Here is a 72,089-nt window from a genome sequence, read left to right as displayed (position 1 = left end):
TAAACAAGGAATTAAATAGACTGAATTCATTTCAATATTTAAAATTGTATTACAACATCTTAAATCTGAATACAGAATAGAATTGTGTGGAAAATCCATTCTTTGTGTTTCTACATAATATATGTATACAGACATAGATATCACAAATTATTATATAATATTTTTTGATTGGATGAGATCTAACAATGTTAGAAAAATACTACGTTATATTGAACTGCATGTGACCTTCCAGGTCAGTATAAGGAATTATTTATTCTCCATTGGACCAAAAATAGATAAGGAAATTCCAAATTGATGCAAATAGTTTTGGAAAGTTATTTCACTTGCATCTGACCTCCACTCATATGAACATTACATTAAGGCACATAGATTCTTGGGTGGGTGGGTGGGTGGGTGGGGGGGGGGGAAGCCTGCCCTTCTCCCCACCTTTGAGAATGTAAAGTTTTAATTTGAATTTTAAGGATAAAAAATTTCAATGAAAGCCCCCTCCCCTCGTTTATTGACCTTTACATCCCACTAAATAAAATTTTGAGTTGTGAGAATTCTTTTCTTTCTTTTTTTTGGGGGGGGGGGGGTGTACTCAAATATTTGTTATTTTTTTTCTTTTAATGCCCCTTTTTTCAAAATCAATCCTATATATGTGTCTCACATTTATTTTTTTTACATTACACCTAAACTAGAATTAATACGACTGTTTCTTTAAACCCCTTTTTTCTCAATATGTTCGGCTAGTACTTCAGCAGAAGTGAACAAGTAGATGGCATGGATTGCTAAATGAGTGTGGTGTGTTTCATTTAATTATTGAATCATATAATAAAACAATTATTGCTGTTTTTTTCCGTCAATACAATGATTTAGCCACCTTCGAAGTACAATATTCACCTCACCCTTCGGGCTCGGCAAATATTGTACTCCTCGGGTGTCTAAATCATCGTATATTCTCAAAACCTAGCAATAATTGTATAATATATATTTCTAGTTGGAGGGGGCACTATCAACTACCAAAAATTTTTTGACAAGCCAAAAAAAAAGGTCAGACATTTTTATGAGGGGGTACAAGCATATAGTAGCTATGTTTTCTATAGTATTCTATATATCGGCAAAATTATTGAGGGGAACAGCCCCTCATGTCCCCACCCCACCCCCGGTTCCGACAGTCATGTACAATTAATGTTGCACCTGTTGCAAAAAAAGAAAGAAAGAAATTTTAACAGGTGGCTTGTTTAGAGGCATTCAAGATGTTATATTAAATGAACATGGATTTCATAAGAAATAACTAGAAATATGTCCATAGGACATGAATGCCCCGCCGAGGGTATATTAGTAATGCAACATGAAAATTTGTATTGGTGTATAAAATTTGATGAGAATATCTTGAATAGTTTCTTTAAAATTTAAATTGAAATCTAAACAGTTTGATATAGATGACAAATTCTCACGAATTTATGTATAATTGCATAAGCTTACATAAAAATATCTTAAATGGTTTCTTTAAAATTAAGCGAAATGCAAATTTAAGAAAAGTGAGGTCAAGGTCCCAGAAAAGTTCAAGGTCAAACGTTTTTGATGCAGTTGAATAGTTCTCATAAATACATATAAGCATATTAAGTTTGATAAAGAGCTAAACACTAATTTAAAATAAATGAAGTTAAGATCAAAGGAGAGGTCAAGGTCAAAAAATGTTGATGCAGTTGAAAAGGTTACATCAGTATGTATTAGCATATGAAATTTGATAAAAATATTATGAATGGTTTCTTTAAAACTGAGCTAAACACTTATTTAAGAAAAGTGAGGTCAAAGTCAAAAGAAAGGTCTAGGTCAAAAATTGTTGATGCAGCTGAAAAGTTACATCAGTATGTATTAGCATATGAAGTTTGATAAAAATATTATGAATGGTTTCTTTAAAACTGAGCTAAACACTAATTTAAGAAAAGTGTGATCAAGGTCAAAAAATATTGATGCAGTTGAATAGCTCTCATCAGTATGTATCAACATTTAAAGTTTGACACTAATGAAAAGTGAGGTCAAGGTCAAAGGAAAGGTCAAGGTAAAAAAAATGTTGATGCAGTTGAAAAGCTCTCATTAGTATGTATCAGCATATGAATTTTGATAACACTATCTTGAATGGCATCTTTATAACTGAGCTAAAAACTTATTTAAGAAAAGTGAGGTCAATGTCAAAGGAAAGGTCAAGGTAAAAATATTGATGCAGTTGAATAGCTCTCATCAGTATGTATCAGCATATGAAGTTTGTTAAAAATATCTTAAATGATATCATTAAAACTTATCTAAACACTAATTTAAGAAAAGTGAGGTCAAGTCAAAAGAAAGGTCTAGGTCAAAAATTGTTGATGCAGCTGAAAAGTTACATCAGTATGTATTAGCATATGAAGTTTGATAAAAATATTATGAATGGTTTCTTTAAAACTGAGCTAAACATTAATTTAGGAAAGGTGAGGTCAAGGTCAAATGAAAGGTCAAGGTCAAAAAACATTGATGCATTTGAATAGCTCTCATCAGTATGTATCAGCAAATAAAGTTTGACACTAATTTTAGAAAAGTGAGGTCAAGGTCAAAGGAAAGGTCAAGGTAAAAAAAAATGTTGATGCAGTTGAAAAGCTCTCATTAGTATGTATCAGCATATGAATTTTGATAACACTATCTTGAATGGCATCTTTATAACTGAGCTAAAAACTTATTTAAGAAAAATGAAGTCAAGGTCAAAGGAAAGGTCAAGGTAAAAATATTGATGCAGTTGAATAGCTCTCATCAGTATGTATCAGCATATGAAGTTTGTTAAAATATCTTAAATGATATCATTAAAACTTATCTAAATACTAATTTAAGAAAAGTGAGGTCAAGGTCAAAGGAAAGGTCAAGGTCAAAAATTGTTGATGCAGTTGAAAAGGTTACATCAGTGTGTATTAGCATATGAAGTTTGATAAAAATATTATGAATGGTTTCTTTAAAGCTGAGCTAAACACTAATTCAAGAAAAGTGAGGTCAAGGTCAAAGGAAAGGTCAAGGTCAAAAAATGTTGATGCAGTTGCATAGCTCTCATCAATATTTATCAGTATATGAAGTTTGATAAAAATATCTTTGATAGTTTCTTTAAAACTGAGCTTTGAACAGAGCTAAATGCAAAGTGTGATGGAGGGACAGACAAAAGGACGGAGGGATGGAAGACGGACATGACAAACACTATATGCCCCGGTCATATTCATGGAGGGGCATAAATAGGATATAATTTTCAGTGGATGTAAAATATACAGATTTTTGTGAGAAAATCAGTAATAGTTGCTACCAGTGAAACAGAAGGGGACTACAGGTTTTTTCCTTGTCTATCACACTTAGTCTTCCACACTTTTTAGCTCACCTCAGCTGAAGGGAGATAATTAAGAAAAGGTAAAAATTGGGTGGGGTCATTTAAATATCCTCATCACAAATACCACTGGGCCAGGAAAGATGAAATTTATAAAGCAAGTTTTTAAAATGATCAATTTATTGTTCTTTAAACTGCACCAAAGAGAATTTTCATTGCACATACAGAACCTGGCCGTTCATTCCTGGATCTTGGTTTTTAAGAAGTGACACACTCAGTCTACCTACTCTCAGAATCTTCATGAAAAACAATTACAGACATGAACACATTGTCAGGAAGCCTGGCCCCTAGAAGTCTCTCTCTTGTGTTTTCAACTACAGTACTTCTGCATAACTTGTTAATTTCATGCAACAGTACAATTGTTTTCTTGGTCAGAAATGAACACTTAGAGCAAACCATGACTTCTGTTTCATCTGTATTGGTATAACAACCACAATCTTCTTTCTTTGTAGACTCAGATATTGATTCATTACATGGACAGTCAGAACACTTTTCATATTGATGTGATGTAATTTTGTTCATCATTACAGAGATGTTATCAATCTTTGTTGCTATGTCTGATTCCAATCTCTGGGGTGACAAAAAAAAGACAAAACCAAATTCAGAGCAGCTTGGAGACTTTTCTGAGGACACCTGTAAAACAGACACTGGGTGAACATAGAAAGAAACTAAATAAAAACATTAAAACAATGTCTTATTTTTCATTCAAATGAGGAACCAAAATTGGTCCATGGCACAGAATAAATAATAGTGATAAATAGCTGCTATGGCTGAGTATAATTACAAATGCATTGGAACATTGTTTTTTATAAATTCATAAAGAAACTTTTAATCCAGATAATGCATTTTATATTTACAATACAAATAAAATCAAACATTATTCAGTTTTCAAGGGCTCATAAAAATAACAAAAGGATCCACCCTAATATTGTATTTTTCATTCTAAATTCTTTTGTCTAGAGCTTTACATTATAAAACCAGGGTTTGTACAGACCATGAAAAGTGATTGACAAAAGGAAAGAAAAAATTGTGTTGATTTACCTTTTTATAGCCTTACCAATTAGAAAATGTTGAAAAAACATAAATGAGAGGTTAAATGAGCTGAAGAAATTAAAATAATATCAATCAGTAGATGTGTAATTGTGTCATTTTTTTTAACTTGCATGTTTGTATTGTCTAACAGAGCTTAAAAAAAAGGACTTTAATGTGCTGAAAAAGTGCTAAAATAATCTTATCGGGCATTACAAAGCCTGGCAACTTATTGAGCAGTGAAAATGAATACTAGTAAACTCAACTCATTTATACTACTACATGTATTTATAACAAGAGAGATAACTGCTGACTCACCTTTAGATTTTCTTCTGTGATGGAACTTATGATATTATCTCTTTGGTTTGTTATTTCTTCCTCAATGAAAATGAATGACAGATTTTCTGCAAGGATAAATTAAATAAAACACTCTACCTCAACAGGAAAAGCTTGTTACTGATCATGACTTGATATTTCACCGAGTTAATTTATTTACAAAGTTCTGCAATTTGTGTACCTCTTAGTATACCCTGTGCTGCAAATAAGTCTTTTCTGTATGTAACCTGTAAGTAATAACACAAGGGGAATAACTCTGTATCAACATATTTCATCTTATTATTTCATTTACTTAATTTCTAGCAATAAACAACAAGTATGAATAGGCAGAGGTGAAACAATACAGCGATATATCAATCCACTAGATCATGAGTAATCATGATACTAATTTTGCATCACCAGTGTAGTATCTTGATGCTGATCTTTTTGAATTTCTTCTTTAATTAACTCTAAATAATTTAATTATACAAATTCCTCAATGCAGGATTAGGTCAGTTTTCAAGAATATTATGCCTTGAGCTTTTACTTGTTATCTTTGTCTAGGCATTTCTATTATTTTTTTTGCTGTGAAAATAGTCATTTTTGCTGATATTAAAAAAATTATAAAAATGTAACATGGCTATAAAATAAAACATACTGTTTATTCTGGGTAGTCCTTCCACTAATCTGACTCTGTATTAACTCACTTTCTATGGATTGTCTGGTCTCTCCACTAACCTGAGTCGGTACTAACTCACCTTCCATAGTCTGTCTGGTGCCTCCACTAATCTGACTCTGTATTAACTCACCTTCCATAGACTGTCTGGTCCAACCGGTAATCTGACTCTGTATTAAATCACTTTCCATAGACTGCCTGGTCCCTCCACTAATCTGACTCTGGATTAACTCACCTTCCATAGACTGTCTGGTCCAACCAGTAATCTGACTCTGTATTAACTCACCTTCCATAGACTGTCTGGTCCCTCCACTAATCTGACTCTGTAATTACTCACTAGCTCCCATAGACTGTCTGGTCTCTCCACTAATCTGACTCCGTAATTACTCACTAGCTCCCATAGACTGTCTGGTCCCTCCACTAATCTGACTCTTTATTAATCACCATCCATAGACTGTCTGGTCTCCCAACTAATCTGACTCTGTATTAACTCACCCTCCATAAATTGTCTGGATTCTCCACTAATCTGACTCTGTATTAACTCACATTCCACAGACTGTCTGGTCTCTCCACTAATCTGACTCTATATTTACTCACCTTCCATAGACTGTCAGGTCTCTCCACTAATCTGACTCTGTATTAACTCACCTTCCATAGACTGTCTGGTCCCTCCACTAATCTGACTCTCTACTAACTCACCTTCCATAGACTGTCTGGTCCCTCCACTAATCTGACTCTCTATTAACTCACCTTCCATTGACTGTCTGGTCTCTCCACTAATCTGACTCTGTAATAACTCACCTTCCATAGACTGTCTGGTCCCTCCACTAATCTGACTCTTTATTAATCACCATCCATAGACTGTCTGGTCTCCCAACTAATCTGACTCTGTATTAACTCACCCTCCATAAAATGTCTGGATTCTCCACTAATCTGACTCTGTATTAACTCACATTCCACAGACTGTCTGGTCTCTCCACTAATCTGACTCTATATTTACTCACCTTCCATAGACTGTCAGGTCTCTCCACTAATCTGACTCTGTATTAACTAACCTTCCACAGACTGTCTGGTCCCTCCACTAATCTGACTCTGTAATAACTCACCTTCCATAGACTGTCTGGTCTCCCAACTAATCTGACTCTGTATTAACTCACCCTCCATAGACTGTCTGATCTCTCCACTAATCTGACTCTGTATTAACTCACCCTCCATAGACTGTCTAGTCCCTCCACTTATCTGACTCTGTCTTAACTCACCTTTCATAGCCTGTCTGGCCCCTCCACTAATCTGACTCTGTATTAATTCACCTTCCATAGACTGTCTGGTCTCCCAACTAATCTGACTCTGTATTAACTCACCCTCCATAGACTGGCTGGTTTCTCCACTAATCTGACTCTGTATTAACTCACCTTCCATAGACTGTCTGGTCCCTTCACTTATCTGACTCTGTCTTAACTCACCTTTCATAGACTGTCTGGCCCCTCCACTAATCTACACTCTGTATTAACTCACCCTCCATAGACTGTCTGGTCTCCCAACTAATCTTACTCTGTATTAACTCACCCTCCATAGACTGTCTGGTCTCTCAACTAATCTTACTCTGTATTAACTCACCCTCCATAGACTGTCTGGTCTCTCCACCTATCTGACTCTGTATTAACTCACCTTCCATAGACTGTCTGGTCTCTCCACTAATCTGACTCTGTATTAACTCACCTTCCATAGACTGTCTGGTCCCTCCACTAATCTGACTCTGTAATTACTCACCTTCCATAGACTGTCTGGTCCCTCCACTTATCTGACTCTGTATTAACTCACCTTCCATAGACTGTCTGGTCTCTCCACTTATCTGACTCTGTATTAACTCACCTTCCATAGACTGTCTGGCGCCTCCACTAATCTGACTCTGTATTAACTCACCTTCCATAGACTGTTTGGTCTCTCCACTTATCTGACTCTGTATTAACTCACCTTCCATAGACTGTCTGGTTTCTCCACTAATCTGACTCTGTATTAACTCACCTTCCATAGACTGTCTGGTCTCTCCACTTATCTGACTCTGTATTAACTCACCTTCCATAGACTGTCCGGTCCCTCCACTAATCTGACTCTGTATTAATCACCTTCCATAGACTGTCTGGTCCCTCCACTAATCTGACTCTGTAATTACTCACCTTCCATAGACTGTCCGGTCCCTCCACTAATCTGACTCTGTAATTACTCACCTTCCATAGACTGTTTGGTCTCTCCACTTATCTGACTCTGTATTAACTCACCTTCCATAGACTGTCTGGTTTCTCCACTAATCTGACTCTGTATTAACTCACCTTCCATAGACTGTCCGGTCCCTCCACTAATCTGACTCTGTATTAATCACCTTCCATAGACTGTCTGGTCCCTCCACTAATCTGACTCTGTAATTACTCACCTTCCATAGACTGTCCGGTCCCTCCACTAATCTGACTCTGTATTAATCACCTTCCATAGACTGTCTGATCTCTCCACTAATCTGACTCTGTATTAATCACCTTCCATAGACTGTCTAGTTTCTGTACTATCTGGCTCCTCCACTAGTCTGACTCTGTACTAACGCACCTTCCACAGACTGTCTGGTCTCTCAATTAATCTGACTGTGGTAAAGTGTAAATATTTGAAAAGTGTATATAGTTTTAGTATTTTAGAATTTTGTATTTATTTGACATGTTTAGTATTATTGTCTACAAAATAATTTTTGATATTATTTTTTACAAGAAATTTATTTAATTTAACTTATTTCTATTTCAGCATTTTATTATTTATTTAAGGTATATTATACTTTAGAAGATATAATTATTTAGGAATTACTTTAGTATGAATAAATATAAGTTTCTCTTATGGTAATTAACTTTGAGAGGTCAGTGACCTATGAAGTGACCGATTAGTGAGATTTCATTGGACGAGGTTTTGGAGGGAAATCTCCTTTAGGGCAGTGTATTTATGGTCAGAACTGGTCATACCAGTCTTTGTGTCTAAGCTGACAGAATGTCTTGATTTCCTTTTGACCATATTAAAGGGTCTGGATTACATAATGTATGTAAAGTAGCTGCAAGTCCTGAAATCCTGGAATTCAATACTCAAGAATGCAGTAAACTGCTACACCCAAAATTAATAAAATCAGGAAATCAAGACATCCTGTCAGCGTAGACACAAAGACTGAACTATAGTTTCATAGTTATCACTATAGTAAATCAAAGTTTTCAAAGTGATCACTATAGTAAATCAAAGTTTTTACCATAGTAATTCAAAGTTTCCATAGTGATCACTATAGTAAATCAAAGTTTTCAAAGTTATCACTTTAGTAAATCAAAGTGTCAAAGTTATCACTATAGTTAACTATAGTTTACATAGTGTCAAAGTTATCACTATAGTTAACTATAGTATTTTTTTGTAATTGGGAAAATCCGTACCCGAGTATTTGGGAAAAAATCAAGATTTCTTCATTCTCATCATACAGTGTAATTTATTTGGAACATTTTTTTTATCGTCATACAGTTATATTTAAAAAATCATTCACTTATTTATTTGCATTATTCCTGAACTGATTAACTGACAGTATTATTTCCTGTACATTATATTGTCATTTTCCAAAATTAAAAGTGCATTTTTTTAGTGAGTACACTCCCCAATTATCAAATGTGTGCAAAAGGGTAACACATCCCTCGGTCAGCGGCGACGCATTGTTTTGTTTACATGTACAAAGACGGAGTTTATTGTTTATTGTTGACCAAAGGAACCTTGTGGCTCACAGGTACACAAAATAAATACAATATAGGCAAATGGCAGAGGATTCAAAATGAACTACAATATATAAATGTATGGATATAAAGAGTTTGTAACAAAGATAGAATCTAACTAACTGAAATTTGAAACATCATTAATGATATTTAACAAATTAGTGTTTCCCTTTGTTTTGTACCTTTCAATAAAAATTGACAAAGTTTCTGATTAGTTTTAAAATTATATGCACTAAAAAGTTGAATGAGTCTGAAAAAGGAAGGCTTTTTTATGATAATAAGGCTTAATATATTTTTTACGTAAATCAGAAAATGCCGGGCATATCAAAACAAAGTGAAATTCATCTTCTACTTCTTTCATCTTACAAAATAAACATTTGCATTTATTTCGGGGTAGGTTTTCATACCTTCTATTTTCAATATTCAAAGAATGTGCAGAAATTCGACATTAACATAACACAGACTTTTCTTTGTATGTCAATCGCTTCACCAGATATCTTTTTAAATCAAATGTGTCAATTATTTCTTAATACAAAATACATTTTGACGAGCTTTCAAAAGCACTATAACAATTTTGTATAAATGTCAGTTAAAGATGCTGTTCTACAAGAAAAGAAAATTGTTTAACATTACCAACTTCTTGTTGTTCCCAAAAACTTCCAAGTCCTAAACAATATAGTTTATTTCTAACTGCACTTAACCAATTTGTACAATTTTCCTGTTGTTCTTCATACTTGCATATAACGGTTGTTTATAACATGTCTGCAGAATGCAATTATTTGTATTGAGTAAATTACACCAGAATTTCAGAATTCGAAGTTTTCTTTGAACATACATTTGGCATCTACCAAATTCGAAATAAATCATTAAGTTATTTGTATATTTTCGAAGCAACATAATTTTCTTCAAAAAGTTAATATGTATACTTGCTCAACATGTGGGGCTTTATGAATCCCCATGTCTCACATCCATAATGAAGAACAGAACCTACATATGTATCAAATAAAGAGAGTGTAGTCTCAACATTTAGATCATTCCCTTTCACCCTTTTCGCAAAGATAAAGTACACTTTTTAGCTTTGGTAGCAAATGATTTCTGTGAACAATCAAATTTACCATTGTATTTTAAATCAACTCCTAAGTATGTGAATATATCAACAATTTCAAGTTCAGTATTATCATGGAAACACTTTTCAAAGCTTTTTACTTTTCGTTAGAGTTGAATCAACTTTATTTTTCGGTCCTTTTAAAACGCGGTAAAATCTTTTTGGGTTGTATAAGAGGAGCAACTCTAGTTGATTTCCCTCTTGTCTTTGATTTTGTTTTTAAGTCGATTTTCCACTGCTTTATATTTCTTTTTAGCAGTAACAAGTTTTCATGATTCTCTCGTGTTCTAGCTATGTTGAAAGACGCCAAATTTTTCCTGCATTCTTTATATAAAGCTCGACACTGATCATCAAACCATGGTTTGTCCTCAGTCCTTGATGTTTTTGCTATGTAATGTTTCTTATTAGGGTTATATGTGAACTTTTTAAACGTATCCAATATTGCATCTGAGAAGTGTTTAACTGTGTTGTTGATGCCCTCTGGAGATTCGTCGATATTTTCCAAGGAAGATATTATATTTGGCATACAGTTGTCTACATGTATTTTAATTTCATTTGTTGCATCAGGATCCCATGATATTTTTATCGACTTCATAGAAGGGACGGGGTGAATATTGTGGTCCTCTTTTTTTGTTTGCTTTTGTATTTAATGTAAGATAAATAGGCGCGTGATCCGAATGCATATTAAAATCGCCAACACAGAAATTACACAAATTGTCTCGCAAGAAAATATCTTCAACTAGGACATAGTCTATTAAACTAGTTCCTCTCGCACTACAAAATATTACTTTTCCGTTTTGTCTTCAGAAGACCGACCGTTTAGAATTCTTAGCTGCGTGGATTTACACAAAGAAATGAGGGCCCGTTTATGAGAATTAGTACTAAGATCCTATGTTTTTCGTTTCGTAATTTCTTCATCTGGAATATAACTTAGTACACTTAAAATATGATTCTGTAAGGTTTTATAGATGATATCCGATTCGATAAAATCCACTGCCGTTCTACATCTACTATTCAAGTCTCCCATAACGATAACATTTCCACGAGACGAATATTTAGCAATACTGACTTCTAAAACATCAAATATTTCAATATTATATGCGGAGTAATATATACTGCCTTCAGGTGGAATGTAGGTAAAGGCCACATAAAGATCTGTTTCGGAATCAAATAATTGCCTATCTAGTTTTAACCAGATGATACTATCATTAAGAATCTCAGAAAAAGACAAAAAAAAATTTTTTAACCAGTGTTTCGAAGCACAAAACAACCCACCGCCTTTACATTTACTTCTCTGTACATGTGGGAAAATGTCAAAATCACACAATTCACAATCATCACTTTCTAACCATGTTTCGCATAAAAAAATCAAATCATTTTCTCTTAAAAGATTTTGGAAATTTTCATCCTTTATTTTTTTATCTAAAGATCTCTGAATGTTTCAGCTACATATCTTTAAATGATGTTGACTTAAACCTTCTCTGCTGTCCTAAGCTGTGTCGTTTAGCGGTTTGTCTCTTTTCCGTCTACATAAAGTTTATTCACCACCAGATTTGCTCGTTGATTATTTTTTCCGTCTACATAAAGTTTATTCACCACCAGATTTGCTCGTTGATTATTTTTTCCGTCTACATATAGTTTATTCACAACTAGATTTGCTCGTCGATTATTTTTTCCGTCTACATAGAGTTTATTCACCACCAGATTTGCTCGTTGATTATTTTTTCCGTCTACATAGAGTTTATTCACCACCAGATTTGCTCGTTGATTATTTTTTCCGCCTACATAGAGTTTATTCACAACCAGATTTGCTCGTTGATTATTTTTTCTGGCTCCTCTATATGAAGGATATAGTTTTTTTTTCTAGTTTCAAGGACCTCAGTAGGAAACTGTTCCCGGACAAAGAAGTTTGTACCCCTCAGATTTATTGAATGGGATCGAACAATTTCGTTCTCCTTGTGAAAACTAAATTTTGCTACAATTTTCCTATGATTTTTCTTTTCAACAGGTCCTGATGTATGAACCCTCTCAAAGCTGATTATTTTGGTCAATTCACTGTCTACCTTCATGTCATTCTCCATAAATTCATACAAAATTTGTTCTGTGTCCTCAGGTTTTTCAATTGCTTTTCGGGAATATTGAAAAATACTAAATTGTCTTGCATTGTTCTGGTTTCAGATCCAAAAGCTCGCCTTTTGTTTTAGCTAAATCAGGGTTAGGATTGCATTTGTAGTGTCTTCCAAAGCATCAGAGCTTGATTTACACTTAGCTACTTCCTCTGCAATTTCGTGGATAGTTTGTTCCATATGTGAGAACCTCTTTTCTAGGTTATTTAACTTCGCTAAAATTTTATCAAGATAGTTCAACTTTGACAACTTATTATGGATATCTACTAGAATGTTCTGAACAGGGGGAGCAGGGAAATGGGGATACCCTGGTGGTACACAGAATTGGGGATGCTGCTGGAGATTTGGACTGACCATGGGGGCTCCGTCTGTCATCGATTTATTTGTTATTTGAATTGACTCGGGTCTAACATTTAGAACCTCATTTGAACTAGCTATTATCTTACTGGTGGAGCTTAAGGAAATGCTTTGATATGGGTTACAATTTATTGGAGAGGGTGTATTATTTTGAGCGTACATGTTGTGTTTTCGTTTCGGAGACAACTCACAGTCTATTCCTGCAGAACTTCTTTCCGAGCGCCTAGTAACCGGTCACTAAAATTGGATATATATATAGCACTTGATTTATTTAAAAAATAAACAGATGAAAGAGACATAACTCCTGCACCTCTGTTCAATAGGTTAGACACTCTATGTAAAATTATCTTAATACCAAACCGAAAGTTGGACTAAAAGCTAACACACCTTTTTGTTATCAAAGAAAAAATAATCCTTTTGTCTCGCCAAAGAATTTTGTACGTATTAACAAAATAATTTTATATTAAAATATGCTAACGTTCGATTTAATAATGTAAAGATTAATAAAATTCTAACCGCTTGATATAAGGTTTAGCTATGACAGGGGTATTTTCTTCTAGATCAACGTTGGTGCTACCTCAAATTTAATAAACAATCAATATTCTTTTAAGTCATCCTGAGAACTTAAATAAAAGGCATTACTTCCATGGAACAATAGGCTTAGGCCTGGAACAAATAATTATGAGGGAACGGCGTTAAAAATACACAATATCTCAAGTTAATTATACTAGTTCATGTGCAAAGTATTAAAATAAACACTTTATTCCTACTGAAGATTTATTTCGAATTCCTAATTCTTACAAGATCTATATTGTCGGAGTTTTATTTTCTTTGGTAATAGTAATCCAAAGTGTCTTCACATTTTTATTTTCTCAATGGTAAATATGCATACGAAAAAAAAAATAATGCATTTAGGGCAGACCTGCTATGACACAAGAAAGATCATTACTATCATTCTGAGCTAATTGATATTCGTGTTAGTGCTGGCAAAAATTTAATATCCATTGATCTATGTATATATGTATGATCTATGTATACTATTTATAAAGAGAATGAATGTAAACTAAAGAAACAACATATTTGTGACCTAAAATTACATTCTAAAACATGTACCAAGAATTAGGGCATATAGTGTAATTTTTTATATAATATCCTCGAAAATATTTATATGTTTTAGTTTCATTGCAATTGTGTACTGATCTTGAGAGAAAGCATATTTAATTTAGACAAAGGATAATTTACTACATATACTTTTTTTGGTAAATTTATCAATAAATTGCTCTCTTTGTTTATACGAGAATGAACTTTTGCAACATTGCTAACCCGCCTAAGCGAGTTGAGTAATTTTCTGCAATGATTGCGATCCTTATCTTTTTTATTAACAAGAAAAGACATTCTAAAACTTATATTTTAATTATATATATCTGTATATACTTTATATAAAGCGGGTAAAAGAGCATAAATATGTTCTATCGATCTGTACGTTACATAATTGAAGAGACATATGAAACGGTTGACAATTAACACTTCCTCCATATCTGGAGTGAAAGATGGCTATAATTAACTGACAGTTTAGATGTAAACATAAGAAATAAAAAAGAAAATATTCAATGGATATCAAAAATTATATATACATACGATCATTTCTTTATCTAATAATATAAAAAAATCTTTTTACAGGATGACCACAGCCTTTAGGGAAAGTAATGGCCTCTGCCGTCACTCAGGCACAGGATGTCATCACTTGCAACATTTGTATCAAACCTGTCCAGCAATTTTGTAACAGCTGCCAAGTCGGTCTGTGTGAAGACTGCATCAACAAACATGTCAACAATCTCAAGTCCATGAAGCATGACATTGTTCCTTTCACAAAGCGTACAGTACAGCTTGTCTTCCCTCAGTGTACATCTCATTCCCACCAGAGATGTGAGGTTCACTGTCAACAGTGTGATGTCCCGGTCTGCATAAAATGTCTCACAGGTCTACATCAGGATCATGAGGTTGTGGACATAGCAGTCATCATTGCAATGAAGAAAGAAATTATCAAAAGAGAAGCAGAAGAAATTGAGGTCATCATTTCCAAACACGCAGCACAAGAAGCATATGCTGAAAACAAAATTTCTAAAACTATCACTCATTTTGCAGCTCTAGGAAAACAAGCTACTGATCAAAGAAATCAATGGCACTTAGAGGTGGACAACATCTTTAACAAAATTGAGTCACTGATCCAATCACTCAGAGATCATCATATTACAACTCTTCAATCATGCCAGTTCCAACTCAGAATTCAGAATTCCAGTATGAGCCAAACTGTTCAAGAAAAAAAAGAAATTCTTAAGTCTTACAATGTTTCTGATGTCACAAACTACAAATCAAGACTGGATGAATACAAAACTATTCCACAAATACCTGATTTACCATTTCCCTCTCTTCAAACAAACACGGTCCAAGGGAGAGAAATCAGTATAGAGTTAGGAGAATACAAGACTACACTGACACAGACATCACTATCCAGTCTGACAGATGAAATCTCCTTTTCAACAGTTAAGGAATTATTGGAAGAGGCCAGAGTGATTGCAAACATTCAAACAAATGTTAAAAACTTATTTAAAGTGGCCTGTGTGGGATCGAATAAGGCTTGGGTAAGTGGAAAAGACAAAATGCTAACCTGTATAGACTTACATGGAGCTGTACAAGACACTGTCACCAGTACACGTGAGTTCTTCCCTAATGATATTACAGTGAACACACATGGAGATGTAATGTATAGTGATGGTCATAATACAACTGTGAACATTGTCAGAGGTGGAAAGACAGAGACACTAATCACAACACCAATGGGCTGGCATCCAACAGGACTGTGCTTTAACAGATCAGGGGAAATCCTAGTTGGTATGTGTACTACTGATTATAATCAATTCAAAATAGTTCGTTACCAAGGACAAAGAGTGATACAGGTAATAAATAAAGATGAACATGGTGATCAAATCTATCAAGGAGGGAAATATGTAATTTATGTCGTGGAGAACAACAATGGAGACATAGTGGCCTCTGATCTTAATGCTAGAGCACTGGTAGTGGTGGACAGGACAGGAAAATTTAGATTCAGATACAACAACAAACCTCCAGGGGGAAAGAAACCATTCTGTCCCAGACAAATAGTAACAGACTCCATGAGTCACATCATTGTGGCCGATGAACGCAATAACTGTTTACACATTTTAGATCAGAATGGCCAGTTCCTAAGATGTGTGGACAAACTAGGAGGAGATAAACCTATGGGACTGAGTATTGACTGTGAAGGGAGGTTGTGGGTTGGATTATTTAGTTCCGGAGACGTTAAAGTGATACAACACTTGAAATAAACATGGAATTTGGCATGTCTGATTTATGAAGTGAATAAGATTTACATATCAAGATTGTGATATATAACAGATTTTTCTTACTTTTTTCTGAATGAAAATATATTTCAAAAAAAAGTTCTGAATTACTACTTCAGCTCACCTGAGCTGAAAGATCAAGTAAGTTTTTCTGATCGAAGAGTGTCTGGTGTCCGTCTGTCATGTGTCGTCTGTAAACTTTTCATATTTTCGACTCCTTCTCAAAGAACCACTTGGCCAATATCACCCAAATTTGCCAAAAGTATTCATTAGGTGACGGGGATTAAAGTTAGTTCAAATGAAGGGCTAAGCCGTCTTTCAAGGGGAGATGATTAAGAATTAGTGAAAATTTAATGTCATCTATTAAAAATCTTTTCAGTAACAACTGGGCTAGAAAAGATGAAACTTAGGTGAAAGCTTCACTACACAGTGTATATCAAAATTTCATCAAATCATGACCCCCGGGACTAGAGTAATACCACAATCACAGATTTACATAGGAATATATAGGAAAAATCTTCTCAAGAACAGCAAAGCCATGATTATTTGTATCAAAGCATCTTTAGGTAGTGTAGAATCAAGTTTCTTCAAAATATGACCCCCAGGGCTAGGGTGGAGCCACAATGGGCGATCAAAATTTAGATGGAAATACATAGGAAAACTGTTTGAAAATAAACAAAGCCATGATTAGTCGTATTGATATGAAAGCATCCTCAGGTAGTGTAGATTCAAGTTTCTTCGAATCATGACCCCACGAGTGGGGTGGGACAACGATGGGCGAACAAAGTTTAACATGGAAATCCATAAAGAAAAAATCTTAAAATCTTCTTGTCAAGAACAATAAAGCCATAATTAGTTATATTTATAAGGAAGCATCCTCAGGTAGGATAGATTCGGGTTTCTTCAAATCATACACCCCGGGGCTAGGGTGGGGCCACAATGGGCGATCAAGTTTTACTTAGGAATATATAGAAAAAATCTTTAAAGATCTTCTCCTCAACAACAGCGAAGCCATGATAAGTCATTTTAAAATGGAAGCACCCTAAGGTAGTGTAGTTTCATTTTTGTTCAAATTTGGTGGGGCCACAATGGTCGATCAAATTTTTACATAGAAATATATAGAAAAAATCTATAAGAATCTCCTCAAGAACCGCAGAATCATGATTGGTCATATTAATATAGAAACATCCTCAGGTAGTGTAGATTCAAGGTTGTTCAAATCATGCCCCCGTGGGTAGGGCGGGGCCACAATAGAAGATCAAACTTTTACATAGGAATATATGATAAAATATTCAAAAATCTCTTAAAGCAGTGATTAGTCATATAAATATGGAAGCATCTTCATTTAGTGTAGATTCAAGTTTGCTCAGATCATGATCCCTTCCCCTGCCCCTCCCGGGTAGGGTGGGACCACAAACATTTAAACTGTTCAATACTGAACTGATTTCTGCTTTTCTCTGACCAAAGTGCTCAGGTGAGCAATGTGGCCCATAGGCCCCTTGTTGAGTTTTTGTATTTCATGTAAAATACACTTTACTAGCCTTTTTCATCTCTTCTTTAAACGACAAGCTTTTATTTATGTATTCATTACGTTACTTGTATTTTTTTTTTCATATACATTATATAAATGGTGAGGCAATATTACACCAGCATTCTCTGTATTAGTGAAGCACGTTGGATAGGCTCCGGACAAATGACTTTTAATAGTAGTGGTGAGACCTTAATATAATCAGGCCAGGATCAAGATCATCAGAGTGGTGTTGCACTAATGGTAAGCAAGAAAAGACATTGATAAAGTGGTATCAATGAAATGTATGGAGATAACGAACAGTATTCAAGCTCAAAAGTCCGTTAAACAATACAAATTTTGGAGCAGAGCAAACATGGACCTTTAAAACATCAGAGGTGGGATCAGGTGCCATGGAGGAGGAGAAAGCATCCTCTGCTGACCGGTCACACCCAGGGATGGGGTCAATTACATAGGAAAGTAATTAATTGAATTACAAATACTTGCCCAAAACCTTCAATTGAATTATCAATACATTACAAGGATTTTGAAATGTAATTAATTAAATTACAATTACTTTGCAAATGTAATTAATTAAATTACAAATTACATTTTAAGAAAACATTTAAATAAATTGTTCAGAACGTTCCTTTATATTCATATCAGATTCAGATATAACATTTTATTTACATGACATTTTCAAATATTGTGTCCCCTAACTTACATCTATCAGGTTTGAAGATATTCCTGCTACATTGAAGATACTTTCTACTGGGACATTTGTGACAGAAATAAATAGATACTGACTTGTAGCAAGTTTACTCATGCTTGTATCGTAATTCATTTGTGTGACAAAGTTTGATGTCATTTTTAGCTTTCTGGTATATTTACGTAAAACAATGGATGCATTTTGCCTTGATGTTTTCTTTTTCAGCATTCAAAAGAATCTCTTACCAAATGTAAACAAAACAACATGGCTGCTGGGACTATGTATCAGTTTTTACCTCCCCTCGCTTCCCATCACTTCCGTTACTAGGGTTGTATTATTGAGCGGCAAATTTGAACTAATAAAAAACAACGAAATTTTACACCCACAGTTGTTTAATGATTTTAGAATTAAATTATAAGGAATGATTCTAATTCTTGGCCAAATTATTCGAGTATAACCTGGTTTGGGTCAGTTTACGCTGTTTTATAATCCGCTTAATTTTTTTTTTTAATTAAAAGATCCGATATTTCAGAAGTGATGAGCAATTGTAGACTTTCATGAAATGTTATCCGTCTGTTTTCAAGAAATTGTAACGCTGTTATCATCTGTGGTGATTTTAACATCCATTACAACAAAAGTGACGACTATTGTCTTGACTGAACTTTGTGAAGTTATGGGATTGACACAGCTTGTAAACTGTCCGACACATCGATCCGGAAATACATGTACGCTTGATCTAATTATGGTGCGAAATAGTGGTAAGATAGTTTGCTTAGAACCAACCAAGACTTTCAAATTAGCGATCATAGCTTCATTCATACATTTATGTCCTTATCTAAGCCTAAGATCACCAGGGAATCTAGGAAAGTCAGGAATATTAAGGACATAAACCCAACGGAATTTATTCAGGATCTTAAGAAATTTAATGCCAATGCGACAGAACAACCCAATATTGAAGGCTTAGCTAAGTTCGATAACTCTGAACTAAAAAACATCTTAGACAAACATGCCCCTGAAAAGGAAAAACTAGTAACGATCCGACCAACTTTACCGTGGTTTACAGAGGAATCGAGTCACCTTAAAGCACGATGTAGGTCAGCTGAAAGGAGATGGAGAAGTGACAAGACTGAGGACAATGACAACACGTTCAGATGGGCAAACCTAAAAAACCTACAGGAAACATTTAAGATATAACAAGTTCAAACATATCAATTCGTCTATCGCTGAATGTGGCAAAGATGCATCTAAAATGTATAAACTGGTTTTTGGTTTAATCGGAGGAGTAAAAGGCAATCCTATGCCACCGAATACCAACGATGAGTTATTGGCAAACGAATTCAGCTCCTTCTTTATGGAAAAAATATTGAAAATTCGTAAAACATTAGATGATTTCGAACAGTCTGATCCAAATCTCGGAATAAAATGTACAGAACAGTTTAATCATTTTGAGACAGTCTCGGAAAACGACGTTCTACAGGTGATCAGGAATGCAAAGCCAACAACATGCCCCACAGACCCAATTCCATCAAAATTGGTAAAACAATATGCCAAGGTGTTATTACCAATGAAATATATGGAGATAACGAACAGTATTCAAGCTCAAAAGTCCATTATACAATACAAAATAGGTGCAGAGCAAACACGGACCTCCAAACATCAGAGGTGGGATCAGGTGCCATGGAGGAGTGAGCATCCCCTGCCGACCGGTCACACCCGCCGTGTGCTCCTTGTCATGATCGGGAAATAACGGAAAAATCCGTCGACAATTCAGTGTGTAAATAATGGCCTAACAATTAGTATGAAAAACTTCAGTCAGCATTTGACTCAAAGATAAATTGTATTTGCTGACAAGGTCATTGTATCGACCATAGAACTTACGAAATGATGACTTTAAACGAGACAGCTGATATTCTTGTTTCATCAACTTATTTGTCAATAATTTACCTCGTTTTAGAAATTGTACATACGTAGAGCATGCTCTTGCGTATCGAATCAACTGAGAGATATATACCCCATATGCAGGTGATGAAGGTATATTGCTGCATAAGTAAGGGAAGTTGACGATTGAAAAGTTAAAGTCATCACGTTTATCATAAAGCTTGGTTGTTAGATTACCATTAACGTCTTTTTCAAGTAAAATATCCAAATATGAAACAGATGTGTCAGACTCTGTGGTATCTTTTATCTCAAGTTCACCAGGATATATCGTATCGACATAAGAATGAAAATAGCCATTGTTAATTGACAATACGTCGTCGATATATCTAATTGTCGAGTTGAACGCCACAGCAAGTGTTTTCTTCTTTTCACGTACAAGATTTTGGACAAATTCTGCTTCATATGAATACAAAAAAAGGTCTGCTAATAACGGGGCGCAATTGGTATCTATAGGAATTCCAATAGATTGTTGGAAGACCTTGTCTCCAAAAACCATATAGATATTGTCAATCAGAAACTCAAGCATCTTTTTAATGTCAACTTCAGAGTACTTGTGTGTACAATCAGAATGTTTTCAACAATAACCATTATGGTTAACAAATCCCTTGCATCTGGCACATTTGCACAAAAGTGGGGAAAAAAAACAATCCCACTGTTGAAAAAGAAAGCCTTGGAAACAATATTCTCAAATTATCGCCCGGTGAGCAATTTAAGTTATATTTCGAAAATAGTTGAAAAATGTGCCTTAATTCAGTTTACGAAATACTTGGATTCCTGTAAATTACTACCAGATTATCAGAGCGCGTACAGGAGGGGATTTAATACTGAAACTGCTCTTCTCAAACTCACTTTTAATATACTTTGGAAAATGGAAAAACAATAGGTTATAGCTGTAGTGGCATTAGATCTTTCGGCTGTTTTCGACACTGTCGACCATGATATACTTGGTAATGTTTTACACACCAATTTTGGGGTATCAGATTCAGTAGTTAAATGGTTTAAAGCATATCTTTCCCCTAGGATGGCCGAAGTTCAGATAAATACGTCAAAATCTCAACCTAGACAATTAGATTTCTCTGTAGCACAAGGCAGCATGTGTGGCCCAGTTCTTTATACTGTTTATGCAAGTACGTTACAAAATTTCATCAAAGAATATGACGTCTCACTACTTGGGTTGCAGATGATCACTCTGTGTATGACAGCTTTGATCCAAAGGCCAAAACTGATGAACATCATGTGTTACAAAATTGGGAAACCGTTCTGTTAGACATTAATGATTGGATGAATTTGAACAGACTTAAACTTAACCCAAGTAAAACGGAATTTATGTTATTCGGAAGTCAAAAAATGCTATCTGCGTCTTCATTGAAATTGATCAAAGTGGTTGGTGCAAATGTTCTCAAACTCCTGTATATCAAATATCTTGGATGTTACTTGGATGAACATTTAAGCTTTAGGAAATTTGTTAGTGAAAAATGTAGCTAAAACTCTCACCGTCCCAATCGCAAAACATTTGCTTCAAGATCCTTCGCCATTTCAGGACCTACCATGTGGAACGAGGTACCTCCTAACATACGAGCCATCAGCGATTTTAACGTTTTTAATTAAGAGACATTTAAAAGCTTTTTATTTTAGAAGTGCATTCAATTGACGTTTTAATTATAAGATAACTATATAACTTTGTTTTATTTTCAGTTAAAATAGTTTTTATACTTATCTTATTTAGTTGTTTAACTTTGTTTAGGTCATTTTAATTACATGTACATGTACAGCGCCATTGATTGCATTTTATTTGTAAAATTGTGCGCTTTATAAATGTTAATAATAATAAAAATAAATAAATAAATAAATAAATAATAATTCAGCACAATGTGAAGTAATCGTACTTATCCATGCCTCACCGCACACAAGGTGCTGTACATTTACTCAAACAATTGAAATACAGCTTTTGCTTAATTGTGTTTAAAAGCAATAATGTTGAAAGTACCTTTTACAGGGGTTTGCTTTTCAAATGACCGTAGAACAATTATAAGTAAATTTATATACTAGCGACTTTTTTGTCTATTTTTACTTAAAATGCCGACTTGTGAGAACTAAAATTGAAATAGCTTCAGAGTGTTCTTTTAAACGGTGTATCTACACATTTTGACCCGAAAATAAGCACTCATGCAAATCAAAACAATACTTCAAACGGAAATACGTCATAACGTGGAGGTATCCCATACTACCTTAATGAATTTTTTTAAGTTCTTTCTTTCGTAGGGGCACAGGAAGGAGAATTTGAACATAGCAAATGCCGTTTCAATATAATTTGCAACTCTCCATTCCTGAAAAATAATGGAGCGCTCACACAAAAGAGTGACGTCATAAGTGGATTTTCATTTGATTTAAAAGTTTTAAAGAAAATGCATAAGAGGAAACAGCAATTCATAAAAAGAGGAAATATGTAAATTCCCTTTAAAAAAAATAACGATTTTATCCAAAAGATCAGTTAATGGGTTAAGGACAGTTGATACAAACTTTCTTCAAAAATCATAAAAATAACAACTTAAGTCATGTTTATATAAGTAAAATGAATAAAACCACATAGATTTCACATTTTCATTTAAAATTTTTCCCAATAATGTTCTGAAAAGTTATGGAAATTTGTACAGATTTATGATGACGGCAAAAAAAGGGGGGAGGGGCAGCTTATTTTTCATTCATTCAGCATCAGTGTACATGTAGTTGAATGTAATTGAAAACAAATTGTGAATTACATGCCCTTTCTCAAAGGTAATTAATTAAATTATAATTACATGTAATTGAAAATATGGCTAATTACACATTACTTTCAATTACATTGAAATTAGTAATTTATTACTGTCAATTACCATTACACATTATCATTATCCCTGGTCACACCCGCTCCTTGTCATGATCGGGAACTAACGGAAAAATCCGTCTACAATTCAGCGTGTATTTATCAAACGTTTGAAAAACACGTGTTCGTGTTTATTTAAATCTATAATCTATTGGCTGTAATACTGGGGCGCGTTTCACAAAACTATCTTAAGATTTGTCCTAAGACAGATCTTAAGACAATCTTAAGATCTGACTTACGACAATCATAAGATCTGTCACAGCTGTTTCACAAAACTATCTCTTAAGACAAGTCTTAAGATATATCTCATGCTACAATTTTATAGGAAATTGTATAAAAAATTAAAATAAAAATATTCATGCTCGATGTTAAGTTTTCTTCCAATCAAATCACTGATATGTTATTTTTTTCTTAATTTTGTTTTTTAAAAAGTGTATCTTAAATATTGTAAAGGAGTTAAACGCTCGAAAATAAAATTTGAATGTACCAAATACATGTACAATGTTCAAATTTTTGGTGGGGCGGGGGATGTAGGAGCAGAGTCAATAATGCTAATTGTGCCATGATTATGTATGAATTAATTCGAATGAGAAAATTGTGTGACAAAAAGTATTGAAAAAATGCGTATGTTTGTTGATGAAATAAAAGTTAATTATGTTTAATTTGAATTGTTAAATATTTCATATGAATTTACTTTAAATTTGATCCACCACCCCATTTGCGCTTGTATACACGAAATGAATGGTATTCGAATGCATTCATCTGTGGCCACAAAACGGGTACGAAGTCCGTGCGCTCAGAAAAAATTCTAGTAAGAAAATGTCTCTGAAAAGATGCCCAAATTTTAGCTCTGCTGAGATAACTGTGTTAACAGATGAAGTGGAGAAAGGAAAAGACATTCTATTTTCCAGGCAAAATTCAACAGTTTCCAATTCTTTGAAGAAGGAAACATGGAACAAAATAGCCACCAAGGTAAATGCTGTAAATACTACAGATCACATCAGGTCCGGAGAAGAAATGAAAAAGAAGTGGACCTGCTTAAGCAGCGAAAGCAGAAAGAAGTTGGCACTAAACAGGAGGGAGCAAAAAAAGACAGGGGGAGGATCTTTGCCATCAGGGGCCGCCTTCAGACCAATAGATGAGAAAATAGAAGGTATCATCGGGGAAACCTCAATTTCGGGAATTGAGGGGGGCATTGACGTTTTAGAGACAGAGTCGGCCAGGGAAACGTCACCAAGCAAGAGCACAGATGCTGTAAATGGTAGGTTTAAGGGTGATACTCATTAGACTTCCCGGTGAAAGGGGGGTGTTCCTAAAACTACTATTTCACCAATCCTGTAAATAGTGAATAATAAATAGCACTGAAGTGAGATGTCTTACAAAGGTACGAGAGGATACATAGTGTTTGATTTTTTTTTTCTACAGAGGTGGGTATGCTCTACACTATAAGGAAAGTCGTATGCAACTTTGAGTGATAATTTTTTGTCTGATATTTTGTAGTTTTATGAATTCTTCATACAATTATTTAGCATGAAGAGAAAACAAATATCTCATTTATTCACCATTTTATAATACTCCATGGAAATTTTGACATTGAGATAAAATAACAAAATTAATGTTTTAATATATTTTACGAAAAAAAAAGTTTCGCGATTTTGTTTACATGAATTTCGTATTTCTGGTTGTAAAATATGAATTTTGATTACAGGAAAAAGACTTCCCGATGTACATGTACAGCCAGCAAAGAAACGCTCAAAGAATTCTTGTAATGATGACATAACATTGAGACTAGTTGCAACAGAGGAAGAGAGGCTGGTTGTTGAGAAAAAAAGATTAGAAATGGAGGAAAAACGACTGAAAGTTGAAGAACGGCGACTTGAAATTGCAGAGCAGCAACTACAAATACAACGTGAACAACATGCTCTTCACCTATGTCAGCTGGGGATAGTTCGTGACGCTACAGTAACAGTCAACACCCCCTCTGAAAATAAATAAAAAACCTGTAGAAATGTGTTCAATTTACTACATGTTATTTATTTTTGTGCTCATTACAATCACAACAATCTTGATAGAGAACAAATTCACAATCGCTATGGGTGATGTTCAAAAATTGTTCCATCAAAATTTGGTGATAAAAATTATTTGATAGAGGGTATAATTAATAACAATTATTGTATGTAAGCAGCTGCTGCATAATAGAATTTTAATTTTGAAAGTTGTGGGTCAAGGGACCAACCTTGTAGATGGATTTTACTTTTGTTCTCGATAACTTGAACACTTTATTATTTTACTATGAGCATTGGAAAATTGGACATCAAACGCTTTTTATAAAAGTTACCAATATTTTATAAAAACCAAATCACCTTCTATCACTCCTCCCCATTTCACAAACAGTTGGATAATATACAGATAAACAAAATATTTCTAATAAATATTAATGTGTATTTGGTTCCGAATCCATGCTTACTAAATACATAAAATGAAAACGGCACCATATTTCATGAATGCACAGTTTTTTTTTGTGGTGCCACCTTAAAATCTAGAGAGAATCAATCTTTGGCGGATCTCGGCTCCGTCATCATTGGGTCCTTGATAGACGTAGATATCTGGTGGATTAAGTTGATATGCCCCAGGATTTTGTGCTTGTGGCACCGGAACATTGTGATCAGTGCACAAGTTGTGCAGAACAACACAGGCAGTCACAATTCTACATGCTCTTGTTGGATGAAACAGAAGCGTTCCACCAGAATGATCAATGCAGCGAAAGCGCATTTTAAGCACTCCGAAGCTTCTTTCAATAGGGTTTCTCGTCTTAGCATGCGCATCGTTGTAAGCTAATTCACGGGGATTGCTTGGGTTAAGGACTGGTGTCATCAGATAATTTTTCAGAGGGTATGCACTGTCCCCAAGCAACCAACCTCTTATAATATATCCATTTTCAAAAAGATCACTAAGTGTTGAATTTGTCCACACAAAAGAATCGTGTGATGAACCAGGCCACTTGGCAACTAAGTTAGTAAATTTTGTCCTGGAATCACAAACTGCCATTACATTTATAGAATGAAAATTTTTTCTGTTAACAAACAGATGCTCGTCATTTTTCGGGGCTTTAATTGGAATATGAGTTCCATCTATCGCTCCAATGACGTTAGGAAAATTTGCCATGCGAGAAAAGCCAAGTATGGTGTTATTAATACTTCTATCGTCTTGTGGAAATTTTATATAATGGGAACTCAAAGTTACTAGAGCTGATGATACAGCATTTACTACTCTTGAAACACTAGCTTTGCTTATGCCATGAAGATCACCAGTGACAGTTTGAAAGTTCCCACTGGCATAAAACCTGAGTGCCACCATGATTTGCAGTGGTGGAGGAAGAGCATGAGACCTCCTAGTATCACGCGCTAGATGAGCATTAAGCTCTACACATAAACTCAAAATTAAATGGCGTGGAAGGCGGAACTTATCAATGATATCTGCATCAGTCATATAGTCCAATGGGTTGTTCCTATCTCTAAATACTCGTTCTCTTCTTAAGTTCCTTCTGTTTTGAGCCAAAATATAGGCGGCCGCCATGTTCACTTTAGTCTTAAGACATGTATCTGGTTGTCTTAAGATTAAGATAGATCTTAAGATTATCATAAGATATGACAGTTTTGTGAAACAGCTACGGTACAATCTTACGATAATTTTCGGTCTTAAGACAGATCTTAGTCATAAGATAGTTTTGTGAAACGGGCCCCTGGTCACCTTGTCAGGTGACATTTAAATATTCATTGCACGAGTTTTAACTGACCGCTGTTAGTGCTGAAAGTTCTATAGCCATTCGAAGGTTCTTTTCAGTGCAGATAACACGTCTTCTTTCACTCTCTATTTCCAAGTAATATGGGCGATTCGGGCGATGAGCTGACTTTAGATACAGATAAGTTACCAAAAGACAGCACAGGAGAGACTTCTTCATTAGAAATCTCGGACATTGTTAAACTCTTCACGGGAGTAATACAGTCTCAATTCAAAACTTTCTCGGGCAGTTAAAAGCGGAACAGTCCGAGTCTATTTCGAAGAAACTCGAAGAAAATTCTCTACACAAGATAAAGTCCGAAGGGAACCGAATTCAGTTTGAATTCAATGCCGAATTGTTAGAGGGCTTAGAGAAGCTGGAGTCAAGAGCCTTTGACTTGAAGGATTCTGAATCATTGAAAATTATTTCCGACTTAAGTAAAAAATTAAAAACGCGCCAGAAGCATATTCGCATAGCTGATTCGTCTCCGGCCGGGTGGAAAACTGTCAACGAATACCAGAGTAACGAGATCGCAGACAACTCTGATGATGAAAAGAAGATTCGCAGCGCCGAAAACAGGGCCCTCAGACATCAGAAGCAAAACAAGAGATTTCAGCCTTATGGGACACAAAAAACACCACCAGCGGCAGCAGCGGGATCTCCAGCTCAACTGCCTTTTCCTGGGGTTTCTAGTACTTTTCAGCCCTTTCCTGCATTTCAACAGCAGCAACAACAGCCATTTCTTTACGGCCAGGGCAGAAACAAGCAGTCAAGCAGACAGCCTTTGTTTCAACTGTTTTGCAACAGGGCACTGGAAGTCCAACTGCCCAAAGGGAAAGACCACTCAAAGTAATGATAAATATACAGGTTGTTTGACTTGTGTTCATGAAAAGATTCAAAAGAGTAAAACGGAAAGAAGTATAAAACACAGTTTAAAAAGACATTACAGTAAATGGGAAGAAATTGGGGCTTTTCCTTTTATTTTGAAAGTCATACATTCTGATTATGAAATTCCTTTTATTTCTGTTCCACCGTCTATGATTTTTCGAAATAACAAATCTGCAGGAATTAACGCTGACTTTGTCACATCAGAAATATCCCAGTCAATTAAGACAGGTTGTGTTGTAGAAGTTACATACAGACCATATATTGAAAGCCCTCTCGGCGTCGCGGAAAACAGGTCGAAAAAAAGAGATTGATACTAGATTTGAGTCGACTGAATGATTATGTGCAATATGAAAAAATAAAGTTTGAAGATCGGAAGTCAGCCCTGAACATTATTATGAAAAAGATTGTTATTGTCTAAAATTCGATCTCAAGTCTAGCTATCATCATATAGATATTTCTGAAAGTTTCCAGACATATCTCGGGTTCTCATGGAACGATAAGTATTACTGTTATACCGTTCTCCCGTTTGGTTTGTCTTCCGCTCCATTCATTTTTACTTAATGCCTAAGACCTATTGTTAAATTCTGGAGAAAGAGGGGTATAAAAATAGTACTTTACCTAGATGACGGTTTTGTGTTTGCCCCATCTAAACAGGAATGTTTTTCAGTTTCTGAATTCATTCAAAAGAGTTTGTCAGAATTTGGGCTACTTATTAATTTTGAAAAATCTGTATTTACCCTACCCAGAATTTAGAATGGTTAGGAATTTCTTGGGATTTAAAGTCATTTTCTATTTCAGTGCCCAACAGACGTCTTGACGATACAGTCGCTTCTTTGCAGAAACTAGTGAAGAGTTTTCCTAAAGTGACGGCCAGAGGGTTGGTAGGAGTGGTCGGAAAGATAGGTCAATGTCACCAGTAATTGGTAACATATGTAGTATAATGACCAGATTCTGTTCTATAGAGATAGCATTATGAAAGTCATGGGACGATGTTATTGTATTCACACACAAGAACGAGGTTCTAAATGAATGTAATTTTTGGTTACATTGTATTTACTCAGAAAAACAAGGTATTTACACAAAGAACAAACAAAAGTGTCATCATTTACTCCGATGCGAGTAGACTAGCGTCAGGAGCTTACACTGTTGAAAGTGATTTAAAACATTTTCACTTAATGTGGAAAGAGTTTAAGAAGGGTATGTGCTCTATTAACTTTGAGAGAGCTTCGAGCGATTTGAATTAGCTTTAGCTTCATAGATAGTTTTGTGATTAAAGAAGTAAAATGGTTCACTGATAACCAGAGCTGTGTAAAAATTGTTCTGTCTGGTAGTATGAAACATCATTTACAATCTCTTGCTTACAATATTTTCAAGATGTGTGTAGAACAAAAAATTTCAATTGACATACAATGGATTCCCAGACTAGAAAATGATAAAGCTGATTTTCTAAGTAATATCATAGATCAAGATAATTGGGTTGTTACTGCAACATTTTTTGAATTCGTTAACATTTGCTGTTGACAGATTTGCAAATTATAATAATTGTAAGTTGGGATGGTATAATTCAAAATTTTGGAATCCTGGCCCAGAAGCTATTGACTGTTTTACCCAAAACTGGGAACACGAAAACAATTGGTCAGTACCCCCTATTCACTTAGTAGTTCGCGCTATTAAACATCTAATAGCCTGTAAAGCTTTCGGGGTCCTAATTGTTCCAAACTGGCCCTCCGCTGTTTTTTGGCCGTTTATTTTTGATAAAGATATGACGTATAGATGGTATGTTAAAGATGCTTTACTATTCAATGAATGTACAGACATACTTATTCAGGGTGATAACAAGGCATGTTTGTTTGGGTCAAGAAATTTCACTTCTGGGATACTGGCAGTAAAGTTGGACGCAAGGTCTTAAAAATAGAACGCTCAAGTCTGTTGATAAATCATGTCGAGTTAAGCATGTGTATGTAGATACGTTTTGAGGTGTATTGCAGATGAGCTGGGGCCCAGGTACACCAGATTGTTTATATTGGTTAGATGTATTGCAGTTGATATATGGTCCTGATACATCTATTTAGTCGGTGTATTGCAGTTGATTGAGGATCCTGATACACCATGAGTAGAACTTTGTACTAGTTTCAAATTAAATCTTTGTATTCCGTTATATACATTTTTCAGATATATTAAAAACGGGATGGTGGTCAGATAGTGCAAGGATTGAAGATCAGCGGTTACAGCAACTAAGGGACCTTTTATCAACTTACTGCCTTAATTCAACAAACATCAAGAGACTTTTGTAAATCAGAAGCAGATTCAGACATTAAGACCGTATCATCAGCATAAAAATGTATACATAGTTTCAACATAACAAACATGTCATCCTGCATTTATGCAGATCTATTGAGTAATCCGCCCTCTGATCTAGAATAAAAAGTCAACCGCGTGGCGGATTGGTTAGAGTGTCTGCTCTAGAGTCGCGGAGTAAGGAGTTGATCCTTGCCTCGCGGGTTCGAATCTCACTGTGGGACGTGGAGACCGGTCCTTCAGATGAGACCGTATAAACCAAGGTCCCATGTCGCACTAGGTGCTGGCACGAAAAAGATCTCTCACTGCTCAATGGCCGTAAGTGCCGAGTATAGGTCAGAATTTGTAGCCCTCCATCGGCAAGTGGTGGCGTCCCCATATGAGTGAAAAATTCTCGAGAGGGACGTTAAACAACAAACAATCAATCAATCTAGAATAAAAGAAAATGAAATGTACAAATTACCACGTAATTTGTGATCAAATAAAGCATTTAACAACAATTATTAGAATAATAATTGTATTTATGTATTTAATGCGGTAATTTATTTAGAGCTTTTTAGTAGGATTTTATGTTTGTAAATTGTGAAAATTCTTAGATCCACGCCCTGGCTGATGTATCAATAGCTTTTAGCCAATGATGGTGTAAGGTCACGTGGTCAGAACAGCGAGGCATTCAGTTGTATTTTGATACCCGCACGTTGACCACCGCTTACACGAGGCACGTCTATTTTGAAGATGTTACAACTTCTATGATTGTTTAACTAAGCTAGAAGTGCCTTGGATTCCTTTCAAAAGAATAGACGTGCCTTGGATTCCTTTCAAAAGAATAGGAAACAACAACCTGTTGTGAAGAGCAGTTTGTGCTGTGTGGATTTTATTTATTATTGTTTTCTTGGCTTATGGTGCGGTGGTACATGTCCGCGGGTTATTTACATAGATATCAGGCCCTACTATATGATGCATCTAGTGTATCAGTATTTTTCTGACGATATGAACTTAATTCATTTTGTGTTTATGTGCATTCCACGCGATCTTATGAACAGAGATTCATTAGAAGAGTGCTAATATTCCACGGAGCTTTATTTTATTGCGTCGCCAAATGTAGTTTCCCTCCAGATCGAGATTTGGAAAGGATTTCACTCAGAGTATTTTTTACTGATTGAACGAAACTTTTGAGACATTTATATCTCTTTATCGACCAGCATGATCAATGGACACAGTTTGATCGGCAAGAAATTGTGTTAACTTGCTTTGCCTTTAGCATCCTGCAAGGTTTGGCTACAAGCATGACTATTTCACATCTGGGGCCACAGCGGGTGATCCTGAACCTCAACGACTTGGGCGCTTTAGGTCGAGATGGCGTACACATGTGCTGCTTTACCACATGCATAAGGAAGTTTGCCGTCACCAGTGTTCTGTTCACATTCAATTAATTGACTAAGGCCATTATTATGTTCACTCTTAAATATAGATGCATTATATTACATATAAACCTTTTTGGGTTTCCTAATGGTATTTATGTCTATAAGTTATCACTTTCATTTATTGCAAACAAAGGCACTGCTTTACTCAAATCATGTTAACTGGTAAATTTAGCCATTGTGTAGGCTTTTAAAATAGCATTATTATGCAAAAGTTATTCAGTTCTGTTGAATATAAGGAGAATTATCTATAATAATTTTCATGCTTCAAGTTTTGCATTTAACATGTATAACAAGCAGCAATATTTAGACACTTGCCTCCCTCCCTTCCCCCAAATGCATATGATATTAGGTAATGTAGGTTAGTTGACCAATGTGTACTTTAATCATGTTAATAACAATATCTTGTTCTCACGAGTGGAAGGGTTTTGGTTCAAGCTTATGCATGGTTCATATGTACAGGTATACGGTGGTATTTTTGCTTGGATTGCCCATTATTGTTTGCACAGTTTGGTACAGAGTTTGTATACATGTAACATTTGTTTGAAGTTTTCTACATTGTTTAAATTTATTTATTTGGTACAAAGTATATGTAGATGTACTTATTGGGTTGGTGTTACTCAAGTTGTTTATTGTTTTGGTACAAAGTTGATATGTTTATTGCGTTGGTACATGGTAGATATGTACCCGTTGGGTTAGAGTAACCCATATTGTTGTTGTTTTGGTACACATTAGATTTGTACCTGTTGGGTCTGAGTTACCTATATTGCTTATTGTTTTGGTACACAGTAGATTTGTAACTGTTGGGTCAGAGTTACCCCTATTGTTTGTTGATTTGGTACCCATATTGTTAATAACACAGAGTTGATTGACTGGTACTTATGGTTTTATTTACCCATAACCGTTTAATGTTTTGGTACAGAGTTTAATGATACTATGGGTCAGAGTTACTCATATTGTTTATTGTTTTGTTACGGAGTTTATAGGTACCAATGAGTCACAGTTATCTATTGTTTATTGTTCATAGCGACAATCATTTGGGGTCTTATGAAGCACATTTCCTTGTGGATTAGTGTTTTTATGTACATAAGGGTCAGATTTACCTATATTGTTGTTCATTGTTTTGGGACAAAATTTATATAGGTGCATAAGGGTCTATTTAATCTATATTGTTTACTGGCTTAGTATATATATATATATGCCTATTTCCTTAGAGTCATAAAGTTTTATTCATGTTTGAGTTTATATACTTGTTAAGTAAGAGATATCTATGATGTGTCACTTGTGCATACAAACTAAAGTATTGTTCCCTGTAGTGGGTTCATGATATAAATGTGGCATTTTATTTTGGGATGGAGTAAATAGTTAACTGCTAAGTTCTCAATATTTCTTCAATTTTCCTTTTGGCCATATTGCCAGAATGTTGCCAATTTAGTCAATTTAAGTTATCATACATGTAACATTTATCAGAGATTACAAATATTGTATGGTTGTGAAATATCTGCTCAAAAGTTCATCCTAGTAGGAAGTTTTCTTTTCTTTTGCTGTTGCATTGTTTACTCATGTAGACATATTTTTGCTTCCCAGTTTTAAGGTGGCATCCTCTTTTAATGACACTTTATACTTGGATGATAATGATAAAAAAATTAATTTTGAAGTACATTGCAGATACGTTCTGAACAACCTGCGAGAACACAAAAACCTAAGGAAAGTCCAGCCATCCTTAGTAACCTCATCGCGTGCCAGTAATTCCAGTTTAGAGGGAGCAGGAATACACTCCATAGCCTGGGGAACCAAATAAAGCTGTGTCTGATGCCATGAATTTAATGTGCATGACCCCAAGGCCATAATTTCTACAAAACTTGCTTAACACATATTGACTTAGCAACAACTTTTATTCAACAAACTGTATAAGATCCATATATATGCCAGCTAAGCTGCAGCAGTGTTGGCACAGGTGGGCCCTAAGTCAGCTGAATAACCAGGATACCCACTACTTTTGGTTGACAAATCATCCATACCAGCTAGATCATCAAAGTCGGTTTCTTATAAAACATTTGCAGGTGAGTCAGCAAGCAAATCATGTATAGGCATATTCCAATGGTCCTCCCTCCATAAAATCACAAATGAATCCGTAACATAACTGATAAATATATGTTAAATTGATTTCATAATTTAGCACAAATACCAGTGTAAATAAATAAAATGACAGGGTTTGATTTCTTCAGTTTTATACACTAATGTGAGGGGAAATATCCTTTAACAGGTACACAACCTACTACTGTTACTGTAGGTTTACCCAGTCAGGTAAAAAATAATTTTCATTTGAATCAAGGTTGATAAGTTACAATTTGGGAATTGCAGAATCATGGCTATTGTGCCTTTCATAAAGCAAATTACAGAATGTATCTTTATCGTGAAGCAGCATCTATGGGAAGAAAATTTGTCTGTAAACCAGGGAATCTTACAAGATATTACATGGGTTATATAACTTGCAAGTTAATATATTTTATTGATGGCTTAAGTAGGCTTGGTATAGGTTTATTATACCCCATCAATTAACTACCTTTTCATAATGCCTTTAATAATGATATATAGGCCTTTGAACATCTTAAGTTATCCAGTTTTAATTTAATGCCAATTTCCCTGCTCTCAAATTTGCAGAGTTATTATCTTATCCCCATTTTGATACTTTCAAGTTTCCTGTAAGTGTTGTGCACAGAATTCAAAAATAATCTAGGAATTTGCAGTCTTTCACATCATATTCATGAAATGCTAAAGATCATAATAATCTTATCTTCACCTGGTAAACCTTATACTTTCTGGAATAGACACATATGGTAGGTTTCTCCATTAAAAAGGCATCTCATGGAATGTGTTCAATTTATGTGCACCACCTTCTTAGTTCTACAGAAGAGAAACAGTTGTTTTGCAAGTATTATTGGGGGTGTTTAATATTTTGTTGAATTTCTGATACAAATCTTTGAATTACAATTTGTAAGCTACAGTTTAAGGTTGTAAAATGGAGAAAAGATCTGCATAATTCAAGGTTGTAGTAAGTAGAATTATGACTGACCTAGTGTACTACTCAAGAGCACTTTCACCCTCCACTAGGTAGAATTTGTGAAATTGAAGTTTGCTAAAATTACTAGACCTCAACCATTAGTCATGACAAGAAATGCAACAAATTTGCTTTAAGTGATGAACAACACCCATATCATATTAAGTTAGGATATGCTTCAAATTGCCATTGTCAGGAGCAGGTTCGGTAATGTGCATACCCTCGACTCATAGATAGCCCCCTGTCACTAACATAACAGTTATAATTTTCAAAGCAAGGTAATTTGCAAGCCTGGATCTTGCGCATATTTGTATAGAGACTGTGGGACAGCCAATCATGATGCACAAATAAATTATTCAGAAATCTGTATCGGAATTTTAAGGCACTGCAGCTCAAATGTATTGCATAGATATATTAGTTTAAAATCACTTTAATTTCATAAGTTCATAAAATCATTAACATACTAGAATGAAGTTCAAATGCAGGTCAGTGTTTGACTGCTGTTCTGTTCTACTTTCAAGAAATAATTAAATTATAGCATGTAGTTCAAATGCAGGTCAGAGTTTAACTGCTGTTTTGTTCTACTCCCAATTGATAGTCAGATTCTAGAATATAGTTCAATGCAGGTCAGTGTTTAACTGCTGTTTTGTTCTACTCCCAATGGATAGTCAGATTCTAGAATGTAGTTCAAATGCAGGTCAGTGTTTAACTGCTGTTTTGTTCTACTCCCAATGGATAGTCAGATTCTAGAATGTAGTTCAAATGCAGGTCAGTGTTTAACTGCTGTTTTGTTCTACTCCCAATGGATAGTCAGATTCTAGAATGTAGTTCAAATGCAGGTCAGTGTTTAACTGCTGTTTTGTTCTACTCCTACAAGTACCTCAATGCACTTAATTCATTAAATTCGTTGTAACATGTCGCAATGTAGCATTTAGCTATTACTGTGCATGTTGTAGGTCCCAATGATTTATTTGTAAAGACAGGTCAGTGAATAACTGCTGTTAGCTATGATAAATACCCTCTCCTGATTTAGTTTGCTTGCTGGCTCATTTAACAATACTTGGTGTTTGTCATCTCATTTACTAAGAAATTAGTTTTCTTTCATACATATTTCTTATCCATATTTATTAACATTTTTCGGATATTGTGGATATTGTATTAGTACATGTTCTTCTTTCAGTTTATATTAACTACATTCTGGTGTAAACTTTGGTTGATAAAACAATAATAGGTAGATTTTTCATTTCATTTACTTTTACTTCAATATAAGGATAGGCCAGTGATTAACTGCTTCCATATAGAATTGTTAACAGTTCTAAATAATGTTTTGTTTAATATTGTGTGCAAGCTCACCTTGGATGGCACGGATGTGATCTGCATGTCACATCTTACATGGATGTGACTTGCATGTCACATCTTGTGGCCTATTTTGTTTTGATGTGCCATCTTTTTGCTAACTTTTTCTTATGATGTTTTGTTTGTCTTGTTTTACAGGTACTTTTTTCTAGTAATTTTTGGGGGATCAGACATTATCATATTTTACGTAACTGATAACCAGAACTTGTGAATCTGATCCCCCTCTTGTGTGTTAAATTGTTTATGTTTATACCGTCATTTTAATAAATGACATTATTCATCTCTATGAAAGTGTTTTATTTGACTTGTACAAAATTAGCAAAAACTAGCTGCGGTGAGCTTGCCTATAAGCATTAGAAGACATAAATAACATTTTAATAGGCCAAGATGAATAGATTGAACACTTCATTTGCAGGTATTTTCACGGCACTTAAGTAAACAACGGTGGTCTTTGTTCATCAGTACTTCATTGTAAGTGTATTATACGAGGGTTGTTCGAAAAGTTCGTGGACTGATGCGATAAAATTAATACTATGTAGTCTATGGTTACAAAATTTTTGATGAACATAAAACAACAAAAGTTAAAGAAATGTTGAAAATTTTAGCTTGATACCTTGAATATTTACCAAATTATCATAAAATAAAAAAGACATGATATGATCAACCGGCGCTGTCGCCATTTAGTTTCATGACGTCATTGTTTTTCAATGTCCGCATTCTCTACCTCATACACTTATCTTAACGAGTTTCCTTGGAGTTAAGTAAAGATTTAAACCCGTCTTGTTTATATGATTTTACAATGTCATAAACAGCTGATTTCAATGCATATAATATTGTAAATAGATCTGAAAGATTCTCACTTGATTATAACAGCATATTTGCTTGTCGGAGTTCAACATCTATCACACATGATCAACATCACTTTTCGAAGTGACAAATTTGAACACCCTTACTACAAATCGACATTCACTTTTACATCTCTCGTCTCTCTAATTTTTTTTCGGCGTTTAAAAACAAGTACTCTGAATGCATTTTATTTTTCAGTAGCCCATTTAAATATTTCCTAGGTCTATGCCAGTTTTTTTCAGAGGGTGAAACTTTATAGAATATTGGAAAAAGAAACCCACCCCCTTTCTGACGTCATTACAACCCCATAATTGTTTGGACATTTCATATAAATTTTACGATAAAATTTCATAGAACTTACAGAATAGGGTAAAAATTGCAAATTTTACGGTACAATTGTGTCATACCCCATGAGTAAATTAACGGGATTTTTGAAAGACGAATGTTCATATCAAAAAAAGAGATTTTTCTAAGTTACATTTACATGATTTAGGTAGAAAAAACGTAATCTTCGAGGTTGCGCCCCCTGGACATACCATTGTTTTAAAAAAACATCAACAATTTATTAAAACATAAAACTAATGGTGTATAATTTATTATATAAACAAGAAAGATGATGCTAATTAAACGTTAATAAATTCATTGATGTATCTTAAGCGGTTTTAATTATATGGCGCTAGTCCACGAACTTTCCGAACAACCCTCGTACAAATATACATTAAAACTTTATTGTGACGGAAATTTAACAAACCCATGGGTAAAATGCATACAGAAAATCTGAAACATGTGTGGTTTATAAAATATATGGTACAAACAGGGTATCAATATAAATTATAAATGGATTAGTGTTTCTGTTAAGCAAATATAACAAGATCAATTTATTCAAAATTGGTTTAGTGACATAAATAATTCAACAAAAGAACAAAATTAGAGAATCTTTAAACAAAACTTTGGATTTGAAATTTATATTTGTAAATTATCCTAAATTCAGAAAAAAAAACTTTTAAAACTTAGTACTACAAATCATCATTTGCCAATAAACACTGGAAGATGGTATGGCATACCACTTTCTGAAAGAATTTGTACACTTTGTAATAATGGTCAAATTGCTGATAATTTTCATTATATTCTAGAATGTAAAGCTTAAGCTAATATACGAAAAAATATCTGGGTAATTCTTATTCTCATAGACCGAATGTTATTAAAAGTACGGAATTAATGTTAACTCAAAAACGAAAAAAATCCTGAAAAAATTATGTATGTTTATCTTTAAAGTTTATCATTCTGTCTGTCCTCCTTGATATATTTCCCATTTCCTTTATTATTATTTCTCTTTCCCTAATTTTATACCATATTTTGTATTGTATGTGTATAGTTTTTGTACCTCTGACCAGTTTGAAATGTATGTTTGTTTTAAATGTACCCCATGTACCAATACTTATTTTGAGAGAATAGATCTAAACTGAACTTGAACTTGTCTTTGTACATTTTTTGAGGGGTAAATGCAAGGTACCCTATGTTGAAAAAATAAAAGATAAGCTCAATATTAACACCTTTACACACTATAGTTTTCTCAATGTCCAAAAAATATTTTCCTTTAGTGTATAGATGGTCCTTAAAGGTCACTACACTATTTACCAGAAAAGTTTAATGGAATACCATGAACGTAGACTTCATGACCGTATGATCTGGTCGGTGGGGAGGGGGTGGGCTTCAATAATTTTGCAGATATGTAGTATACTACAGAAAACAAAGCTACTTTATGAATGTGCCCTTTCAATAATTACGTCTGAGGACTCCCCCTCCCCCCTTTTTTGCTTGTCAAGGACTGTTTTGCGTTTGGTTCCCCCACCCCCTCCCTTCCCTAAACTGAAATTCCTTCCTACGGGGACTGGACTTAAAATCTTATTATATTATTATTATAGGTATAATGCTCCGTAACTCTTCGTGTCTGTGTGTGTGTCCTCTTAAATTACTGAAAGAGGCATATCTTTTCCTCTTATTTATCTGACCTGACAACAAGGCTGACGAAGCTACCAGGAAGATTAAACATCAAACCGAAAGTTGGATAAAATGCTGAATCACCTTCTCAGTATCCCATAAAATTACGTACGTAACAGTTCCTACGGTGATGAAAATAATTTGAATATATACTAAAGCTAGTTTGTCTTTATATTTTCTACATTAATTATTATCATTCTGTCCAAGCATTAGTTATGACAATAGTGCGACACTAGTGTTACATGTAGCTCATAATTTTGTAATCTATCGTTATTCCTTAGTGTTAATCAGAGAAATCAAAAGAATTTAGCTTCCATGGAACGAGAAGTTGGCTGAGGTCAATAACATACTATGTGATGTAGTGTTTTTCATGACCCAGAAATATACATATGCATTTGAACAGAGGAGTGTCCCTACGAAATAAACTATATTTTCTAGCTGTTTTTATATATTTTTATGTAAAATTCTTGGAGAAATGTATGAAAAAGGCTGCTTTTAAAATACGGATGAATACCCATGTGTTTCTATTGTCTGTGTTTTACAGGTTTGACCAGAGCCTAGCTTCTGAAAAAGCAATGGCCACTGCCACCACCCAGGCACAGGAACTCATAACCTGTGACCTTTGTATCAAACCTGTCCAGCAATTCTGTAACAGCTGCCAAGTCGGTCTTTGTAAAGATTGCATCAATAAACATGTCAACAGTCTCAAGTCCATGAAGCATGACATTGTTCCTTTCACAAAGCGTACAGTACAGCTTGTGTTCCCTCAGTGTACATCTCATTCCCACCAGAGATGCGAGGCCCACTGTCAACAGTGTGATGTCCCAGTCTGCATCAAATGTCTCACTGGTCCTAAACATAAAGGCCATGAGTTTCATGACATGGCAGATATCATAGCTACAAAGAAAGAAAATATTAAAAAAGAAACTGAGGAAATTGAGGCCATTATTCCAAAAAACACAGCACAGGACAAAGGCACAGAAAACAAAATCTCCAAATTCATGGCTCATTATGCAGATTTACAGAAACAGACCAATGATCATAGAAATCAATGGCGCCTAGAGGTGGACAACATCTTTAACAAAATGGTATCCCTGATTCAGTCACTCAGAGATCATCATACTACAACTCTAAAATCATGTCAGTCCAAACTCAGAGGTCAGAATTCCAGTATGAACCCATCTATTCAAGAAAACAAAGAAATCCTGAAGTCCAACAAAGTTTCTGATGTCAACAACTACCAATCCAAACTGAAGGAATACAGGAACATTCCACAAATACCTGATTTACCATTGCCCTCTCTTCAAACAAACACAGTCCAAGGGAGAGAACTCAGTATAGCATTAGGAGAATACAAGGCTTCACTGACACAGACATCACTATCCAGTCTGACAGATGAAGTCTCCTTTTTATTTGTTAAGGAATTATTGGAAGAAGCCAAAGTGATTGCAAACATTCCAACAAATGTTAAAAACTTATTTAAAGTGGCCTGTGTAGGATCAGATAAAGCTTGGATTAGTGGTGAAGACAAAATGATAACCTGTGTGGACATACATGGAGCTGTGCAAGACACTGTCTCCAATGCATGCAATCAATACCCTAATGACATTACAGTGACCAGACAGGGAGAACTGATATACAGTGATGTCAACAGAACTGTGAACATTGTCAGAGATGGGAAGACAGAGACACTGATCACCACACCATAGAGCTGGCTTCCATCAGGACTCTGCTGTACCAGGTCAGGGGACATCCTAGTTAGTATGGTTACTACTGATTTTAATCATCGTAAAATAGTCCGTTATCAGGGACAGAGAGTGACACAGGAAATAGATAAAGATGAACATGGTGATCCAATCTGGTGGAGAACAACAATGGAGACATAGTGGCCTCTGATTGTAATGCTAGAGCAGTGGTAGTGGTGGACAGGACAGGAAAAGTCAGATTCAGATACAATGACAAACCTCCAGGTAGAAAGGAATCATTCTGTCCTACACAAATAGTGTTGTGATTGATGAATTCAATAACTGTCTACACATCCTAGATCAGAATGGACAGTTCCTGAGATGTGTGGATAAGTTTGAAGGATATAAACCTTTTGGACTGAGTGTGGACAGTGAGGGGAGGTTGTGGGTAGGATTGTACAATTCAGGGGAAGTGAAAGTTATACAGTACATGAAATAAACATCAAATGTTTATTCCTTTCGAAATATATGTGCATCATGAATTCATTACTGAATTAAACATAACAACTCATATGATTTTCATTTCATGATATGACTTTATCTGAAGAAGTGATCATTTGCAAAATGATTTTTATTCTTCTTATTAAAATGTGTTAACTTTATTAAACAAGGAATTAAATAGACTGAATTCATTTCAATATTCAAAATTGTATTACAACATCTTAAATCTAAATACAGAGTAGATTTGTGTGGAAAATTTATTCTTTGTGTTTCTACATAATATAATGAGAGAAAAAAAATCATTTGAAAAGAAGACAAGTGTATGATAATTAGCATGCAAAATAATATGCACAGATGTGCCCAAATGATATTATTGCAAGCTAAGAAAAAAATCAGATATTGGTTCTGTGAAAACAGATTCAGGCCATAGAGATCAACTGAAGTATTTGGGAATGTGAAGACATTCTGATTGTAAATGTCATTTAAAATTGGCTAAAATTAGTAATTATTTCATGTAAAATTGCTTTTACTTTAGAATATTACTATTAATAATTATGTAATTCTATTTTACTTGAAATATGAGGATCCAATGCATCTTACAGAAATCATGACACACATCAGCCCTGAAGGGAGATAATTAAGAAAAAGTAAAAATTGGGTGGGATTAGGGATGGCAATGAATATTCGAATATTCATTCGATGAGTTGATATTCGAATATAAATTTAAGATTCGAATATTCAGTTTTTTCCAGATTTCATGAAAAGAAGTACGTGATTAATAAATTTTGATTAGAACAGTGCTGGGATTATCCCTGTTTAATTTACTAGCAATCAATTTCGATCGCCTGATTTCTTTCACTACTTTCTTATCTTATAGATTTACTAAATTACATGTATTTTGTTTTGAGTAAGGTGTTAAAAAATTGTAATATAATGCTTTAATACGTATAATACAACACGTACTTTTATAGTTTTTTTAGTTATGATCGGATCTAGAATCGAGGACAACAAAATGAAATCTTAGAATGTCTAAAAGGCGTGAAGAGTATAAATTAATTGATAATTGAATGGATGTCCGATAGAATTAGTCTGTAATTAATACTGTAAAGGGCTTAATTTCAGAATAAATGTATAAATTACTTGATTATCTCAGGTTGTACATAATCCTGAATTTTATATTCATTATCAAGAAATTAGTTAATTATCTAGGAAAATTGTCTATAGAAATATTTGTTTACATTGTATCAAAGATTATAATGATATCTCTTATTAGGCAGATAATTGTAATTCATTACACGTATTGAAATCTGAACAGTATACCGTTGCCTTTAGTAAGACGACTGGTTCCTCAGATGGAGCTACTATAAATGCACGTTTCATTTGTTAAAATTATACTTTTCTACGTTTAAATCAATTATTTATTTCAAACATTGACAAATAACAAATAAAATTTCTTATTGTACACCTACAAAAGTCTTCATACAATTTTTCTTCCAATATAAGTATACCTACGCTTAACCTTTCATGATGCATATTTAAAATAAAACAGATTTTATTTATTTTATCGAATATTCAAATATATTTGAATACTTTCATTGAATATTCAAATATGAATTATTGACTAAATTGACATCCCTAGGTGGGATCATTTAAATTTCCTCATCACAAGAACCACTGGTCCAGGAAAGATGAAATTTATAAAGCAAGTTTTTAAAGTGATCAATTTATTGTTCTTTAAACTGCACCAAAGAGAATTTTCATTGCACATACAGAACCTGACCATTCATTCCTGGATCTTGGTTTTTAAGAAGTGACACACTCAGTCTCCCTACTCTCTGGAGATTAGAATCTTTATGATAAACAATCACAGACATGAACACATTGTCAGGAAGCCTGGCCCCTAGAAGTCTTTCTCTGGTGTTTTCAACTACAGTTCTTCTGCATGACTTGTTAATTTCATGCAACAGTACAATTGTTTTCTTGGTCAGAAATGAACACTTAGAGCAAACCATGACTTCTGTTTCATCTGTATTGGTATAACAACCACAATCTTCTTTCTTTGTAGACTCAGATATTGAGTCATTACATGGACAGCCGGAACACTTTTCATATTGATGTGATGTAATTTTGTTCATTATTACAGAGATGTTATCAATCTTGGATGCTATGTCTGGTTCCAATCTCGGGGGTGACAAAAAAAATACAAAACCAGATTCAGAGCAGCTTGGAGATTTTTCTGAGGACACCTGTAAAACAGACACTGGGTGAACATAGAAAGAAACTAAATAAAAACATTAAAACAATGTCTTATTTTTCATTCAAATGAGGAACCAAAATTGGTCCATGGCACAGAATAAATAATAGTGATAAATAGCTGCTATGGCTGAGTATAATTACAAATGCATTGGAACATTGTTTTCATAAATTCATAAAGAAAGTTTTAATCCAGATAATGCATTTTATATTTACAATACAAATAAAATCAAACATTATTCAGTTTTCAAGGGCTCATAAAAATAACAAAAGGATCCACCCTAATATTGTATTTTTCATTCTAAATTCTTTTGTTTAGAGCTTTACATTATAAAACCAGGGTTTGTACAGACCATGAAAAGTGATTGACAAAAGGAAAGTAAAAATTGTCTTGATTTACCTTTTTATAGCCTTACCAATTAGATAATGTTGAAAAAAAAACATAAATGAGAGGTTAAATGAGCTAAAGAAATCAAAATAGTAGATGTGTAATTGTGTCATTTTTTTTTAAATTTGCATGTTTGTATTGTCTAAAAGAGCTTTAAAAAATGGACTTTAATGTGCTGAAAAAGTGCTAAAAGATTCTTAGGCCATAAGAAATTAATAGTTTCTCAGGCCAAAAATTTCAAAATTCAATGTGGCAGGCAGGTTTTATTTTTATTTTTTTTTTAGCAGGTATTTTTTTTTTCATTTCAGTCGTTCAACAAAATGATGATATTACTGGTAACTGATTTTCACTTTTTTGTTCTCTTAATATACTAATTATAATGTACTCAACTTTAAATTATGTTATTCTAAACATTTCTTTAAAAGTTAATTAATAAAGGACTGTATAGACTAGAAGAATATTGTTTATCTAAGAAAAACGTCTATCTATTATTGTTATGAAAAGGGAATTAAATTACTCAATTTTCTTTTCCAACTTGGAAACATAGAAAATTGAGTTATTTCCCTTTTCAAAATGTCAATAAAATTGATCAATGCGGCCGTTTTTGACCTACCAGCAACTTATTGAGCAGTGAAAATGAAGTCTAGTAAACCTTGACACATTAATACCACTATTTATAACAAGGGAGATAACTGTTGACTCACCTTCAGATTTCCTTCTGTGAAGGAGCTTATGATATTCTCTCTTTGGTTTTTTCCTTCCTCAATGAAAATGGATGACAGATTTTCTGCAAGGATAAATTAAATAAAACACTCTACCTAAACAAGGAAAGCTTGTTACTGATCATGATTTGATATTTCACTGAGTAAATTTCTTTATAAAGTTCTGTGATCTGTGTACCTCTTAGTATACCCTCTGCTGCAAATAAGTCTTTTCTGTATGTAACCTGTAAGGATCAATAACACAAAAGGAATAAATTTCATCTCATTATTACATTTACTTAATTTCTAGCAACAAACATATATGAATAAGTAGAAGTGAAACAATACAGCAATATATATCAATACATTACATCATGAGTTATCATGATACTAATTTAATTTGCACCACCAGTATAGTATCATGGTGCTGATCTTTTTAAATTTCTTCTTTAATTAACTCTAAACTAGAACTGTCCAAAATAGACTAATAATAATTAGTAATTATTTTATTAATAAATAATATTTGTTAATAAATAATATTTTATTAATTAGTAATTAAGTTATTGATAATTTTTTTTTTTTTTTTTTTTTTTTTTTTAGAAAAGGTACCAAATCACTAAAGGTATTTTATGGATCTAGAGGTGTTCAAAATTTTTTAACACTGATTGACAGTCAAAGATTAATTGAAATTTAATTACAATTTAATGTGCTAAGCTAGCCTAATAAAACATCAAAATAATAATCATTATATTGTTTTTACTAGTTTGTAAAACTTGATGCATTGCAACCATCTGTCATCTGTCATAATGCTCTGCAATTAGTTTATTGATATTTAAAAAAACTAGAACTGTCCAAAAGGGACAAATACCCCCCGCTGGGTTTTTCAGAGAAAGTACCAAATCACTAATGTTTTCTAGATGTGAGAGGTGTTCACAATTTCCTTAAACATTTACAGTGAAAATTTAATTACTCATTATATATTTTTATACGTCCGTCTTACGACGGGACGTATTATGTTATAGCGTTCATGTTTGTCCATCCGTTAGCTTTTTCATGTCCGGCTCATAACTTTAATACTATTAGGCCTAGAATTATCAAACTTTGTCAGCTGATACATCTAGGGTAGAAGGTGTGTCCCACATTAAAACCAGGTTGCTCTGACCTTTAATAAAGACGCTATGGCCAGATATGGAAAAATCATAACTAGAAAACCATTAGACTTAGAATCAAAAAACTATGTCTTTTAACTTTTAAATTACACAGTCCCAAAAGATGTCAGAGTATTGCAGTATCTTTATTAAAAAAGTGTTAAATCAAGAAAATACTAGTCTTATTTTTTTTCACTATGTTCTTTACAGCAATCTGTAACAACAAAAATTCCACCTCTCCCATGAGTGTAATGATCAGGCACTGGTCAAGGAAAATTTTGATAGCAGAAAATTGCATGTCAAATTAGAGAGAAATTAATGAGTTTAGTGTGAGGAAATAACTGGTAGAGCATCTCTGATCAAGCAGGTGTTATCTACATCTCTTGGGAATTGGGCAAAAGGAATCAGTCTCTTAATTAATTGCTTGTGTTGTATTGAATTGTTCTTGTTGGCTAGTCTTACTTTCAAGATAAATTTGATGTAATTAAAACTAATTTGATATTGTATATAATAATTAAAAGTTATATGATATTGTATAATATAATTTAAACTAATTATTTATTGTACATTTTTTATTTGAATTTTTATATCTTTACAACAAATTGCAGACTGCCTTGTCTTGCTAAGATGTCATTCAAACAATTGAATCTAAACTGTTTATGATAATTTAACAATATTTGATGGGTGTATCATGCTGTGGTGGGGCACTTTATTTAATGAATGAAACTAAGGTGCAGCCTAATAAAACATCAACACTAATAATTACAGTGTTTTTTATTACATTGAAAAAATAGTTTGCAACTATCTGCCATCTTTGTGAGACATGACACTCTGCAAATTGATTGTTGAAAAAAAGAATATCATAATTAATTATAGAAAATCAAATTGATTTTAATACCTTTATATCAAACTCATTTTAAAAATAAAAGGCTGGTTTTAGTAACTATGTATTTTGACAGGCATAAATTACAATTAAGAGACTTAGACAACAGAGATCTTTATTTCTTTCTGTCCAATTCCCCTGAGATATAGATTAGACCTGCTTGATCAGAGATGCCCTAACAGCTTCCCACACTGAACTCATTAATTAATCTTTAACTGGATGCATGTCCACTCATTACTCCCAAGGGACAAATGGATTTACACTATCTGCTGTGTAATGTAAAAACTGTTTTTAATACTTTGTGGGGTTTTTTTAGTTCTAATGAGTAGTTTTAAGCTGTAGTTCACATTTTTGTACAGATGTTCTAGATTCTATGTCTCAAACCTTAGACATGAACCCGAAATGACTAAGTCAATAAATTAAATTAAAAAAAAAACACCTGTAAAATGCAGAAAAATTATCAAATAATGTTGAAAATACCAGGTGCACATCTTCATATGGTAAATAATAAGTGTACAAATTTTCATACAAATCTATGCAATAGTCTCTGGGAACAGATCCAGACAAAACCACATAATAAAAATGAAAAAAACACCTGTAAAATGCAAAATAATTATCCAATCATAATGAAAATACCAGGTGCACACCTTCATATGGTGAATTATAAGTGTACAAATTTTCAGACAAATCCTTCCAACAGTTTTCAAGAAATGGTCCGGACAAAATCTCGTCTACAGACAGACGGACAGACGGACAGACAGACGGACATGCTGATTCCAATATACCCCCCTAAACTTCGTTTGCGGGGGGTATAATAAATAAATAAACAAGAGGCCCAAGGGCCTTAACGGTCACCTGAGTATGATACAACAATTTAAAGGATGTATAGAGTATAAAATGAACTGAAAGGTGAAGCTTTGTTGCCCAAAAGCAAGAAAAATAGGGTGATCATGATCAACAAAATAACTGGTCTTAATATTCATTAACAGTTCATAAATTATGTTCTAATCTGTTCCCCATTCATCACTATCACCATACAACATATTAACAAATTATCAATGCTTCTGTACTATTTTAATCCCTTGTTGAAATCTCTTACATTGGCCTCTCTTGGTCCTTGATGAACATTTAATAAGACAAGCAGACCTGTTTACCCATATCGTTGTCTCTCAGTATTTTTTATTAGATTTGTCAGTGAGATTTGGCATTTGCCCGTAAGATTTCACTTTTCATCAATTTTACATATAAATTTACATTTATATGTAATACCTTTTGGGGCCTCGCCCTACCCTCGGGGGTCATAATTTGAACAATTTAGAATCTACATTACCCAAGGATGCTTCCACAAAAGTTTTAGCTTTTCTGGACCAGTGGTTGTTGAGAAGAAGATTTTTCCTATATATTTCAACGTAAAACTTGGATCCCCTATTGTGGCCTTGCCATACCCCTGGGGATATGATTTGAACAATTTAGAATCTACACTACTTGAGGATGCTCCTACATAATTTTCAGCTTTTCTGGCCCAGTGGTTCTTGAGAAGAAGATTTTTAAAGATTTTTCCTATATATTTCAATGTTAAACTTGGATTTCCCTATTGTGGCCCCGCCCTACCCCAGGGGGTCATGATTTGAATAATTTAGAATCTTTACTACCCCAAGATGTTTCCACATAAGTTTTAGCTTTTTTGGCCCAGTGGTTTTTAAATGACCCCACCCTATTTTTGTCTTTTCTTGATTATCTCCCATTGTAAGGAGACTTGGCCCTTGATTTTCACAATTTAAACTCTCTTTCACCAAAGGATACTTTGTACCAAGTATGGTTAAAATTGGCTCAGTGGTTCTTGAGAAGTTAAAAATGAAAATTGGCTCAGTGGTTCTTGAGAAGTTAAAAATGTGAAAAGTTTACAGACGGACGGACAACGGGTAATCAGAAAAGCTCACTTGAGCTTTCAGCTCAGGTGAGCTAAAAAGCATCATACCTTGCTTTCTTTCGAGGGGTTTTTGTCACTTTTTAACCACCGCGTTTTGGCAACCCAACATCACTGAAAAATTTGAAATCTTTCTCTTTTTTTGTGATTAAAAAGCGTCAAACTGAGACAGATCATTACGAAAACTAACTGTTAAAATCCAATCGAACGGATTTCTCATTTCCGTATTTTCATTAGCAAAACGTGAGACGTATTTTGGACTCAAAATCCGTACAAAATTTGGCGAAATCGTAAGAGTAAACAGGTCTGGACAAGTTATTTTTGTCTCATTTTTATTTATCTACTACTTACAAGTCTATCTGATTATTAAAACTATGAAAGTACTTTTTGTATTATACAATAAAAGTTTTTGCATAATTCTCTTATTCTATCTACCTTTCAAGTACATTTTTTAAAGTGATAAATTATCAAAGGTAAAAAGCAAAGGGGAATAACTCCTCTCAGTAGAATACAAACTAATAGAGCCCTGGCCAGGACCAGAACACTTGACCAAATGGTCCAGATGTTCAAAAATCTGGTAAAAAATTCCCTTCCTTATAAAAACTTTTACTCTGTTTGCCTCAGATATGCCCAGGTGCGAAGAAGAAATAAAGAAATAAAGCATTTTTACTACAGATTCACTATATTATCAATAGAGTCCCCCCCCCCCCCCCCTGAAACACCAGAGCTTCTGACTCTGGGACCATACGTTTGCTCATCATAACTAATCACTTTGTTTACCTGCTTAACACTAAGGAGCAAACAGGATTATTTAATAGAATTATTGCATTTTCACTATATTATCAAGAGCCCCACCCTCACACCAGCACATCTGACCCAGGGGTCATGAAATTCACTAATCTGGAAGATGCACTCTTGCTCATCATAACTATACACTTGGCTTCTTTGCTTTTTTAACCAGAAGCAGAAAAGAATATTTTCAAAGAAATTTTGCTTTTTCACTTTATAATCAATAGACCCCCCCCCCCCCCCCCCCGAACCCTTAAACCTGGGGTCATAAAATTCACAATTTTGGAAGAGGCATCCTTGCGTATCATAACAATGTACTTAGTTTGTTTAAACAAAACCCAGGAGCAGAGAAGAAGATTTTCAAAGAAATAATTCACCTTCACTACAGGATCTATATAGCCCCATCCTAGCACCAGAACTCCTGTCCCCGGGGCCATGAATTTCACAATTTTGGAAGAGGCATCCTTGCTTATCATAACAATGTACTTAGTTTGTTTAAATAATACCCAGGTGCCGAAAAAAAGATTTTTAAAGAATTAAAACATTTTCACTTTATAATCAATAGAGTCCCGCCCTAACACCAGATACTCTGATCAAGGGGCCAGGAATTTCACAATTTTGGAAGAGGCATCCTTGCTTATCATAACTATGTATTTAATTTGTTTCAATAATACAAAGGAGTAGAGAAGAAAATTTTCAAAGAATTAATGCATTTTCACTATATAACCAATAGAGCCCCACCCTAACACCAGAACCCCTGACCCAGGGGCCATGAAATTCACAATTTTGGAAGAGGCACTCTTGCTCATCCTAACTATATACTTAGTCAGTTTATTTAATACCAGGAGCAGAGAAGAAGATTTTCAATGAATTAATGCATTTTCACTATATAATCAATAGAGCCCCGCCCTAACACCAGAACCCCTGACCCTGGGGCCATGAATTTCACAATTTTGGAAGAGGCACTCTTGCTCATCACAACTATGTACTTAGTTACTGTATTTAATACCCAAGAGCAGAGAAGAAGATTTTCAAAGAATTGATGCATTTTCACTATATAATCAATAGAGCCCCGCCCTAACACCAGAACCCCTGACCCAGGGGCCATGAAATTCACAATTTTGAAAGAGGCACTCTTGCTCATCACAACTATGTTCTTAGTTACTGTATTTAATACCCAGGAGCAGAGAAGAAGATTTTTCAATGAATTAATGCATTTTCACTAAATAATCAATAGAGCCCTGCCCTAACACCAGAACCCCTGACCCAGGGGCCATGAAATTCACAATTTTTTAAGAAGCACTCTTGCTCATCATAACTATGTACTTAGTCACTGTATTTAATACCCAGGAGCAGAGAAGAAGATTTTTCAATGAATTAATGCATTTTCACTATATAATCAATAGAGCCCCACCCTAGAACCAGAACCCCTGCCCCTGGGGCCATGAAATTCACAATTTTGGAAAAGACACTCTTGCTCATCATAAGTATGTACTTACTTAGTTTATTTAATACCCAGGAGCAGAGAAGAAGATTTTCAAAGAACTAATGCATTTTCACTAAATAATCAATAGAGCCCCGCCCTAACACCAGAACCCTTGACCCTGGGGACATGAATTTCACAATTTTGGAAGAGGCACTCTTACTCATCATAACTATATACGTAGTTAGATTATTTGATATCCAGGAGCAGAGAAGGAGATTTTCAAAGAAATAATGCACTTTCACTATATGATCTATATAGCCCCACCCTGGGGCCAGAACCCCTGACTCTGGGGCCATGAATTTCACAATTTTGGTAGAGGGCTCAATGCTTATTACAATGATGCCAACAGTTTGACTGCTTGATGTCCAGGAGTAAAGAAGAAGATTTTTAAAGATTGCATTATTTTAGGTGGTTTTAGCCCCACCCCTCAGGCCCCAGGGGGGCAGGGACCATGAAATTCACAATTTTTGTTCCCCTTCACCCATAGATGCTATATGCTAAATTTGGTTGAAATTGGTTGAGCGGTTTCAGAGAAGAAGCTAAAAATGTTCAAATGTTAACGCACATCGCACGACGCACGCCGACAGACAAAAACGGATAGCAATAGGTCACCTGAGTGACTCAGGTGACCTAAAAATCATATTATACAAAATCAAATTAGTCTTAATAACTTATCTATACCAAATTAATTCTGAAAATAAAAGGCTGGCTATCAAGTGACATAATGCTATAAACTGCAATTAAGAAAGTGGTCAGTTCTGCCAAATTCCGAAAGGATACAGGTAACACCTGCTTGATCAGGGATACTCTAACAGAAATGATTGAGACAGCTAGACTTCCTACATTGAACTCATTTAATCAATCTTTAACCAAATGCATGTCCACTCATTACACTCAAGGGATAAATGGATTTGCACAACTGCTTTGTAGTCTAAATGCATATTTATATCATTCTGTTGAAAACAAAGATTTTTCAAAACTAGAAATATGTCCATAGGACATGAATGCCCCGCCAAGGGTATATTAGTAATGCAATATTTTAACACAAATTGAGAAAAGTGAGGTCAAGGTCAAAGAAAAGGTCAAGGTGAAAAAATATTGATGCAGTTGAATAGCTTACATCAGTATGTATCAGCATATGAAGTTTGATAACACTAATTTAAGAAAAGTGAGGTCAAGGTCAAAGGAAAGGTCAAGGTCAAAAATTGTTGATGCAGTTGAAAAGGTTACATCAGTATGTATCAGCATATGAAGTTTGATAAAAATATTATGAATGGTTTCTTTAAAACTGAGCTAAACACTAATTTACAAAAAATGAGGTCAATGTCAAAGGAAAGGTCAAGGTCAAAAAATATTGATGCAGTTGAATAGCTCTCATCAGTATGTATCAGCATATGAAGTTTGACACTAATTTAAGAAAAGTGAGGTCAAGGTCAAAGGAAAGGTCAAGGTCAAAACATGTTGATGCAGTTGAATAGTTCTCATCAGTATGTATCAGCATTTGATGTTTGATAACACTATCTTGAATGGTATCTTTAAAACTGAGTTAAACACTAATTTAAGAAAAGTGAGGTCAAGGTCAAAAGAAAGGTCAAGGTCAAAACATGTTGATGCAGTTGAATAGCTTACATCAGTATGTATCAACATATGAAGTTTGATACACTATGAATGGTATCTTTAAAACTGAGTTAAACACTAATTTAAGAAAAGTGAGGTCAAGGTCAAAGGAAAGGTCAAGCTCAAAACATGTTGATGCAGTTGAATAGTTCTCATCAGTATGTATCAGCATTTGAAGTTTGATAACACTATCTTGAATGGTATCTTTAAAACTGAGTTAAACACTAATTTAAGAAAAGTGAGGTCAAGGTCAAAGGAAAGGTCAAGGTCAAAACATGTTGATGCAGTTGAATAGTTCTCATCAGTATGTATCAGCATTTGAAGTTTGATAACACTATCTTGAATGGTATCTTTAAAACTGAGTTAAACACTAATTTAAGAAAAGTGAGGTCAAGGTCAAAGGAAAGGTCAAGGTCAAAACATGTTGATGCCGTTGAATATTTCTCATCAGTATGTATCAGCATTTGAAGTTTGATAACACCATCTTGAATGGTATCTTTAAAACTGAGCTAAACACTAATTTAAGAAAAGTGAGGTCAAGGTCAAAAGAAAGGTCAAGGTCAAAAAAAGTTGATGCAGTTGCATAGCTCTCATCAATATATATCAGCATATGAAGTTTGATAAAAATATCTTTGATAGTTTCTTTGAAACTGAGCTTTGAACAGAGCTAAACGCAAAGTGTGACGGAAGGACAGACGGAAGGACGGAAGGACGGAAGGACAGAAGGACGGAAGGACGGAAGGACGGAAGACGGACATGACAAACACTATATGCCCCGGCCATATTCATGGCGGGGCATAAAAATTGTTACAAAGCTTTATATAATGAAACAAGAGGCCCAAGGGCCTTAACGGTCACCTGAGTATGATAAAACAATTTCAAGGATGCATAGAGTATAAAATGAACTGAAAGGTGAAGCTTTGTTGCCCAAAAGCAAGAAAAATAGGGTGATCATGATCAACAAAATAATTGGTCTTAATATTCATTAACAGTTCATAAATTAGGTTCTAATCTGTTCCCCATTTATCACTATCACTATACAGTATATTAACAAATTATCAATGCTTCTGTACTATTTTAATCCTTTGTTGAAATCTCTTACATTGGCATCTCTTGGTCTTTGATGAATATTTAATAAGACAAGTTATTTTTGTCTCATTTTTATTTATCTACTACTTACAAGTCTATCTGATCATTAAAACTATGAAAGTACTTTTGTATTATACAATAAAAGTTTTTGCATAATTCTCTATTTACCTTTCAAGTACATTATTTACAGTGATAAATTATCAAAAGTAAATGGCAAAGGGGAATAACTCCTCTCAGTAGAATACAAACTAATAGAGCCCTGGGCAGGACCAGAACACTTGATCAAATGGTCCGGATGTTCAAAAATCTGGTAAAAATTCCCTTCCTTATAAAAACTTTTACTCTGTTTGCCTCAGATATGCCCAGGTGCGGAGAAGATTTTTAAATAAATAATGCATTTTTACTACAGATTCACTATATTATCAATAGAGCCCCCCCCCCACCCCCCCAACCCCAAAACACCAGAGCTTCTGACCCTGGGACCATATGTTTGCTCATCATCACTTTGTTTATCTGCTTAACACTAAGGAGCAAACAGGATTATTTAATAGAATTAATGCATTTTCACTATATTATCAAGAGCCCCACCCTCACACCAGCACATCTGACCCAGGGGTCATGAAATTCACTACTCTGGAAGAAGCACACTTGCTCATCATAACTATACCCTTAGCTTCTTTGCTTTTTTAACCAGAAGAAGAAAAGAATATTTTCAAAGAAATTTTGCTTTTTCACTTTATAATCAATAGAAGCCCCCCCCCCCCCCCCCTCACCAGAACCCTTAAATTTGGGGTCATAAAATTCACAATTTTGGAAGAGGCATCCTTGTGTATCATAACAATGTACTTTAGCCTGTTTAAGCAATACCCAGGGGCAGAGAAGAAGATTTTCAATTTTCAAAGAAATAATTCACCTTCACTATAGGATCTATATAGCCCCACCCTAGCACCAGAACTCCTGTCTCCGGGGCCATGAATTTCACAATTTTGAAAGAGGCATCCTTGCTTATCATAACAATGTACTTAGTTTGCTTAAATAATACCCAGGTGCAGAGAAAAAGATTTTTAAAGAATTAAAACATTTTCACTTTATAATCAATAGAACCCCTGATCCTGGGGCCACGAATTTCACAATTTTGAAAGAGGCATCCTTGATTATCATAACTATGTATTTAATGTGTTTCAATAATACCCAGGAGTAGAGAAGAAGATTTTCAAAGGATTAATGCATTTTCACTATATAATCAATAGAGCCCCGCCCTAACACCAGAACCCCTGACCCAGGGGCCATGAAATTCACAATTTTGAAAGAGGCACTCTTGCTCATCATAACTATGTACTTAGTTACTGAATTTAATACCCAGGAGCAGAGAAGAAGATTTTCAAAGAACTAATGCATTTGCAAGTTATATAATCAATAGAGCCCCGCCCTAACACCAGAACCCCTGCCCCTGGGGACATGAATTTCACAATTTTGGAAGAGTCACTCTTACTCATCATAACTATATACGTAGTTAGTTTATTTAATACCCAGGAGCAGAGAAGAAGATTTTCAAAGAAATAATGCACTTTCACTATATGATCTATATAGCCCCACCCTAGCACCAGAACCCCTGACCCTGGGGCCATGAATTTCACAATTTTGGTAGAGGACTCAATGCTTATCACAATGATGCCAACAGTTTGACTGCTTGATGTCCAGGAGTAAAGAAGAAGATTTTTAAAGATTGCATTAATTTTGGTGGTTTTAGCCCCACCCCTCAGGCCCCAGGGGGGCAGGGACCATGAAATTCACAATTTTTGTTCCCCTTCACCCATAGATGCTATATGCCAAATTTGGTTGAAATTGGTTGAGCGGTTTCAGAGAAGAAGCTAAAAATGTTCAAATGTTAACGCACATCGCACGACGCACGTCGCACGACGCACGCCGACGGACAAAAACGGATAGCAATAGGTCACCTGAGTGACTCAGGTGACCTAAAAAAGTGTAATCTTGATACACTTAGATTTGTAGGGACTATCTACCATACAACTTTTTTAATACTTGGTGATTTTTTTTTTAATTTAATGACTAGTTGAAATTCACATTTTTATACAGATGTATCAACTGGCAGTCCTAGATTCTATGTCTCAAACCTACATGAATCCAAAATGACTATGTCAATAAAATGAAAAAAAACACCTGTAAAATGTAAAAAAAAAATTAAAATCACAATGAAAATACCAGGTGCACATCTTTATATGGTGAATAATGAGTGTATAAATTTTTTAGTCAAATCCATGCAATAGTCGTCGAGAAAAGGTCTGGACAAAATCACATTGAAAAAAATGAAAAAAAAAAATCTGTAAAGTGCAGAAAAATTATTCAATACCAGGTCACATCTCTATATGGTGAATACTGAGTGTACAAATTTTCAGACAAATCTATGCAACAGTCTCTGAGAACAGGTCCAGACAAAATCCCGTCTACAGACAGATGGACAGCTAGACGGATGGACGGACATGATGATTTCAATATACCCCCTCTAAACTTCATTTTTAATCGGGGTGGGGGGGGGGTTATAATATTTTAATTATACAAATTCCTCAATGCAGGATTAGGTCACTTTTCAAGAATATTATGCCTTTAGCTTTTACTTGTTATCTTTGTCTAGGCATTTCTGTTATTTTTTGGTGGGTGTGAAAATAGTCATTATTGCTGTTAATAAAAACAAAATTATAAAAATGTAACATGGCAATGAAATAAAACATACTGTAAATTCTGGGTAGTCCCTCCACAAGTGTGACTCTGTATTAACTCACCTTCCATAGACTGTCTGGTCTCTCCACTAATCTGACTCTGTATTAACTCGTCTGGTCCCTTCACTAATCTGACTCTGTATTAATTCACCTTCCATAGACTGTCTGATCCCTCCACTAATCTGACTCTGTATTAATCACCATCCATAGACTGTCTGGTCCCTCCACTAATCTGACTCTGTATTAATCACCATCCATAGACTAACTGGTCCCTCCACTAATCCCACTCTGTATTAACTCACCTTCCATAGACTGTCTGGTCCCTCCACTAATCTGACTCTGTATTAACTCACCTTCCATAGACTGTCTGGTCCCTCCACTAATCTGACTCTGTATAAACTCACCTTCCATAGACTGTCTGGTCCCTCCACTAATCTGACTCTGTATTAACTCACCTTCCATAGGCTGTCTGGTCCCTCCACTAATCTGACTCTGTATTAACTCACCTTCCATAGACTGTCTGGTCCCTCCACTAATCTGACTCTGTATAAACTCACCTTCCATAGACTGTCTGGTCTCTCCACTAATCTGACTCTGTATTAACTCACCTTCCATAGACTGTCTGGACCCTCCACAAGTCTGACTCTGGTCCCTGTGTATTTGGATGCCAAGTGGAGACATTCGGTTCCAAATTCAAAGTCATATTCAGAGGCCTATGGTACAATTTTTTTAAATTATCATAATGATATACTATTTGGCTTGAATTTTATTTTAAACTTTAAAACTGTATGGATTCCTGAATATTATTACTGTTGAACAGGCTTTTACTTTCCCTACAGATTCTCTTGAGAAACAAAAAAAAAAGAAAGAAAGAAAAAAAATCAAATGACATAACTTTTTTAAATGTTCTCATTAAGGTAAATGTTTGAATATAATCACCCATAAAAGGTGAGATTGCATTTTGGTATAAATAGTTACAATGTATACAACACCTTTTCGTATGCAGTGTTGATAATTTCAAAGTGGAATCCCTGAGGCATTTCACTGGCCACATATTTAGTTCTATCTAAAGATTCAGACAGAAATCCCTCATTGTCCTTGGCTATCACTGTAGAGGTCAAAGGTCGGGTAATACCAGCAGCCTGTAGGAAAAGCAAAGCAACATTATAAATGTTGATCAAATTGTTTACTACTTATTTAATAATAAAAGGAATTGCTGTACCTTTTTTAATATTTTTTAAACACATTTGCAAACTAATTTATTCAAACACTTACATCATTTACGCATTAGTCTGATTATAATGCATTAGGTAGAAATTCTGTAAAAAAACAAGTGTCAGTTCCATCTAAACTTTAACAGAAGAATAAAAATCATTAAATAAATATTGTTAAACTCCCCAGTACAATACTGACTTACACCATGCTGTTTGGCTGCAGTAGCCACATCCTTCACCACAGACTCCTCTGCTAGAACACGTACAATGTCGTGAATCAGGATTACAGCATCCCCTGTACACACTGAAATCAGGGGTAATGGTTTAATTTAAGGTAGCTTGTGGGTTTACCACCCTGTACACACTGAAATCAGGGATAATGGTTTAATTTAAGGTAGCTTGTGGGTTTACCACCCTGTACACATTGAAATCAGGGATAATGGTTTAATTTAAGGTAGCTTGTAGGTTTACCACCCTGTACACACTGAAATCAGGGATAATGGTTTAATTTAAGGTAGCTTGTGGGTTTATCACCCTGTACACACTGAAATCAGGGATAATGGTTTAATTTAAGATAGCTTGTGGGTTTACCACCGCTACAACATGATTACAGAGGCCTGTTCAACAGAGCGAACGTTCGCAAGCACTCGCCAAAATTCCTTATACCTCCAACAGAAATGTTCACAAGCGCTCACTCTGTTGAACAGGCCTCAGGTGTAGAATGCTTGCCATGTTTACATTATCAAACAACAAATGACCAAAAAGCATCTTAAGCAGCAAAAAATGAAACATTTAAAAATCTTCTCAAAGGTCACAGTACATGAACCTAAATTACATGTTTAAATAGGCAAGCATTCTACTTCAGCATAGATTCCATTTTGTTCATATCACTTAAAGCTAAATTTTCAAATATAGGAAAACAACTTTAAGAATCTGAAGAACAACAGAATCACAATAAGTTCAATAAGTTGTGTATAAAGTAAACATTCCCATACAGAACTAGATTCAAGTTTGTTTGAATCATGACCCCATAGGCTACTTTGCACCTGAGTTAAAATTTGCCTGCTACAGTGGCCCAGGGCTCATTATTTGAATCTTGAATCTATGTACTTGAATCTTGAATCTATCTACTTGATGAGTTAGATCTATTTTCTGTCTGGGCCAGTGATATGGAAAAAAAATATTGATTTCACTTCATCCTTTTTTATCTATTTATTTACGTTCCCTTGAAAAAGCCCATAAATGCACATTCTCCAAGACTGCTTTGAGCCAAGATTGAGTAAAACTGGTCTAAAAGTTCTAGTTAGAAGTTGAATATGTGAAAGGTTAACACACTTTAGTCAAACTTTGGTTAGAAAATTTATTTGAACCTTTGCATCAGGCCCAGGGGCCACATCGTTCACCTGAGCACTGTGGCTAGGAAAAAAGCAAAAATCAGTTTAGTATTGAAAAGCTTAAATGCATAAATGGTCCCGACCTACCCCTTAAAAAAAGGGAGAGGGGGTATGATTTAAACAAATTTGAATCTACACTAACTAAGGATGCTTAAATATTTGTTTGACAAACCATGACTTTTTTCCTACAAGTTTGAACTTTCATTGTGGCCCCACCCTACCCCTAGGGGTCATGATTTGAACAAACTTGAATTTACACTATCTGAGGATGCTTCCATGTAAATATGACCAACCATGGCTTTGCTGTTCTTGAGAAGAAGATATTTAAAGATTTTTCCTATGTATTCCTATGTTAAACTTTGATTGTCCATTGTGGCCCCACCCTACCCCTTGGGGTCATGATTTGAACAAATTTGAATCTACACTAACTAAGGATGCTTAAATATTTTTTGACAAACTGTGACTTTTTTCCTACAAGTTTGAACTTTCATTGTGGCCCCACCCTACCCCTTGGGATCATGATTTGAACAAATTTGAATCTACACATACACCTGAGGATGGTTCAATATAAATATAACCAATCATAGCTTTGCTGTTCTTGAGAAGAAGATTTTGAAGATTTTTTCTGTATACTCCTATGTACAGAAACAGAAAAACTTGCTTGTGATGCATTAATAGAATATCATTAAACACATTTACATGTACAGGCCTTTAGAATTTCTTTTAAAATGACTCGATCTGGTTTGTCCATTTTCAATTAGTATATGCGTTTCCTCTGTGTTTGACTATATGCCCACCTTTTCTGAGAGCCTTGACCCCATTATAAATAGATCTGTGTCTTGTGTCCGCCCCAGCTACCACTCTGACCCGGGTCAAGTTGTTCTTCTTTAATTGTTCCTCAACCCAGGGAATGTCATCAAGGGACACAACCACCACTATAGTGTGTACCCACGGGAATCTGTAAAATGTAAACAATAACCCTACAGTGTGTAACAATGGTATTCTGTAAATAAAACAAGTATAAAGTGTAAACAACCACCTCTACAGTCTGTAACCATGGTAATCTGTAAATAAAACAGTATAAAGTGTAAACAATAACCCTACAGTGTGTAACCATGGTAATCTGTAAATAAAACAAGTATAAAATGTAAACAATAACCCTACAGTGTGTAACCATGGTAATCTGTAAATAAAACAAGTATAAAATGTAAACAATAACCCTACAGTGTGTAACAATGGTATTCTGTAAATAAAACAAGTATAAAGTGTAAACAACCACCTCTACAGTCTGTAACCATGGTAATCTGTAAATAAAACAAGTATAAAGTGTAAACAACCACCTCTACAGTCTGAAACCATGGTAATCTGTAAATAAAACAAGTATAAAGTGTAAACAATAACCCTACAGTGTGTAATCATGGTAATCTGTAAATAAAACAAGTATAAAATGTAAACAATAACCCTAGAGTGTGTAACCATGGTAATCTGTAAATAAAACAAGTATAAAATGTAAACAATAACCCTAGAGTGTGTAACCATGGTACTGTAAACCAACTTTTATTCGCATGCGAGAAATTTTCGCGAGGTTCGTGAGAGCCTCGTCATCGCGAATATTTCTCGCCATGAACCGGTCCTTAAAGTCTCTCTTTCTATTAACAACAGATCAAAAAATGGCTTGATCATGAAAATTAATCGTCGCGAACTAGTTTATCCCCAGTAAATCGCGAAATAAAGTCGTCGCGAATAAAAGTTGGTTTACAGTAATCTGTAAATAAAACAAGTATAAAATGTAAACAATAACCCTACTATGTGTGTCTATATGGTTATCAGTGTAAATAAAACAAGTGTAAACAACACCACTATCAAAATCTGTGAACAAGAAAGGCATAATGCATAAACTGGGTCTAAGTTTCTTACTGTATAAGATGATTTATAGAGAGTCTGCTTTGGAAAAGAGAAGATGGGCATATGGATAGAACCTTGAAAGATGTACCGGTACTTAACAAACTCTAGAAACACTGGCCCCATGCATGAATTCTATAAATTCTTGGAGTCTAAATTGAACAAATATTATGCACTTTTTTCTCTCTTCATAATAACAGGAAATCTTCAAAGTTTCTCATATCACAGAGAGAAAAATAGCAATTTACTTTTTCTGACTCCTAATTAACATCTCTGATTGTCATTTATAATACTCATTACTCAATATGTTACATGTACACTTGTGCACATTTTGTGAAAGCTACATTTTCAAAATTTGACTATTATGGGGGACGGATATATTGTATAACCACATAAACTCCTTCATGACAATTTGGCAAGTTAATATCTAAACACATAGCAATACTTCCTAGTTCTGCAATTTTGGTGCATAAACAAAACTTCCCTCTGTCTTTATACACCTGAAAGAGGTATAACTATTATTTTTATTCTGCACAACAGATATGCTTTGTCGGCAAACATAACATAGCTGACGCTACAAAAATGTTATCTTTATGTAAAGCAAATTCCCATACTAAACAAATATTCTGGAAGTGATAGTCATTTATGCAAGTTTGGCTGGGTAGGATTTATAGTTATGGACTTGCACAAAAAACTTCTACTGGAAAATTTAAGTAAGATTCAACATCCACAGCAAATCTGGCAGTGTGCATTATTTTAGAATGAACCTGCTCCAAAAACATCAACCTGCTTTAAAAACTTTAACTTGCTCCTAAAACTTAAAGGTTACTGTAAGTCTGATCCTCAGGCAAGCAGGTTCATAAAATCAGCAGTTAAGTAATTGAAAATGCTCACAAAAATATCTCTGAATTCATGAAGTAATGAATAATTTTATAAAAAACATGTATTTTTAATATTTCAGTAAGAAATGCTCTACATATAGGTCATAATATTATACTAAAAATATTAAAAAATCTGTGTCCAATCTTCTTTAATGGAAGCATGCAAAAACTACAAATATGTCCATAGGACATGAATGCCCCGCCCAGGCTTCATTAGTAATGCAACATGAAAATTTGTTTCTGTATGAATTAGTTTGATAAAAAAAAATTGAATAGTTAATTTAAAACTGAGTTTTATATTCAATAGATAATAAATGCAAAGGTCATTGGAAAGGTCAAAGAAAAAAATTGGATAAAATTGACATTCTCACTAAATATTATCAGTGCATATGCTTACACAAAAATATATTCAATAGTTTCTTTGAATCTGAGCAAAATGCAAATTAAGAAAAGTGAGGACAAGGTCACAGAAAGTTCAAGGCCAGAAGATTTTGATGCAGTTGAATAGCTCTCACTAATATGAAACAGGATATGCATTTTGATAACAATATCTTGAATTGTTTCTTTAAAACTTAGCTAAACACTAATTTAAGAAAATTTAGGTCAAAGTCAAAGGAAAGGTCAAGGTCAAAATATGTTGGTGCAATAGCTCTCATCAATATGTTCCAGCATATGTGGTTTGATAAGAGTATCTTGAATAATTTCAATGAAACTGAGCTGAATGCAAAGTGTGATGGAAGGACAGACAGGGGGAAGGAAGACTTTTTTACTCTTTACTCATCAAATAACAAAGCTGCCTGCTTTCTTGCTAGCCTTGGGTTTAAATTGGCTATCCCTCCTACAAACAAATGGCTACATCAGGCAGAATTCTGTCTTTTTATCCAGCTGTGATATAATAAACAAAATGTTGAGATTTTTAGTCAGAAAACTGTTAACATATGTATAAAATGTTTGTTTTGCTTAATGCTTTAAGATATAGTTTTCCAATTTTTTGGCCAAAAATTACACTTCAGTTTTCAAAGCAACTTAATCAACGTAACAGGATGTACTGAACTAGGGAGAAGGAATAGTAAATCTTTATTCAACAAAATTGATTTCCTTAACAATAGATTACCTGATTGTGTGTGATTATGCAAATAAAACAGTACGTGTCATATTTATTTGTTTTTACAGAGATGACCACATCCTATATGAATAAGGAATGGCCACTGTCACCACCCAGGCACAGGAACTCATAACCTGTGACCTTTGCATCAAAACTGTCCAGCAATTCTGTAACAGCTGCCAAGTCGGTCTGTGTGAATTAAGGAATAACTGTCTAATTTTTTGGATTCATGATGTGATCAATCGAGTGGCTTGCGTGATAATTTGCATAAACGCCGAAGGCGTTTATGCATAAAATTATCACGCAAACCAATCGATTGATCATCGTCATGTATCCAAAAAATCTGACAGTTATTCCTTATATTTACATGCTCCTGATTCTGCAAATTCCCGTGCTAATAGCCCCGCTTCTGTCTCTGTTTGTCCCGCCCCGCACGTGATTTTTTTTAACCGCGCCTATCGATGAACCAGTAGATTTATGTAGAAATAAAGTGTTTTTACCATTTGTATTTTTATCTCGGACAAAGACATTGGAAATGTAAATATGACTGCATCAACAAACATGTCAAGAGCCTCAAGTCCATGAAGCATGACATTGTTCCTTTCACAAGGCGTACAGTACAGCTTGTGTTCCCTCAGTGTACATCTCATTCCCACCAGAGATGTGAGGCCCACTGTCAACAGTGTGATGTCCCGGTCTGCATTGATTGCATCACAGATCAACATAGAGGACATGACGAGGTGAGCCTGGCAGACATCATTGCAATAAAGAAAGAAAATATCAAAAAAGAGGCAGAAGAAATGGAGGACATCATTTCAAAAATACAAAAGAGGAGGCAGATGCTGAAAACAAAATTTCAATATCCATAATGCCCTTTATGCAGATTTAGAAAATCAGTCTAGAGAGCAAAGAAACCAGTGGCACTTGGAGGTGGCAAACATCTTTAACAATATTGATTCATTGATCTGGTCACTCGGAGATCATCATATCACAACTCTAAAATCATGTCAGTCCCAACTCAGAAGTCAGAATTCCAGTATGATCCAAACTGTTCAAGAAAACAAAGAAATTCTAAAGTCAACAACTACCAATCCAAACTGAAGGAATACAGGAACATTCCACAAATATCTGATTTACCATTTCCCTCTCTTCAAACAAACACAGTCCAAGGGAGAGAACTCAGCATAGAATTAGGAGAATACAAGGCTACACTGACACAGACATCACTATCCAGTCTGACAGATGATGTCTCCTTTTTATCTGTTAAGGAATTATTAGAAGAAGCCAAAGTGATTGCAAACATTCCAACAAATGTTAAAAACTTACTTAAAGTGGCCTGTGTAGGATCAGGTAAAGCATGGATTAGTGGAACAGAAAAAATGATGACCTGTGTGGACATACATGGAGCTGTACAAGACACTGTCACCAGTACATGTAAGAAATTCCCTGCTGACATTACAGTATGACCAGACAGGGAGAACTGATATACAGTGATGGTAACAATAGAACTGTGAACATTGTCAGAGATGGGAAGACAGAGACACTGATCACCACACCAAGGGGCTGGCATCCAGAGGGACTGTGTTGTACCAGGTTAGGGGACATCCTAGTTAGTATGAGTACTCCTGATGGTAGTCATCGTAAAATAGTCCATTATCAGGGGCAGATAATGACACAAAAAATAGAGAAAGATGAATGAGATTGCAAATCTATGAAAAAGGAGAACATGGAATGTATGTCGTGGAGAACAACGATGGAGACATAGCGGTCTCTGATCATAATGCTTACACAGTGGTAGTGGTGGACAGGACAGGGAAAGTCCGGTTCCAATACAACAACAAACCTCCAGGAGGAAAGGAATCATTCTGTCCTGGACAAATAGTGACAGACTCCATTGGTCATATCATTGTGACCGACGAATTCAACAAATGAGTGTGGACAGTGAGGGGAGGTTGTGGGTAGGAATGCTCAGTTCTTGGGAATTGAAAGTCATACAGTATTCAAAATACACATGGAATTGAAAGTATATCAAAATAGACCTCAGGACTTTGATAACAAAGATGATAATGGAAATAATTAGTGACAATGATTAAGTTCAACATATAAGTGTGCAATCAAAGTGTATATAGCTTTAAAAATGTTAATCAAGTAAAGAAAAGGATTTAAATAACGGTAACAAACTTAATCAGTTATGATTAAATAATACCAGAGTTTTATCTAAAGTAAAAGAGTCTGTATCAATGAAAATCAATTAAATAAAAATATGTGACCTTCTCCTAATTGTTGTGGCTTATGACCTTGTCCTAAATGTACTGGCTTGTTACCTTGTCCTGGATTGTGACCTTGTCCTAGTTGTTGTGGTTTGTGACCTAAATGTTCTGGCTTGTGACCTTACAACAAGGGGAAACTTCAGTGTCGGTCATCTGTGTCACTCATCCCAAGATGGTAGAAGCAGATATAGGTAGAGTATGTCCTTCACATGCCCATATCTATAGAGAGGAAGTCGGGAGGGTCTGGACCCCCATCCCAGATTTGTAAGAAACTAAAAAATGGCCTTGGACCCCCCTGGAAAACTCCGACCCTTGTTCATTTGGTTTATATATATGAAGCTGAAGAAAAGAAAGAAAATGGTTCCCCCACCCATCCACTTGACCACTTCCCATACTTAAATTTAGTTTTTCACAGTTATGGAAAGTTCTAGAGATAACATTTTTTTAAGGGGGAGGGGGGGGGGTTGTTTCTTGCTTGTCAACAAATTTCTAGGTTGGATTTTTTATTTGGACTGGGGTAGACCTCCCTTGAAAAAAATTCCTGGATCTGCGTCTAATGCATATTATTTATCTGATGTGCACATCTGCAGTAAATATTAAAACATGCACACAGATTTATGCAATTCGTGCAGTAGATAACTTTATGAATAAATTGCCAGTGTTTACCAATTATTTTAGCAATAATGACCTCTTCACTGCATAATAAATGCATATAAATAACAATGTTTTATTTTTTTTAATGAATATAATTTCAAGAAGTTCATTGTCATTTCCATTGGCCTAAAGATTATTAGTGCTCATGAGGAAATATATATTCCATTGAGGATGGCATTCTTGTCCTTGATTAAAAAATGCATCAAATCAACACACATGCTTACCAGCAATAGAATATTCATTCCAGTGCCCATTATAGAAATCCTGTACATTGTACAAAAGGAATGCCTTGTTCATGATACAATATTTTTATTTCTAATAATTTTCCCTTAAGATTCTTTACAAAGAGGAATGCAATCCGTTTCTTCATGATCTTGAATGATAAGCATGAATATCTCCATAAAGTAACAAATATAGTGCAATATTTTTTTTTCAAAAATGATAGTTCAATGACATAATTCATGGCTAGCCAGCAGATAAATAATGTTAAAATAAGAGATGAACCTAATTTTTGAAATTCAAGATGTACATCAACTACAACACTTTATGTCTGAAAGTTTATTATTAAGCAGTATTGCACTTCAAGAAAAATGCCAGAGAGAAGCATCAAAGTTCACGTCCTCATAAATTTTCAAAAATTAAATTCTTGTCTTAAATGTACTACCTGATTGTACATCACCCCCAGACCTACCTGTGGAAAGCCTGCACAGTATACAAAAAGAGGGGCTTGTTCAAGACATCAGTGTACTGTTTTGGTGTTGGTGATCCAAACCTTAAACCAACCCCACTTCCTGGTAAAACTACATACACTGGGAAATCCATCTGACCTGAAAAGAGCAATACAAGCTATGACATTCATCTGTGACTTCTAAAATAAACAACACACAATTCCAATGAACAATATAATTGTCATCTCTGTGTGAGGGCCTGTCTTGCAGTTGGCAGGGCATTGCTCTCCTTTCCCCCCGACACTTCTGGCTAATGGAACCAAATCCCTTTACTTAAATTCTAATGCCATGCAACATTTCAGCAGCTGATTTAAACCACCTTTCGATATAATTTAGTCCCAGTGTTTTTCATCCACATGTTAAAAGCAGCCTTTTCATCCATAATGGGAAGAGATTTACATTGAAATCTTAAAAATCAGAAGTCTCTGATGAGACTGTGGCTCTCCTGATTTTTATTTACAAAGGTAGAACTTAGACTTAAAACTATGGAAACAACAATAAATAAAATAATGATCCTTGATTTAGTCTCTTTCTGAGTAAATTTTAATTACATATGGACAAAAAAGGTAGGAGGAGTAGCATTTTGAAAGAATTTCATGGAAATTTCTATTTTTAGTACCCTTGACAACAACATTCACTGAAATCAAAGCCAATGTATAGAATTATATAACTTTTTGTAGTCTCCTTATGTACCAAGTTATATTGAAATCCGACCTGTAGGAGGAGTAGCATTTTGAAAGAATTTCACAGCTATTTCTATTTTTAGTAACCATGGCAACACCGTTCATTGAAAACAAAAACCAATATAAAGATTTGTGTATCTTAGTGTAGTCTACTTGTGTTACTTAACCCAGTTATACATGTATTGAAATTGTACTTAAACTGTAGGAGGAGTGGCATTTTGAAAGAATTTCAAAGAAATATTTAGTTTTAGAAACTATGGCAACACCATTACTAAAATCATAAACTGATACATAGAATTATGTATCTTAGTGTATTCTTCTTACGTACCAAGTTATACTGAAATTGGAGCAAAACTGTAGGAGGAGGAGTATTTTGAAAGAATTTTACAGAAATTTCTATTTTCAATAACCATGGCAACAGCGTTCATTGAAAACAGAAACCAATAATAGAATTATGTCTCTTAGTGTAGTCTACTTGTGCACCAGGTTATATTGAATTCAGACTAAAAATGTAGGAGGAGTAGCATTTTTGAAGAATTTCACAGAAATTTCTATTTTAAGTAACTATGGCAATAGCGTTCATCGAAATCAAAAATTGATAAAGAGAATTACGCATCTTAGTGTAGTCTACTTGTGTACCAAGTTATATAGAAGTTGAAGCAAAATTGTGGGAGGAATAGCGTTTTGAAAAATTGTTTACAGGCAGAAGGACAGCTAGGAAGACAGACAGACGGACAACAGACACCTTACTAACGCATAAGCCCTCCTGGTCCCTGACCAGTAGAGCTAAAACAGGAGATCATGGAGAGGTAAGAAACTTCTGTAGGGATCACTCTAGTGCTTGTTGTAAGGAACGTAAGACGAACAGGGACAGACCAGTAACTAACAAACAGGGACAGACCAGTAACTAATAAACAGGGACAGACCAGTAACTAACAAACAGGGACAGACCAGTAACTAACAAACAGGGACAGATCAGTAACTAACAAACAGGGACAGATCAGTAACTAACAAACAGGGACAGACCAGTAACTAACAAACAGGGACAGACCAGTAACTAACAAACAGGGACAGACCAGTAACTAACAAACAGGGACAGACCAGTAACTAACAAACAGGGACAGATCAGTAACTAACAAACAGGGACAGACCAGTAACTAACAAACAGGGACAGATCAGTAACTAACAAACAGGGACAGACCAGTAACTAATAAACAGGGACAGACCAGTAACTAACAAACAGGGACAGATCAGTAACTAACAAACAGGGACAGACCAGTAACTAATAAACAGGGACAGACCAGTAACTAACAAACAGGGACAGATCAGTAACTAACAAACAGGGACAGACCAGTAACTAACAAACAGGGACAGACCCAAGGATGGAGTAATCGTAATCGAGTAATCGTAATCGATTGTAATGATTACTGTTTTTCAAGTAATCGACAGTAATCTGAAATCGAAGAGATTTTCAATTACTTGTAATCGTAATTTAATCGATTACAGCTAAAATTTTCAATGTAATTATAATTACTCTTTCGATTACTTTCGATTATTTTATACATAAATGGATGTTATTTTAGAGAATTATTTCCAGTCAGTCACACATAAATATCAAATATAAACCACCTAGTGTAATGTTTGGATTTCCTAATATTTCTTATCATAAGTTAAATAATGTTCTCAATAAAATTTGCATTATAAACCTACTGGTCTAGTATTAAATAATTCAGAAGTGTATTTCAACCATTTATTAATAAAATATACAGATTTTTTGTGTGCATTTTACATTTGACCCACTGTCCTCTTGCTGCATGTCCTTTTTCATATTTCAGATGTTGAAAAACTTTGTCTTGTAATAGAAAATTATAAATAGCAAAAACAGATTTAAGTGCTGTATTAAATATAAATAATTTGGTAGATACACTACATTGTACTCGAAAAAAGAAGAAGATGGAAATACTTATTCATACCTGAAAATGTTTAAACAACTTCAAACTTGTGTTTTAGTAACTTTAAAATTTGAAAAATCATTCTCATGTTTTCATTCAAAATTGTAAGGTTGCTTTAATATCAGTGAGAGCTAGGTTATGAGTGTCTGTAAGAGAGGGAGTAAGTGTCACTGTGTTTGCTTATCTTAATTGGCTAATTAATTGACTGAGACATATCCAGATAATGAGGTGTATTGTAAACTGTGAACTACCTATTGTTTAACTTTCCTAATTCCATTGAAGACAAACAATATTATTAAAATAATTAATAGCTCTCAAAACACTTATTTCAATATAGAATGAAATTGTGCTACATGTATTAGTTAAATTACTTAAAGACACATTTAATTTACGTGTTTATTACTAAGAGTTCATTCTAATTTACTTATTTTTTGAAAAAAGACACATACAGGAATGTTTAATGTGTACTGTCAACATACGGGCAGCCCAAAAACCTCTAATGAATAATTCACAATAAAATATTAAATAATTTTTGACAAGTCAATAAATATGGAGGTTCGGATCCAAGGTTGAAAGGAATAATTAATTCCTTGGCATATTTTATTGTAGGAATCATGTCTCCACTTTCCATGGTAGAGAATCCCTCATTTGGGCATTTAGTGAGAATGTTAGCCAGAATAAAATCTTAAAAGGATCTGCACTGAAATTGCAGGAACACATTCAAACTTCAGTGGATAACATCAACATTTACCATTTAAATATTGCTTTGATATTTGAAGGGATAAAAACTTGAAAGTAATTGATTATTAATCGATTACATCTTCCAGAGTAATTGATTACAATCGATTACAGGAAAAAAATGAGTGTAATCGATTAACAAGAGGCCCATGGGCCACATCGCTCACCTGAGCACATTGGCTTTGCAAAAGCACGAGTCAGTTCAGTATTAAAAAGATTACTGGGGGGAGGGGGATTGAATTTTAAACTACCCGAGGATGCTTCCATGTCACTATAACAAATGGCTTTGTTGTACTGGAGAAGATTTTTAAAAAAATTTCCCATGTATTCCTTTGTAAAAATTTGATCCCCCATTGTGGCTCCTCCCTATCCCAGGGGTCATCATTTGAACAAACTTGAATCTGCACTACCTGAGGATGCTTCCATATCAATATGACTAAACATAGCTTTTCTGTTCTTGAGAAGAAATATTTTTTCTATATGTTCTTATGTAAAACTTTTGACCCCCCACTGGGCCCCACCCTACCCCCGGGGGTCATTATTTGAACAAAACTGAATTTACACTACCTGAGGATGCTTCCATATCAAAATGACTAAACATGATTTTCAGTTCTTGAGAAGAAATTTTCCTATATGTTCCTATGCAAAATTTTCAATCCCCCATTGTGGCCCGACCCTATCCTCGGGGGTCATCATTTTAACAAACTTGAATCTACACTACCTGGGGATGCTTACATATCAAAATGACTAATCATGGCTTTGCAGTTCTTAAGAAGTAGATATTTTCCTATATATTTCTATTTACGACTTTGCTCCTCCATTGTGACCCCGCCCTACCCCCGGGGATCATAATTTGAACAAAACAGAATCAACACTACCTGAGGATGCTTCCATATAAATATGACTCATCATGGCTTTGCTGTTCTTGAGAAGAAGATTTTTCCTATATATTTCTATGTAAAACTTTGATCCTCTATAAAACTTTGATCCTCCATTGTGGCCCCACCCTACCCCAGGGGGTCATGATTTGAACAAACTTGAATCTACACTATCTGAGGATGCTTCCATATAAATATGACTCATCATGTTTTTTGCTGTTCTTGAGAAGAAGATTTTTAAAAATTTTCCCTATATATTTCTAGGTAAAACTTTGATCCTCCATAGTGGCCCCGCCCTACCCCCGGGGGTCATGATTTGAACAAACTTGAATCTACACAACCTGAGGATGCTTCCATATAAATATGACTCATCATGGCTTTGCTGTTCTTGAGAAGAAGATTTTTAAAGGTTTTTCCTATATATTTCTATGTAAAACTTTGATCCTCCATTGTGGCCCCGCCCTACCCCCGGGGGTCATGATTTGAACAAACTTGAATCTACACTACCTGAGGATGCTTCCACATGAGTTTCATCTTTCCTGGCACTGTGGTTCTTGAGAAGAAGATTTTTAAAAGATGCTATTAATTTTTCACTAATTCTTCATTATCTCCCCTTGAAAGAAGGCATGGCCCTTCATTTGAACAAACTTGAATCCCATTTACCCAAGGATACTTAGTGGCAAGTTTGGTTGAAATTGGCTCAGTGGTTCTTGAGAAGAAGTCGAAAATGTAAAAAGTTTACAGACAGACAGATAGACAGACGGACAGACAGACGGACGGACAGACGGACGCCGGACAAAAAGTGATCAGAAAAGCTCACTTGAGCCTTCGGCTCAGGTGAGCTAATAATTGATTACACAAAATTCCTCTAAGTAATCGATTATTAATCGATTACATTTTTCAGTAATCGCGCCCATCCCTGGACAGACCAGTAACTAATGAACAGGGACAGACCGGTAACCAACAAACAGGGACAGACCAGTAACTAACAGGTTGGGATAAATTGCTCAAATAGGATATAATAACCCATTAGGGATATAAAATCCCAAATGAAATATAAATTTACAGTGCAAAAAATTGAGATTTTTCATTTCATAGCTATAAATATTATAAATCCACATCAAAATACTTACTAAATTATAAGTTTAATTAATTGGTTCTTCTGTATCTGATCAACACTGTTTAAGACAACAATCGGATGGCCTATAACTTCTTGGGTACCTGTAAACTGCAAAACAAAATCAAAAGAAAAGGAAACCTAACAAAACAAAAACTAAAATCAAACCAAAACGAAACTAAAAACCAAAACCAAATGAAATGGTCAAAATAAAATATTAAACCATGAATGGCCTGTATGTTTCAGATTTGCGATCTAGCACTACTTAGCAGCTACAATCTTGGAATTCTCTAACCCCTAATTTGCTGAAACTACAGAGATGACAATTATATTGTTCATTGGAATCATATCCCACTTAGTAATTAAAATATGTATTCTAGACCGGCTATATCTCATATGGACAATTGCTCCTAACCTGTAAACCTGGTAAAAGTGTTGTTAACTTTTTATAGTTTTCATATGACATATTTTCTCTCCGGGTTATTTCCCTTGGCCGCCATCTTGGTGGTCAAACTGGTAATTTTTCCTCTTTGTCTTACCAAATCTAAGAGGG

The 72,089-nt window shown here is 34.7% G+C and overlaps 5 protein-coding genes and 2 pseudogenes across 5 annotated transcripts; 3 read left to right on the top strand and 4 right to left on the bottom strand.

The window, feature by feature from the left end:
• Positions 1-3,601: 3,601 nt before the first annotated feature.
• On the bottom strand, positions 3,602-6,872 carry LOC133191596 (uncharacterized). The gene is made up of 5 exons (XM_061327341.1): positions 6,611-6,872; positions 6,458-6,522; positions 4,929-4,974; positions 4,730-4,815; positions 3,602-4,015 (listed from the first exon to the last, which is right to left on the bottom strand). The coding sequence occupies exons 1-5, from the start codon at positions 6,870-6,872 to the stop codon at positions 3,602-3,604; spliced, it is 873 nt and encodes a 290-aa protein (XP_061183325.1).
• A 296-nt stretch (positions 6,873-7,168) lies between these two features.
• LOC133191594 (uncharacterized) lies at positions 7,169-7,840 on the bottom strand (annotated as a pseudogene).
• Positions 7,841-14,472: 6,632 nt separating this feature from the next.
• On the top strand, positions 14,473-16,131 carry LOC133191593 (uncharacterized). Its single transcript, XM_061327340.1, has one exon. It carries the CDS (start codon positions 14,473-14,475, stop codon positions 16,129-16,131), a length of 1,659 nt encoding a protein of 552 aa, XP_061183324.1.
• Positions 16,132-23,909: 7,778 nt separating this feature from the next.
• Positions 23,910-25,158, top strand: LOC133191339 (myb-related transcription factor, partner of profilin-like). Its single transcript, XM_061327087.1, has 3 exons — positions 23,910-24,428; positions 24,531-24,564; positions 24,910-25,158. The coding sequence occupies exons 1-3, from the start codon at positions 23,983-23,985 to the stop codon at positions 25,156-25,158; spliced, it is 729 nt and encodes a 242-aa protein (XP_061183071.1). The 5' UTR covers positions 23,910-23,982.
• A 537-nt stretch (positions 25,159-25,695) lies between these two features.
• On the bottom strand, positions 25,696-26,739 carry LOC133191592 (putative nuclease HARBI1). The gene has a single exon (XM_061327339.1). It carries the CDS (start codon positions 26,737-26,739, stop codon positions 25,696-25,698), a length of 1,044 nt encoding a protein of 347 aa, XP_061183323.1.
• Positions 26,740-38,863: 12,124 nt separating this feature from the next.
• LOC133191065 (uncharacterized) lies at positions 38,864-41,082 on the top strand (annotated as a pseudogene).
• A 1,582-nt stretch (positions 41,083-42,664) lies between these two features.
• On the bottom strand, positions 42,665-71,634 carry LOC133191067 (D-ribitol-5-phosphate cytidylyltransferase-like). The gene is made up of 9 exons (XM_061326744.1): positions 71,553-71,634; positions 66,132-66,267; positions 59,426-59,586; positions 57,438-57,538; positions 57,013-57,162; positions 56,629-56,733; positions 44,543-44,588; positions 44,347-44,429; positions 42,665-43,247 (listed from the first exon to the last, which is right to left on the bottom strand). Exons 2-9 carry the CDS (start codon positions 66,260-66,262, stop codon positions 42,759-42,761), a joined length of 1,266 nt encoding a protein of 421 aa, XP_061182728.1. The 5' UTR covers positions 66,263-66,267; positions 71,553-71,634; the 3' UTR covers positions 42,665-42,758.
• Between the last annotated feature and the right edge of the window lie 455 nt (positions 71,635-72,089).

This window comes from Saccostrea echinata, unplaced genomic scaffold (assembly GCF_033153115.1).
Source record: "Saccostrea echinata isolate AGI-Se365-2 ecotype Australia unplaced genomic scaffold, CSIRO_AGI_Sech_v1 ptg000023l, whole genome shotgun sequence".
NCBI classification, from domain to species: domain Eukaryota; kingdom Metazoa; phylum Mollusca; class Bivalvia; order Ostreida; family Ostreidae; genus Saccostrea; species Saccostrea echinata.
The sequence above is the reverse complement of the archived record's forward strand: the minus strand, read 5'-3'. Positions and strand labels throughout refer to the sequence as shown.

What these genes read in the sequence shown, in the direction of transcription:
- LOC133191596 (XM_061327341.1), bottom strand. Translation starts at nt 6,872, where the DNA reads ATGAAAGGTGAGTTAAGACAGAGTCAGATAAGTGAAGGGACCAGACAG. An exon ending in GACTAGACAGTCTATGGAGG is followed by an intron (nt 6,523 to 6,610) that starts GTGAGTTAATAC and finishes TTGGGAGACCAG; the next exon opens with ACAGTCTATGGAAGGTGAGT. An exon ending in TCACAGAAGAAAATCTAAAG is followed by an intron (nt 4,016 to 4,729) that starts GTGAGTCAGCAG and finishes TCTGTTTTACAG; the next exon opens with GTGTCCTCAGAAAAGTCTCC.
- LOC133191593 (XM_061327340.1), top strand. Translation starts at nt 14,473, where the DNA reads ATGGCCTCTGCCGTCACTCAGGCACAGGATGTCATCACTTGCAACATT.
- LOC133191339 (XM_061327087.1), top strand. Translation starts at nt 23,983, where the DNA reads ATGTCTCTGAAAAGATGCCCAAATTTTAGCTCTGCTGAGATAACTGTG. An exon ending in ACAGATGCTGTAAATGGTAG is followed by an intron (nt 24,429 to 24,530) that starts GTTTAAGGGTGA and finishes ATAGCACTGAAG; the next exon opens with TGAGATGTCTTACAAAGGTA. An exon ending in AAGGTACGAGAGGATACATA is followed by an intron (nt 24,565 to 24,909) that starts GTGTTTGATTTT and finishes CAGCCAGCAAAG; the next exon opens with AAACGCTCAAAGAATTCTTG.
- LOC133191592 (XM_061327339.1), bottom strand. Translation starts at nt 26,739, where the DNA reads ATGGCGGCCGCCTATATTTTGGCTCAAAACAGAAGGAACTTAAGAAGA.
- LOC133191067 (XM_061326744.1), bottom strand. Translation starts at nt 66,262, where the DNA reads ATGGATTTCCCAGTGTATGTAGTTTTACCAGGAAGTGGGGTTGGTTTA. An exon ending in ACTGTGCAGGCTTTCCACAG is followed by an intron (nt 59,587 to 66,131) that starts GTAGGTCTGGGG and finishes TACATTTTACAG; the next exon opens with ATTCCCGTGGGTACACACTA. An exon ending in TCACAGAAGGAAATCTGAAG is followed by an intron (nt 43,248 to 44,346) that starts GTGAGTCAACAG and finishes TCTGTTTTACAG; the next exon opens with GTGTCCTCAGAAAAATCTCC.